General features: G+C 36.7%; 3 protein-coding genes and 1 long non-coding RNA gene across 4 annotated transcripts in view; 2 read left to right on the forward strand and 2 right to left on the reverse strand.

Annotated features, from left to right (window-relative positions):
- Positions 1–3,984: 3,984 nt before the first annotated feature.
- LOC306855929 (nuclear receptor subfamily 5 group A member 2-like) lies at positions 3,985–31,145 on the reverse strand. Its single transcript, XM_079394900.1, has 7 exons — positions 30,970–31,145; positions 29,990–30,108; positions 29,396–29,537; positions 27,641–28,386; positions 8,631–8,750; positions 8,385–8,532; positions 3,985–5,619 (listed from the first exon to the last, which is right to left on the reverse strand). Exons 2-7 carry the CDS (start codon positions 30,089–30,091, stop codon positions 5,366–5,368), a joined length of 1,512 nt encoding a protein of 503 aa, XP_079251026.1. The 5' UTR covers positions 30,092–30,108; positions 30,970–31,145; the 3' UTR covers positions 3,985–5,365.
- Positions 12,896–21,842, forward strand: LOC306855930. The gene is made up of 5 exons (XR_013782969.1): positions 12,896–12,980; positions 14,113–14,225; positions 18,808–18,899; positions 19,221–19,306; positions 20,046–21,842. It is a non-coding gene; the product is annotated as an uncharacterized lncRNA (long non-coding RNA).
- Positions 31,146–36,693: 5,548 nt separating the features above from the next.
- On the reverse strand, positions 36,694–62,494 carry LOC306855782 (nuclear receptor subfamily 6 group A member 1-B-like). Its single transcript, XM_079394657.1, has 10 exons — positions 62,301–62,494; positions 55,393–55,428; positions 47,121–47,348; positions 44,850–44,905; positions 43,629–43,771; positions 41,369–41,575; positions 39,204–39,458; positions 38,985–39,106; positions 38,752–38,904; positions 36,694–38,007 (listed from the first exon to the last, which is right to left on the reverse strand). Exons 1-10 carry the CDS (start codon positions 62,362–62,364, stop codon positions 37,892–37,894), a joined length of 1,380 nt encoding a protein of 459 aa, XP_079250783.1. The 5' UTR covers positions 62,365–62,494; the 3' UTR covers positions 36,694–37,891.
- A 5,399-nt stretch (positions 62,495–67,893) lies between these two features.
- LOC306855649 (olfactomedin-like protein 2A) overlaps positions 67,894–72,089 on the forward strand; it is a 17,624-nt gene continuing 13,428 nt past the window's right edge. Inside the window, exon 1 of the mRNA XM_079394440.1 lies at positions 67,894–68,007. Within this exon, the coding sequence (XP_079250566.1) occupies positions 67,939–68,007 (69 nt within the window). The 5' untranslated portion in view covers positions 67,894–67,938. The remainder of the gene's footprint in view (positions 68,008–72,089) is intronic.

The following is a 72,089-nucleotide window of genomic DNA, read 5'->3' on the forward strand; positions in this document are numbered from 1 at the left end:
TTTCAGAACAGTTGCACAAACACTCTCTTGTACACTCACACATTAGTAAGCATAGAGACACAAACACATCTGAATGGTTATTTATGCCAATTGATTCTCTCAGCTTCACAGGATCAACAGTGTTAGTGTTAAGGCAGAATTTCAAGTCCTAATTTACCTCCCCTTTCCTCAGCATATGCACACACACTCAGCTCTTTTTAAACGTACAATCTTCTGGTGTTTAAGTGTGCAGTGTCTAATAAATACAGGCATAAAGAGCTCTGTTCAAAAACCTAGTGTGCTGCCTTGAGATTACATTTCATGAGAAGCGTATATGATGCTGTCTATGTAGCTCACTAGGTTTTATGGTAGAGCTATTATGGGTGTGCTTTGTGTTGAATGAGGCCTTCCCTCTTTCTTACTCCCTCTCGCTTTCCATCTTAAAAAGGGAATGTTAATGAAGGTTGTTTAGCTCTTTTACTGGCCTCTCTTGAGGAAATCATTATTGGCTATGACTGTGTCTCACCTTATCTTTTGATTACTGATTAAAAAAAAAAAAAAAGAATAAGTGCTTCTTGGTGTGTGCGTGTGTGTTGAGAGGGAAGGCACAATCTGTTGCTTTTTTAAATAGAGTGCTGAAGGGATTACCTATTTTTGTAGGCCAAATCCTGGAAACAAGCATTTTACGTAGCATTTTCGTTCTGAAGTCAATGGGTTTTTAAATGGGCTTTTGGATAAATGCCTGAAATAAAGTCTGTGTTGAACACAAGCTCAATATATTTTCATGTTTTATTCTACGTACATAAAGCAAAATACCATTTTGATTAAAAAAGGTGCTGGCTAGCTATTGGCTAAATGGGACTACAGAGATTGTTGAGGACATTCAAGGTCATCACATAAAACAAGTTAACTCATCTACTCACTAGCCACTTTCACAGCCTCACTATGTTTGTAATCGCACTCTTGCAAAGTCCTAATTTACCTCCCCTTTCCTCAGCATATGCACACACACTCAGCTCTTTTTAAACGTACAATCAACTGGTGTTTAAGTGTGCAGTGTCTAATAAATACAGGCATAAAGAGCTCTGTTCAAAAACCTAGTGTGCTGCCTTCAGATTTCATTACATTTCATAAGAAGCAGGGGCGTAGATTACGCGGGGGACGCGGGGGACGTGTCCCCCCCACTTTTTATAAAAAGTAAATTTGTCCCCCGCACTTTTTCATTGGACAGTTGTGTTCTCGACATGTTGAGGTTTTAATGGAGCAATGTATATAAATGCAGAATGATTTAAAATTCAAAGAGACAAGATATACATGAAGTTTACGTTTCCATGGCAATAAGTCACTCAGTTTGTGACGTCACGACATGCCCAGGCTCGCGCCCGCGGTCCCGCGCTGTATCCATCATTCATTAGAGGTCGAGATGAGATCAAAGCGGCAGGAAACTCTTCACTCCTTTTTTACGAAGAAGTCAAGCAGCGTAAGTTGTCATGTGGGATCCGAATAGTGTTGCACAATGTTGAGTGACTCTGCCTATTGCTCTTGTTGAATAATTAGTAAGTTTTGATGTTCATTATATGGAGAAAAAAAAAGCTGCCTGGACAAACATGCACTTATTTATTTTCAGTGTATTTTTCCGTAACTCTTTTGTGACGTCTTTTATTTTAACACGTATGTATGTTATCAGAACCCTTCAAATAGGAATAAAGATAATGTTGAAGTGAGATTTTACAGCGTTTGCAGCATTGTGACACTCTGCCAATTCTACATGATGTATTTCAATCAAGTCTGCAAACACTGATCTGATACATGACCGATCTTCATTTAGGGCTGCTCTGTCATTATTGCACTAATTTGACTTTTTTATGTGTTGTCAAGAATGAACAAGAAACAGTCAGCCTACACTGTAAAAAATTGCTGTTAAAAAACGGCCAAAATCTGACAGTAACATCCTGTTTTCCATTAAAACAGTAATGTACTGTAGAAAACAATGCATTCTGGGCAATATTTTGCTGTTTAAGAAATTGCTGTTAATTTACAGCTAATTTTTAACAGTATTCTACTGTATTTAAGGAATACGGTTTTTTACTGTTTGCAATGCATTGTGGGCTATGTTAAATACAGTACAATGCAGTATTTTTTTTTTATTTGTATTTTTTTAATTGAGTGTACAAGTTTGGTCAAAGTGCATTGCTGTTTTGTCAGTTTGGTTAATTTGCTATTTTCAAGCATCCAAAATCCTTTTCATTGAGGTACTTGTGATGACAATTTTTACAAACGTCATTTGTGAAGCACTTTTTTTTTCCCGAAGAGGAAACAAGTTTCTAAGGACATCTACTTCACATCTCCATTTGCCATCCGATGTCCTTCAATGGCATTGACCTGCATCTGCACCTACAAGGTAATTAAAAGCATTTCTTATATTCCTCACCAGTATTTTATTCAGGTAATATTACCAGAAGTAATGTTATGACATCGATGCTCAGCAAACTGTCGAGCTAGTGAGTGTATGGTTTTAAAACCTCTCTTCACCGCTAAAATGTGTGAATAATTCAAACATATACACACATTTTACAGTCACCAGGTTTTATTAAGTTTGTTTTAGATCATCTCTAAACTAAGACTGTTAGTCGTTGTTGAAAACAAGTCCTCGCCTGATTCTACTTGGTATACATTTCATTGATAGACATATTACATTGCTATTTTTCTGTGAATGTACAGATTTTTATGCAAGGTGAGATGAATGTTGCTATTACTTGGAAGTTTCAGGTGGAACAGGGCAACTATTGGGTGCTGGATGATCACACTTGAGGGTCGTGTCATATCTGAAGGCATCACACCAACCTTTTTGACGGGACTTGCTGCTGTATTTGCAATCTACTACATGTTTAACCTCCAATATCAAGAAGAAGCAGCCTGTACTCTGGAATTCATTCAGAGGTGAGACTGCTTGAATTTCCTTTTCCTCATTGTAGCTTTTCTGGTAGCACTTTATTTTACAGTACGTGTATTTCCCTGGTACATACATGGTAAATATCTTGTACCTACTGGCAAATGAGTGGTAACACAAAGTACTTACCTGAAGTGTATGTACATGGTAACAAATTAGAAACACGGCTGTACTTAACAGTCGTGCATGCATGGTAATTAGTTTGTACATACAGACAAGTGTAGGTAATAACGGTCACTTACAGGTAGTGCCCGTACATGGTAACTAATTAGATACTTTACTGTACTTGCTAATGTATATACATGGTAAATATGTAGTACTTACGGACAAGTGGGTACAAACAGACAGGTCCTTACAGTATCCCTATATGGCGACTAATAAGACATTACTGCACATACTAAAGATATGTACATGGTAAATATGTAGCACCTATGGAAAAATGTGCTATTATGTGGTAACAAACAAGACACATACGGTCCTTGGTATACACGTGGTAAATATGTAGTACTTACAAACAAGTGTGTGTTAATGTTAAATTGCGCTCCACAACAGTGCTTGCAAAGTTTGAAGAATTGGTAATTCCTGTGTAATGTTTATGTAAAATGGTTTGCTGATGTTTTACAGAGGTACCAGTTGGAATACCTCAGGAGACAACATGCAGTTCGACTGTAAATCCAATTACAACCTCATTGGTTACTTTAAATTCACTCTTTACAAAGGCATAAAATAACACTAGAGTTAAAATAAATCTAAAGAAAAAGTGAAATAAATTAATTAATCTTCAATCCAATTACTTATGCCTTTGTACAATAAAGAGTGAATTTAAAGTAACCATAATGTTGTAAATTGAAATAATCACAGAAATGTTCTGCATTTAATTTTTACAGAAACAAGCTGTTAAATAATTCACAGTACCAATACTGTAAAATTACAGTAGATTGCTGGCGACTCTGCTGCCAGCACATTACCGTTATTTAATGGCACATTTTTTTACAGTGTAGGTTTGTTAGAGCAGAATCAGGACGACACACAAGAAAAACAAACTTCACAGGTGAGAAGAACTGATAGAGTGGCTTTTTATATTGTATAAAATCTATTAATACACAAGCATTTGTAGGATTATATATGGACCAATCATAGAAAACACATAATTAGTCAAATATAGAAAAATAAAAAATAACATTAGTATGATGAACAACTTCTCAGCTATCATTTTTAACTACAGTAGGTAATTATTAGCTTGCATATTGGATGTTTATTAGTACTTAAGCACATATTAATTCTGTATTCTTCAAGATCATATTCTGCATCCCATAATCCTAAACTTAACAACTACAACGACTACCTTACAAGCTATTAATAAGCAGTAAAGGAAGAGTTTATTGAAGTAAAAGTCATAGTTAATAGTGAATGTGTTTATCATTCTAAAGTGTTAAAAATTAATTTAGGATACAAATGACTGGTTATTGTCCAGCAGTGTACTTAATTAGTTATTTTCTTCTGTATGCCACTCTTCCCTGTATGTACATGTTTCAAACACTGCGTTATTTGCTGTAGACAGACGCAGAAGTGAGAGTGAATGAGCCAGAAAGTTTCAGTGAGGCTTCAGAGGTAAAGATTATTTACAGCATTGTCTAAGATATTTCTTTTAACATAGACTAATCAGACTAATGTATAATAGAACAGAACAGAATAAAGAAGTATGTGAATGTGCAAGTATCCATTACTGTGTGCCATGTACTGTACATACAACACACACAATATACAATCTGAAATATGTAAACAATAGAACCCTTATAAGGACATCTTTGTAACTTATACTCAAAAAGGTGCACATATAGCGTACCAATATGTACCGTAATGTACAACTATGAAACTTTTTGGGGTAAATAAGGTACAAAGATGTCCTTTTAAGGGTACTGTCCCAGTGACAAGCTGTTGTATTTCTTTCTTTCTTTTTCTTTTTTCTCTCTTTCTTTCCTTCTGTTTTATAATCATATATAAGAATATAATCATAAAGCATATTAAGCAAAAAGGTATGATTAAAAATAAAACCTGTCAATTAGACAAGGGTTAACTGAAAAAAAAAAACAGGTATAACACTAGACATTCCGTCCCCCCCCCCCCCCCCCCCCCACTTTTGAAATGATGGCTACGCCCCTGATAAGAAGCGTAGACTTTATTCAGGCATTTATCCAAAAATCCATTTAAAAACCCATTGACTTCAGAACGATGGAACCGAAAATGCTATGTAAAATGCTTGTGTCCAGGATTTGGCCTACAAAAATATGTCATCCCTTCAGCACTCTATTTAAAAAAGCAAGTGGCATGGCTGATGAGGTTTTCTGTGTACGAAAGATGACTGCTGCAAAACATCTAGTCAATAACAGTGTCATCTGCAAAGGAATCGGGCCTGTGAATGTGTGTGTGTGTGTGTCAGATGCAGGTTCTCTTGGCATGCAGCATTTCTATGAGGAGGTTGTTGCATGGCACCCCTCCGCTCAGTTGTTTGTAGCACAGGTAGTCTTCGGCTTGTGTGCTAAGTGCTCTGAGCTCAGGAAGGCGCAGCAGAATCTGGCTAAACCTGTCCGGGAATTGCGGATACGCACACAGTGTGTACTCCAACAATGCAGCGTTCACCTGCTCATACACGCTCTCCACATAAGGCTGGTTTTCCAACAGCTTCACATCTGCAGTTAGAGAGAGCAGGGCAGCAGGGTTGTTAACTAAAAGTGTTAAATAAAACTAAAACCATAAAATTATTTACATTACTTATAATCTAAATATAGAAAAAATACATATAAATTATAAATAAAATATTAATTAAAAAAATGTTAACTGAAATAAAATATCAAAAATTAAACTTAATTTCAGCTAGTTACTAAGGCAACATAGTTTATGTTCATTTAGTTTAAATTCAAATAAAATAACTACTTGAAGTGAAATAACTAAAACTAAATGAAAAAAAAAAAAATTAAGAAATACTATATAGACACATAAAAAAAAAAAAACTAATACAAATTTGAGCTATATGCCAAGGCAACATTTCTTACTTTCATTTAATTTTGGGTTGAAGTACTAAAATAAATCAAACTTAATAAGTTAAATCTGATTTTAAAAAATGATTAAATTAAGAAATGATAATAATAAGCTACGTTTCTCATTTTGGTTTAAGTTTAAGTACTATAATTAAAATATATATATAAAAAAATATATATATTACATATAAATAAGCTATTTAATATCAATTTCAGCTAGTTACCAATGCAAAATATTTCATTTTTGTTCAGTTTAAGTTGAAGTACTAAAATAACTAAAACTAAATCAACTAAAACTAATAAATGAAAATTAATAAATAGCATAGACATATTTTTAAAAACTAATAACAATTTTAGCTAAGTAGGCCTACTAAAGTAACAAAAATAATAATAATTATTAATAAATTAATAATAAATAAAAAACTGGCCTATATAGACATAAAAATAAACATTTTAGCTAGTTGCCATTTTGAGTTTGAAGCAAAATAACTAAAACGTAATACAATTAATATACATATATATAAAAAAATAAAATAAAATAAATAAAAAACATCAAAACTTGAACTAAAACTAAAGTGAAAACAGAAAATCTAAATCTAATTCAAAATATGAACAAAAATTATAACAGTATATCAATGGTACTCAATGGTCTCAATAAAGACCGCATGAGTGGAAAATGGGTTTTCAAGCACTTCCTGAACACACACAGAACGCTCCTGAACGCTCTCAGGCACTCTTCTTACGAAAAGCAGCTTTTGTCGGCGCTAAACTGCTTTCACTTAAGCGAATGTGGACAATAAAGGAGCATTTTCTCCTGAAGCTGAGAAAGAGAGGGCCGTGGCGGCGCGGACCAAAATGGGGTCAATCCATTAAATTTCTTTTGAGCCAGAGTCTTGCTATAGATGGCGTGTGTTCGTCTGCGAGCGGATACGGGGTCCGGCTCTCTGCCTTTGTAAACGGGAGCGATTCAGAAGCCTTTCATTTTAATTAAGCCCATTACCCAGTAACCGCGCGCCCCGCGCCACACAAAGCACGCTGCCACTCACGACAAATAGCACGATACATGCGTGTCCTCGTTAGCGGGGCTGGAAATCAATGCAATATTCATCTTTTGAGAAGTTAATTAGCCTCGGTTAAACCCCATTGGAGGCAATATAGATACGCTCAATAAGACATGGAGGACGGGGTGACGGGCGCTGACGCCGAGCCTATGAAAATGTGTTTTATATGAAACTATTAAAACATCAGCAGCGTTCAACATTGCTGAACGGAGGGAGAGAGTTAATGAGAAGTCGTTTTGGCCTCTGGAATTAGCCTAGTTAAGAACTAAAACTCATTGAAACGCTTTAGCGGAACTTATTATGGGAAATATTAAAATAAAAATGATAAGACACCCCATGATGCATGCACATAACTGCTTTCATTCCGTCAGCCAATCGCATTACTGGAATTCAACAAGTGTAAGCGAAACGCTAACGAGATTTTAGGACCCAATCTTCTTATGCTATTTGACACTAGGTTAATAAAAAGTCTTCAAATGTGACACCTATTTTTGGTCTTCTGAAATAAAAAGTTTTACAATTCACTATGGAAAATATAAACTTCAAAAATCATCATAAGGTCACAAACAAAAGCAAATGAATTCACAGAATGATAGGCTACAGGTTTTGGGGGTCAGTCATTTTTGTTTTTCTTTTAGTCATCAAGGACACGTGAAACTGAGCAAAAGTGAATATAAAGACATTTATAATGTTTCAAAAATTTATATTTTAAATAAATGCTGTTTTTGAAATTTTATTAATCAAAGAATCTTGAAAAAAAAAATGTTTGAGTTTCCAGAAAAATATTAAGCAGTAAAACTGTTTCCAACATTAATAGTATTAAGTTAGGCCTATATAATGTTTATTAAGCAGAAAATCAGCATATTATAATGATTTCTGAAGGATCATGTGACACTGAAGACTGGAGTAATGATGCTGAAAATTCAGCTTTGCATCACAGAAATAAATTACATTTTAAAATATACGGTTTTCAATTAGAAAAGTTATTTTAAATTGTAATAATTTAAAAAAATGTTTAAAAATCCCCAAACTTTTGAACTGTATGTGTGACTGCCCATGCAACGAAAGACATCAGCCATATCAAAGTCAATTTACATGGATGTCTAACAGTAGTAAAAAAAAAAAATAATTCAAATGATCAGTAAATTGTAGAGCTAAATTAAGAATGCATTTATTGCAAGAAACTTTCCATACGTGAGACTATTTCTCCTAGCATTTTTTTCCTCCAAGTATATTAATCACATTAATTCTTTAGTTTTATTCAAGAACACTAAACCCAAAAATTGGCCTATTTGCAAAACTAAATTTCTCGTAAATTCTCGTAAGTGTAACTGAGGTTTAAGTTGATTGTCTCACCAGGGTTGAAGAGGATGAGGTATTTGAGACAGGCGGTTTCTCTGCGGTCCAGCTGAAGCTCCTGTAGACGGTGCACCAGCTCCTGACCTCTCTGTATCATACCGCTCAGAGTGAGCCCTGCCTGGGCCAGTAAAGATGCAAGCTCAACCTGACACACACAGACATATCCTACATGAAATCAACACATCAAGTTTATTTGTGCCTACACTGTGTCTGTTTTGAGTGTGTGTGTGTGTGTTTGTGTACCTCCTGTCCAGTAATTAGAAGCACACTCTCCTCTTTCCCATGATTCAGCTGTCTGGCGATGTAATCTAGCACAAGCAGCTCACTCCAGCAGTTATGCATCAACTTCATTTGATCTCCCACCTGCAGAGCAGAGAGAAAGTGAATGCATGAAAGTAGACAAAATGATTTCCAAGTATTTTTATATATGCATTATGTATGTAGATTTTTACACTATTTTATCAAATCTAAAATATTATTGATTACATGAATCATATATATATATATATATATATATATATAATATACAGTCATGGCCAAAAATATCGGCACCCTTGGTAATATGACCAAAGCAGGCTGTGAAAAAATAATCTGCATTGTTAATCCTTTTGATCTTTTATTTTTTAAAAATTCACAAAAATCTAACCTTTCATTGGATAATACGAATTTTAAATGGGGGGGGGGGGGGGGGGTATCATTATGAAATAAATGTTTTTTTTTTTCTAAAACACATTGGCCACAATTAACCAACCTAGTCTCATGGCATTTACTGGGTGCACTTTTAACGATACGTACCAATAACTACATATTACTGCAGTTTCAGTTTCCTAAAGAAAAGCCTACAACTCCGTCACCTTTTACTCCTTTTCACACAAATTTACAGAGTTTTGATTAATAGAGCGTATTTTTCACACAATTACTTTAAGAATATCATGTTACGACTTCAAAACAATATTAATATGCTGGGAGATTTGAAAACTGATGCTTTTGAATGTTAGCATCGCACATATCCAGCCTCGTATCTATGGGTTTTCATAGACGGAAAGTTTGTTTGGTAGCTCACTTAGAAGACTTCCGAATCCCGTGTAACTACGGTTCGACAATCTGCATAAAGGGAAGTTGAAATGGCACGGTTGCATCAACAAATACGTTTTTATACCAGTTTTGCATTTGTTAACACTATCGGGTAGGTTTAGGATTGGGTTTGGTGTAGGGCATATTTCCAACATTAACTTTTTGGGACAGACCCCAGATATTTGAATTCTTAATGGCTGCAGAAAGTGCACAGAGGTACGTATTTTTATGAGACCAGGTTGCAATTAACGGCACCCTTTATTCAATACTTTTTGAATCCTCCATTTGCCAGTTTAACAGCTCTAAATTTTCTCCTAATGCCTGATGAGAGATCAGAGACCATTCCTTCATCCAGAATCACTCCAGATCCTTCAGATTCACAGCTCCATGTTGGTGCTTCTTCTCTTCAGTTCACCTCACTCATTCATATCAGACCGTGTTTACTCGTCTGGTTGTCTTTCTTTAATTTCTGAGGAATTAAATTATGTATTTCATCTAACTAGGAGAAGTTAGATGTGTGTATACACATACATATGTGTATATAGGAGCCTCTTGGGACTTTTCTCGAGTGAGAGCATGATGCTTTACCTTTCTTCCTCTGAGGAGGTTGAGGTGATCAGCAGGGGCTGCTGGGCGGAGCAGCCCCAACCGTGGTCCAGCTCCTCATTTAGGGAGCATCACCTCTCGTATATTTCATTGTACACATGGGGTACTTTTTATTCCTGTGTTCAACAAACCCATCTTGAGTGTTTGCTGCCAAAAAATGCATTTTTAGTTTCATCTGACCATAGAAGCCAGTCCCATTTGAAGTTCCAGTCGTGTCTGATAACTGAATATGCTGGAGATTGTTTTTGGATGAGCTAGGAGAATTTTTCTTGAAACCCTCCCAATCAACATGTGGTGATGTAGGTGCTGTTTGACAATGTTTTTTTTAAGGTTTTCTGACCCAGAAACTATTTTCTGCAATTCTCCAGCTGTGGTCCTTGGAGAGTCTTTAGCCACTCAATCTCTCCTTCACACCGTGCATTAGGATGATATAGACACACGTCCTCTTCCAGGCAGTTTCGTAACAATTTCTGTTGATTGGAAATTCTTAATTATTGCCCTGATGGTGTAAATGGGAATTTTTACTGCTCTAGCTCTTTTCTTAAACCAACTTCACTAATTTGTGAAGCTCAATTATCTTTTGCTGCACATCCGAAATATATTCTTTGTTTTTTCTCATTGTGATGGATGATTAAGGGAATTTGGGCTTTGTTTTCCCTCCTATTTATATTTCTGTGAAATAGGAAGCCATGGCTGGATAATTTCATGTTCATAATCACACAGGAGTGCTTAAAATTGTGAATATGCATGTGAAAATACTTGTTTTTTTACTTATATTTTACTAATAAGAATTTCTAGGGTGCCAATAATTGTGTCCAACGTGTATTTGAGGAAAACATTTATTTCATAATGATATTTCCCCCCATTTAAAATTCTTATTATCCAATGAAAGGTTAGTTCCCCTTCAGGAACTCTAGGGAACGCCTTCAGCGTGACCGCGCTCTGAATCATCTGTACAATCAGTCCAATGGAAGGTCGAGGCGTCACGGTCGGGTGACGTCACGACCAGGAAGCTATAAAGGCACGTGCGGCAGACAGAGCTGGCTTCAGCTTTCTGTCATTCAGCAAGCGTTCTGTGTCTGTCAGTCCGATATTTGTTTTGTGAGTCTTATTTGGTGTTGTTTGTCAAAAAAAAAAAAAAAAAGCACTATGCCCAAGACCACAAGTAAATCAAAGCATAAGGGCGATCTCGGATCACGCTTCAAGCTGTGTGTTCTTCCCTGCTCTCACTACAATCAGGAGCGGGTATACACATAGTTTGCGCGTGGTCTGCCTGAGCGCGAAGCATGCGTTCCGCTACGCATGCTTCGGTCCCGGAGGGCTCTCACGGTGCTGGCCCCGCGGCTGCCGAGGTAGAGCGGCGGCTGCACTCGTGGGGCTCGCACATGGATCATCAGATCCAGCGCCCGCTCTGTGTTCCCCCAGAGAGAGCTCGACGCATGTCTTCCTCCGAGGAGGTGAAAGACGCCGATGAGCTTTGTAAAGCTGCAGTGTTTGCACAAGCATATTATGAATGACGACATCATTATATTCGCGCTGTCAGCTGTAAGATAAAGGGCTGATTTGTTTTTCCCCGCTGTAAGATCTCGCGGTTCCGGTCCGCCACTTCTGAGGCATGTCGGCGACTGAGATCGCGGGGATTGCAACATGGATCTGACGGATGGGTTGGAGACGGGTTCGCCCTATCTCCACCTGCATTCTCCAGATCTAGCACTCTCGCTTGGGGCTGGAAGTCCGCGGTGCGGTTCTTCCCCCTTTTAGTGAGAGCTGGCTGTTGCAGCGTCGTTGCCGAGGCGACCGCGTGCATTACGTCATTCTCATTCTTATTATGAATCCTTTTCATATCAGACCGTGTTTACTGGTCTGGTTGTCTTTCTGCATTTAATTTCTGAGGAATTAAATTATGCATTTCATCTAACTAGGAGAAGTTAGATGTGTATGTATACACATACATATGTGTATATAGCATATGTATGTGTGCATATGTATGTATGACACCCCCCCACCGACCAATAAACTGTGACCGGCACCTGTCACTTGTGCAGCACTGGCTGCCCAACAAACACAGAACGTTCCCCTAACGTTCCCGTATGGTTCCCATTTGGTTATTTTTTTGGGAACCAAATAAGAACGTTCTAGGAACGTTCCCTGTAGGTTATTTTTTAAATAACCTAAAGAGAACCTTCCCAGAACGTTCCTTGCAGGTTATTTTTAGGTTTAATTTTATAACCTAAAGGGAACATTCTGGGAACGTTCCCTGTAGGTTATTTTTAGGTTCTATTTTTATAACCTAAAGGGAACGTTCTGGGAACGTTCCCTGTAGGTTATTTTTAGGTTCTATTTTATAACCTAAAGGGAACGTTCCCTGTAGGTTATTTTTAGGTTCTATTTTATAACCTAAAGGGAACGTTCTGGGAACGTTCCCTGTAGGTTATTTTAGGTTCTATTTTTATAACCTAAAGGGAACGCTCCGTTCTATTTTTCTTAACATGTAAACCAATTAAAACGTTGCAAATGTTTCGTGTGCTTTAACAGCAGTGATCAAATGCTTAATTACATGACCATTATCAGGTAGTAGAGGGCGCTCATTGATTGGCAAAGTCTTTTTTTAGTTAATTAAATATTGAATAAAAATTGTTCATGATGCATGTATTAATGTGTACGAAAAAATATATTCATATGTATACGTCTTAGTTTTTAATCAATGTTTTTTCATTATTATTTCTACACCACGTTTACCATTTCTAAAGGTATTATATTATATTATATTAACGTAATTTCTGCGTGACTTCTACGTGCTTTAATGTGCGCGCACGCTGAGCTGGAGCGGATGAAGTCACCATGGAAACGGGGCGCAGCTCAACTGTCAAACAACTAAACGACATCTCTCACTGTTGTTTTCACTAATTGCAGGTAAGTTTAGTCTCTAAAATTCCACAAATAGTACATACAAGTGTTCTTTCATGTACACTTTCTTTCATGCAAATAACACGCTTTTGTTGAATATTTACTTTAAAGAAATGGTTTAGTGTCTTCGGGAAAAGTCCGTTAGCATCTCAACCGTTAGGCTAACTATAAGAGCTAACTTAACTATAGACTTGAGCTCTTGTTTCTGAAAGTTTGGGCTTTTAATGTCATCTTATGTGTAGATGAGCGTTTTTATATAACGTTAAAGGTTTTGCTGGCAAGTTGTCAAAGGATGAATGGAAGTAAACTAATTACTTCAACCTAAAAGTATGTAACATTACTGTAACGTTACAGTTAATCGGATAAGTTACATCTCTTACACAGAGCATGAAAATGGGCTGAAACTTAAAACAGGTTTTGATCTTTAAGTGATGTTTTATTAACAAATTTCGGGAGGAGCACGCGCAGATAATTAACACGGCCAATTCACCATCAGCAATCACTCAGTCTATCCTATCAGCCGAGAGAGAACTTCTATAAATAGACCAAGCCATCTTACCTTCATTCTCTCTACAGTTTCTAGCATTCGGTTTTGCTCCTTTGCTATCATATCACAGACGCATCTTTTTCTGGAGAATGAAAAACCTGGACCGGAGATTTTCGTATCACATCGCAATCTGCAAGCTCTAGGCTCACTCCCTTTCCGTCAGTCACCACCACCGAGCACCAGGCTTCATCGCAGCAGGTGCTCTGCTAGACCAGCCACACGCTCTCCACAATGCCGAGGTTAAACCTCACCCCAACCGACATCCTCGTCTCATTCGGCCATTCCAATATATCCTCCGATCGGAGTCTATATTTAAGCCCGAAGCAAACGCTGATTTATTCTGACGAATCCTTCTCGCAGAGGGCAAACAAAGCGGATACGTGCGATCCGTTCGTTACACTGCAAATCAGCCAACCTCACTCCTAAATCCACTCCAGGCGCAAAGGCGGCCAATAGATCGAGCAAAGCCCCGATCTCGCCTCACTCTCCACCATCATCGTCCCGTACAAGACCCGGCTCTCCTAGAGCATTGGGTCGCAGTGGCAGGCCCCAAACGAGCAAAACCTCACTCGGCTCTTCTCTTCTCCGCAGTTCTTCCGGCCGCAGTGCCGTATGTAGCCGGACCTCCAGCTCTCGTAGCAGTCAGCGCGAGGCTGCCTCCGGTAGCGGCGCAGGCCATGTTGCAAACAAACGTTTGTGTGAAGGCAAGTCATTTGTTGCTAAAAAAATCGTCAAACAATGTGATAACATTATGGACGTGATGTCATTTCAGTAACCATGACGCAACTGCGCAGATCACGTAAGGAAATTATTCATTTTCTGTATTAATTTTCACCAGCATTTTACATGTATTTTAAATTGCACACTACTCCGATAGACGGATAAGGTGTAAAAGATTGTCGGAACTTAATTCTTAGGAAATCATTGTGCCTAAATGAACAATTACAGGTGCAAACTAACAGCTAAGGTGTATCATAAAGAACCATTCATGCCATTATTGAACAATGCAACCCACCTTGCATGTGTCGTGCATACGACTAGGCACCCCTCTTCAAGTCTCTACCAACCGATGTACGGCTTGCCTGGCCAGCTGCTCCAATACTTTCTTCTTTTCATGTGGTTAAGAGGAAAAACATGTACTTTCATAATTTTAAAACTTTTTAAAAAGTTGTTAAAAGCCGCCATATTTTCTCCTGCTACATCTAACCCCTCTTTCTTTTTCTCCAGCTCCCATAGCACACGCTAGCTTGAGTCTGCCTCCGCTAGCTGCGCAGGCTGCACAGGCTCTCCAGCTATTTTTCTCCGAATATCACAAGCCTCCACGGCCTACAGCTGCAGAAGCTGAAACAAGCACAAAGTTGCTCATGCTGGCAACACATGCCCTCACATCTCAGTCCTTTCCTCCCGTTACTCCAAATTCTTTTCCTTTTCAGCGGTCTCCAGCTCCCACAGCACACGCTAGCTTGAGTCTGCCTCCGCTAGCTGCGCAGGCTGCACAGGCTCTCCAGCTATTTCTCTCAGAATATCACAAGCCTCCACGGCCTACAGCTGCAGAAGCTGAAACGAGCACAAAGTTGCTTATGCTGGCAACACATGCCCTCACATCTCAGTCCTTTCCTCCCGTTACTCCAAATCCTTTTCCTTTTCAGCGGTCTCCAGCTCCCACAGCACACGCTAGCTTGAGTCTGCCTCCACAGGCCGCACAGGCTTTTCAGGATGTCAAAAAAAAAAAAAAAACCCGCTCCTGTGGTCTACAATAGCTGAAGCAAGCGCGAGGCTGCCTCCGCGTGCCCTCACATCACGGGCTTTTCTAATGACCCCTTTTTCTTTTCAGTCGCCTCCAGCTCCCATGGCAGACACTAGCCCAGAGGCCTATTGAAAAGTAAGGCTGCCTCTGCTGCAGGGTTGCGAAATAAATTAGGATTTTGAATATTTGTCGAGTTCAAAACAAAAATCCTCATTCGAATAACAAACGATGCCTTCGAATTTTAGGTGTGTCAGGCAGCCTTATCAGTGGCACACCGAATGCATATCTTGCACATTTTCTAGAGTGACCTTACTTTCAGACTCGCATCTCGCACGAGAGAAGCATTTTTAGAAAGCCATGTAAATGTCTAATTGGCTCTCGTCTCCTTATATCAAACCATGCATACACGATGCCGCTGGTTCACAATTGTTTAAGCAACCTGATTTATATTCGGTTCATAAAGATTACGCACCTTTTCACAGATAGTCATGTTGTTTTATTGCTTTAATAAACGTGCATTAGTAATATTTTGCTCTATGCACCTTCCCGTGGCCTAAGGAGAGAAGCCAAAAGCTTTTCCCCCTAACTGAAATCATGCCTTTCAAATTTGAATAGAACTCGAATATTGATAATATTTAGGTGGGAAATTCAATTTCGTCTTTCAGCCATTTCTGACAGCCCTACTCTGCCGTCAGGTGTGTCCCATGCTCCTTTCCCCCACAGCTCCCTACTTCTTTCAAATAACATTGTCTTTTTCCAGATCAAGTTCCGGCTCCCCTCGAGATTCAAGACGCAGCAGGCCACCAGCAAGCATGGGTTACGTCCCAGACTCGGCCGCTCTTCACACTGCATTGCCTCTCTCCTCTTCTCAATAAATCACTGCGGCGCCTTCAACTACATCGCCTCATGCAATGCCGCTGGTTTAGCTTCCCAAACTCCTATCCTTCGCACTCCCTTCCTTCTATCAACGGCAGGCAGGCCCTGCTACAGACATCCAAGTAGGGCATCATTAGCCGGCAATGCAAGCTTACTGGCCTTCTCCCTCATTTCCTTCTACCTCTTCCTACATGCTTCCCTAAGCACCAAAGGCTAATCCGTGCGTGAGGCTGCCTCCGCAAACGGTTTCGGCCCGGCAAACGGCAATCTAAACCCCCGTACACTTCATTTACTCACTGCAGTCCCACTACCTACCCCACTGAATGTTGCAGCTCCAGAACCACCCTGTATGCCAATACCATCAAGTCTCAGATTCTCACAGAAATTCTAAGTGCTGGCTCCGGAGGCCATCACCAACTCTCATCCCTATAACGCATCCTTCAAACCTCTCCTCGACACGTTACTAAATTCCTTCCTCCAAGCAGGTTCACCCAGTACCATCCATTCATATCCAACAGCTGATCCAAGCTCTCGGTCAACGGTCATCGGACGCCTTCAAGAGCTATATCAGGACCAATAATTTTCACAAGGAAGCCATCTAACTCTGATCAGTTTAGTGAAATTTGATACTGCCACTGCAGTGCCCTGCTCATTTAATACCACCGCTGCGGTGCCCCGCGTAATTCAATACTGCCAGTGCCACCGCAGTGCCCTGCTCATTTGATAATGCTGCTGCAGTGCCCCGTATAATCTGATCCTGCCGCCGCAGTGTCCCGCTAATTTGATCCTGCCACCGCAGTGCCCTGCTCAATTCGATATCGCTGTTGCAGTGCCCGGATCATTCAATACCGCCGCAGCAGTGCCTCACTTAATTCGGTACTGCCGCTGCAGTGCCCTGCCCAATTTGATACTGGCGTTGCAGTGCCTGGCTCATTTGATACTGCCATCGCAGTGCCCGCTTCCACAGAAACCACATTCTCTTTTCAGGTGCCGTAGCAGCGCCCTGCTCATTCGATACCGCCGCAGCAGTGCCTGCTTCCGTAGAAGCCACATTCCCTTTCAGATGAAACAGCATTGCCCGCTTCCGCAGAAGCCACATTCCTTTTCAGACGCTGCAGCAGGGCCCGCTTCCGCAGAAGCCACATTCCTTTTCAGACGCCGCAGCAGTGCCCGTTTCTGCAGAAGCCACATTCCCTTTCAGATGCCACAGCAGTGCCCGCTTCCGCAGAAGCCACATTCTTTCAAATACTACAAGCAGTGCCCTATTCATTCGATACCGCCGCAGCAGTGCCTGTTTCCGCAGAAGCCACATTCTCTTTCAGATGCCACAGCAGTGCCTGCTTCCGTAGAAGCCACATTCCCTTTCAGATGAAACAGCATTGCCCGCTTCCGCAGAAGCCACATTCCTTTTCAGACGCCGCAGCAGGGCCCGCTTCCGCAGAAGCCACATTCCTTTTCAGACGCCGCAGCAGTGCCCGTTTCTGCAGAAACCACATTCCCTTTCAGATGCCACAGCAGTGCCTGCTTCCGCAGAAGCCACATTCCCTTTCAGATGCCACAGCAGTGCCCGTTTCTGCAGAAACCACATTCCCTTTCAGATGCCACAGCAGTGCCTGCTTCCGCAGAAGCCACATTCTTTCAAATACTACAAGCAGTGCCCTATTCATTCGATACCGCCGCAGCAGTGCCTGTTTCCGCAGAAGCCACATTCTCTTTCAGATGCCACAGCAGTGCCCGCTTCCGCAGAAGCCGCATTCCTTTTCAGACGCCGCAGCAGTGCCCGTTTCCGCAGAAGCCACATTCTCTTTCAGTTGCATTCTCTTTCCAGATGCGGCAGCAGAGCCGCTTCCACAGAAGCCACATTCTCTTTCAGATGCCACAGCAGTGCCCGCTTCCGCAGAAGCCACACTCTTTTTCAGATGCCGCAGCAGTGCCCGCGTCCGCAGACGCCATATTCTTCCAAAGGCTGCAGCAGTGCCCCGCTTGTCCGATACTGCCGCAGCAGTGCCTGCTTCCGCAGAAGCCACATTCCCTTTCAGACGCCGCAGCAGTGCCCGTTTCCACAGAAGCCAAATTCTCTTTTCAGCTGCCGCAGCAGCGCCTGTTTCCACAGAAGCCACATTCTTTCAAAATGCCGCAAGCAGTGCCCTGTTCATTCGATACCGCCACAGCAGGGCCCGTTTCAACAGAAGCCACATTCTCTTTCAGACGCCACAGCAGTACCCGCTTCCGCAGAAGCCACATTCTCTTCCAGATGCATTCTCTTTCCAGAAGCTGCAGCAGAGCCGCTTCCACAGAAGCCACATTCTCTTTCAGATGCATTCCCTTTCCAGATACCACCGCAACAATTCCACTCCAAGCGACGTCCAGCACCTCTCCATCCTTAAGCCTTGCAAATTTCGGGGGGTTATCAACGCCCCACTCCGGCTGCTGTCCCGCGCTAATCGCATCTTTGGGGGGAGCGCTCTGGGTCCGGGCTAAATGCCGAGCTCGGACCCCTCTCCCCGGACAGGGGGAGTGCCCCGGGTTCGGGAGTAATTTACAGAGCTCGGAGCCCTCTCCCCGGACAGCATGCCAAATACGCATAAACCTTGACTCGGTTCATTATACGCAAGGGCGAACTCGTGAAACACATATTAATAACACTTGTTCTGTGATTTCAGAGGTGTCAGAAAAAACCCTCTACGACACAGGAGAAGTTCCTGATTTAAACTATTTCTGAAGGGAGCTGCTGACAGAGAAATAGAAAACACAGGTGATCTGAGAAAGCTTAAATAACTTTATATGCATCTTTCACAACATATTTTGCCTATATCACCATTCATCTGTAATTTTCCTTTGCAAAATTGTGTGTTTGCTTGTTAGTTACTTTAAAAAGGCTTTGATGTCCAAACATAAGTAACACTGTAAGAGCATTACTAAATAAGTAAACCTAAAAATGTACATTCTGTTATTAAATTGTATATTCTGTAAATTACTATTTCTTTTCTGCATTTCACATCTGCTATAGTTTAAATAAACCTGGCATTGTATAATAAATATTGTTGGCTCTGTGACAGATTGTTTATGTTCCTAGATTCTTCCACGCTGATGGCTGTGCTCTAGAGTTGGAGCGTATCTCCTGCCGAAGAACATCTCTAGACATTATGAACCATATGACTTGTAAGTAATACCTCAAACATACACTGCCTAAAGTTTAAGGGTCAGATTTGTCACCTATTTGCATGTGTTTTCTGAAGTTGCAGCGTGTTGAGCTCTCGCGGCCACTGTAGGCTATCACACAGAAGTCATAATTATTATACCTTAGACATCTGATATTCATTACAAAAGACATAAGATATTAAGTGAAAGATATGATGCATGATTACTCACATAGTTTGCATAAACGCACAGCATCTCCGCAGAGCACATGCGGAGCTGTTTCTCATATCCCGCCGTCAGCAGCAACTGCCAAAAACAGACCGTCAGAAACCGCTATCTGCATTCAGTTCCGGAACCTTATGATTATTATTATATATCATTACTATAATATTCTAAATATGATGGTTTCATTATAAAATGTGTTGCTTATTATCAGACACCCAGCTAAAATTATATTGACTATCTGAATCTTACATTTCTTTTCAAAAAAGGAAGAATCACCATTATTTTTTATATTGTGCTTTTAGCAAAAATATAAAATAATAAAGCAACTTTTTGCCCCAAATGTCAAACATTTACATATTTTTCAGTCATAAACAAATAACAAATAAGCTCTCTAACCTGCTCTACTGCTTATGTTTTGAACTACTGGTTCAATATGTCTGGTTTCAATTGCCAACAAATGTTTTTGTTTGTTTGTCTGTTTGCTTTAAATGTGAAATTTGTTGCATGAAAACTAAAACATTCTTTTCATTTTCAGCAGAAGGACCAGAGAAAGGCTGTGCAGCTGCAAAATGAGGATGATGAGACACTCCTTTTTGAAAATTAATAAGGCTTTAATCATTTGTTAAACAGAGTCAAAATGTAATGACTTGAACAAAATTAACAAAAATGAAAATGAATTGAATTTTTTTTTGTTTTTGTTTTTTTAATTCTCAACCAATTTTTTGGTAACATTTTTGAAAATAATTAATATTATTTATTAGCTTAGTGTGGGAAATGTCACTGAAATGCTGAATAAATAGCCTACTGTAAATGTGTTTGTGATCATCACTTGATGCTCACAAAGTAAACGAGTACAGAACAGTACTTAGTGTAACCGTACTTATCAGAAGTAATAAAGAGTTTAGCTCCAACCCTGATCAAAAAGATTCCTAGCCAGTATAAAAAAAATTATAATTATGGCTGCTAAATTTTGTTAACTCACCGGCCATCGGCACACAATCCTTAACTGCACTACAGTCAATTCTTTAGGTCTATAATTTCTATCTGACTCATGTCTTTTTTTCCCTTTGTTTTTGATTTGCAGCTGATGGTGAAGTGAAGACGTTGGAGAAGTTGTTCACAGTTTCATGTTCACCGTACACATTTTCATACCTATTGATGTAAATTTTGTTTGTTGTTTAAAATGTTCATATCTCATTTCAGAGATTGAGATCGTTTCTTTAAATGCAAGTTATATTTATTTTTTTTAATATTTAATTCATGGTTCATAAAATTCTCATGTTTTGTGAACAAACTATGTAGAAGAAGTGGCTTCTTGACTGATTATTTATGTACAGGCATCAGAATATAGAGGTTAGGAGAACGTTCTGGGAACCTTCAGAGAACTTTCTGGGAACCTACTAGGAACGTTCCCTATTGGTTAGCCAGGAAAGTTTTCTTAACGTAAATAGAACGTTCCCTTAAGGTTAGGGGAACTTTATGGGAACGTTCTCAACGTTCCCTTAACCTTAAGGGAACGTTCTATTTACGTTAAGAAAACTTTCCTGGCTAACCAATAGGGAACGTTCTTGGGAACATTCTGGGAACCAAAAACGAACGTTCCCAGAACGTTCTGGGAACCAAAAATTGTTAGCTGGGTGATCACTACCCATCCAACATTGACTGCAAATTACCTCTTCGCAAAGCAACTAGTTTTATGAAACTCAGATATAATTCACTCAAAATGCAAAAGAGAAATAAAAACTTTTGGGTTTGAAATGACATGAGGGTGAGAGTAAATGGTGATATTTTAATTTTTTTATCTATCCTTTTAACCTTTTCGTTTGAAAAAACGATTAAAAAGCAAGTAATGATAGCTTATTTGAGCTTACTGAAGTAGCTAAAGCTAGTGAGCATTTTGATTTTAGTTAGAATACAGAGAAACCGCTTCACACTAAAGTTATTTTGAAGCAAGTCATTTCATACTTGAAAAGAAAAAACCTTTCTGCATTTCCAGCTGCCTTCGTGAATAAACACAGAATATTTGAAATGAAGTGAACCTGATGCAAACTAATGTTTAGCAAAGCTAGCCATTATTGTAGAGAAAAGTACGATCAAACAATAGGATTTAGAGCAAAGTGCTCAAGTAGAAATAAATAAGTTCAGAAATAATGTTACAGCTGCTACCACAAGGTCAGAGTCACATTACAAGTGCTACCACAGAACTGGACAAGCAGAATGTACTCTCTGAAAAAAACACACACCACAAAATGAACCATTGAAAATGATAGAGAATCAAGGGAGATGCACATGCTCTGAAGCATCATTCCCATGAAAACTGCATTTGAAATGCAAATAAATCAACATTAAATAAATAAAAATTTGTAAGAAAACAGTATGAAACATTATGTACCATGCAATATATAAACATCAAAGGAATCGTTCACCCAGAAATTTGCTCAATTTATTCTTACTCAGGCCATCCATGATGTAGATGAGTTTTTCTCTTCATCAGAACAGATTTGGATAAATTCAGCATTACATCGCTTGCTCACCAATGGATACTCTGCAGTGAATGGGTGCCGTCAGAATGAGAGTCCAAACTGCTAATAAAAACGTCACAATAATTCATAAGTAATCCACATGTCTCAGTCCACCAATTAAGAGCAAAACAAGAGTGTTTGTAAGGTACAAATCCATCAGTGAGGCTTTGTAACTTTAAACGCTGCAACCAACTAAAATACAAGTTCATAATATTGCATTCTCCGGTGAAACAGTGGTCTTGTCTGAATCAGGAGAGAAATATGCACTGATCAAGCAAGCAAAAACAGTCTAAAACAGTTCTAAATAAATCGACTGCTTTGTTTTGATGTGAGAGGACAAGAGGATGGACTTTTTACTGGAAGAAGCATTATTATGAATAAAAAACTCCTATTGTGGCAGGTAGCAACAAGTTCAAAACGTCCTTATGATGGATTTGTTTCATAAAAACACAGTTTTTCACTTCACAAGAGGTTGATTGATGGACTGGAGACATGTGGATTATTTGTGGATTATTGTGATGTTTTATCAGCTGTTCGGACTCTCATTCTGACGGCACCCATTCACTGGTGAGCAAGTGCTAATGCAAGTTCTAATTTTTTCTCCAAATTTGTTCCTGATGAAGAAGCAAACTACATTTTCAGCAAATTTATTTTTGACTGAACTATTCCTTTAATAGCTACATTATCTTCCCATGACTTTCACAAGAAAAAAAAAATATTAATAAAAGTGACAAAAAGCCCAAAGAAAATAAATAGGCCAAATCAATCAATGATACTAAGTGCTACAGTAAGGACTTTCAGAAAAACAAACTTCCCTTTTGAAAACTGAACCTGTGACTTACTAGCATTTTTCAGCTTGTGCTCGGCGGCATCACTGTAAGTGCTGTGTGAGGCCGCTTTTGGAGAGTGTCAGATGCCCTTGGCACCCCAGTGTGGGCTATTATATGGGACAGAGAAACAGCTTTGCTCTGAAAATATTATGAGTAAAACAAGACCCTTGTCCATTTCTCAGCAGTAGCTGTTGACTCTGAAATCACACACAGACGCGCACACATTCACACTTGAACGCCACAACACTTCCCTGTCAGCGCTTTATATATTTTGTAACCCTCATTTATCGGCGATAATACCGGCCCGCTGCCCCAGACTTCTACAACACAGGCTTTATTCTTGTTGCTATTTCTCTCTCCGTTTGATCTTTGCAGAATAAACATGCCTCTTTTTGTGTTGCAGGAATTTGAGATTTTGACCCAGAAAGACACACATGTCCAGCTGTGTGAATGTGGAAGTAAAACTCACAAACAGACCACAGAGGACAGATGCTACATTTTAGAATTCAGTTTTAGTGTACTGCGCACTGCTCAATATAGCTGTTTACTCTTTACACTATATATTATATTACTGCTCAATATAGACGTTTACTTCTGTGTGTATACACACACACACACACACACCCATGTTGGTTTTTGTGGTTTATGGGGACTCTCCATAGGCGTAATGGTTTTTATACTGAACAAACTGTGTGTGCTATTGCCCTACACCAACCCTACACCTAAACTTAGCCCTCACAGGAGACTTTGTGCATTTTTAGATTTTCAAAAAAACACCATTTAGTATGTTTTTTAAGCCTTTTGAATTACTGGGACATAGGCAGTGTCCTCATAAACCACCTTCATATTGTAATACCTCTGTCATACCCATGTCATTATACAAATTTGTGTCCTCATAAACCACATAAACATGCACACATAGACACACACACACAAAATGCATTCTACACACGGTCTGCTAGATTGAGATGCACACAAACCATCCTAAACATTTCAAACTGTCAGACACACACTGCATATGTTTGTCTTCAGATGGTAAATAAACTAACAGTTCACATCCGGTGTATGTGTTGGTGTGATATAAGTGTGTGAACACACCTGTTCAGGTAATAGTGTGAAGTGGAAACAATCCATCAGCTCACACAGAGGAAGTGATGATGGTATTAGTAGTGCAGCATCCTGCCTCAGTGGCTTTATTACAGTCAGTCAGTATGTCATGTCCCTTACACAAAATACCTTGGTATTTTATTGAATACTAATATTGAATTTACTGGTATTGATAAATCAATGAAAATAAAATTCAACACTCTTAAAATTAAAGATTCTTCAATGGTTCTTATAGGTTCGGCAAAAAAAAAAACATTTCATTGGGTCCTTTGAAGATGAAAAACGTTCTCTAGGTTCTTCAGATCAGCATATTGGTTTCTAAAGAGCTATAAAATAAAAAGGTTTCAGTGGAATGTAAAAAGGTTTTCTTATTACATCAGAATATAAAAACTACATTGTTTCTAATTGGAAGCTTTCAGGAGCGAATAATAGTCAGCTGAGCATAAGAACTATTTTCTGGAGGAATCTGATGAATTAAAAAGAGTGAGACTTGTTGAATAAGAAAAATCTTCAGGCAGACTGAACACACGGACACTGCAGCATTCACATTCTCCCCTTATCTGGAGAGGAATGCTGTTGCTAAACCCCCACACACACATGCGCGCACAAACACACACACACAGGTCTGAGAAACAAAGGACTGGAAATCGCACTGTTTTTACTAAAATGGAAGAAAATCAAGTAAAAGATTCAATCCTAGCAGCATGGTGCAGACACTAACAATTGTTTTAAATCAAATTCATATCTAGCTATCATGTGTTTTATTGCTGTCTTGTATTTTTATTTGAAACTAAAAATTTATTGTGATAATGCTGCTGTTTCAATGCAATAATTACATGTTTTCATTCACTCTCTACGTTTTTTCAGATTTTAATAATAATATTTCAGATTTGACTTTGGACTTCCTATTGTTTTCAAAGCCTCTGTTTCCTACATCCGTTTTATCTCTATTTTTTGTTTGTGTGTGTTGAGAAGGTTATTCTATTATGTGTATGTGATTTCACAGAGTATCATTGTCTGTGTGTGAGAATATCGGCCAGGGTTACTATGTATATTTTGTGTGTGTGTGTGTGTGTGGTTGAAATGCTGTAATGTGTGATTGTGTTCATGCTGCATTGTCAGCAGGGTTTGGAAACACTACAGAGAGAGACAGGAGCTCAGAATGGACAAAAGAAAGGAGTGTATCCTCTATTTCCTCTAAGACAACAAACACTCTTGAGTTTATTTTAAGAGCTCTTCAGGACCACCAAAACTGAAGTGTTTTATTTAAAGACCCTCAATGCCACAGGTTATATAATGGACACAATATAGCCGGAGCTCTCAATTTATTATTTTCCTAAAAAAGTTAATGAGCCTTCTGAAGTGAATCTGAAATATATCTCAACATTTCGGACAATAAATCCACACTTCAAATACAGCAAATACAGTTTTAATAATCTTGTGATAATTGCTATTAAATTAATTCAGTTCTGAATCCAGTATGAATTCTCAAGAAATAGTTTGGGGTCAGTAAGATTTTTTTTCCATACTTTTATTTAGCAAGGATGCATCAAACTAATCGAAAGTGACAGTAAATGTTTTTTTTTTTTTTGTAACATTGCACAATATTTATTTCAAATAAATGCTGATTGTTTTAAATTTCTATTCATCAAAGAATCCTGAAAGAAATGTATCAAACATTTTAGGCAACACTGTTTTCAACATTGATAATAATCAGCATATTAGAATGATTTCTGGAGGATCATGTGACACTGAAGACTGCAGTAATGATGCTGAAAATTCAGCTTTGCATCACAGGAATAAATTACATTTTAAAATATATAAAAATAGAAAACAGTTATTTAAAATTGTAGTATTATTTCACAGTATTACTGTTTTTACTGAATTTTTACAGTTAACCAGCCTTGGTGAACATAAGAGACTACTTATATTAATAAATCTGATCAACCCTAATCTTTTGAATGGTAGTTTATATAAATGTGCACAAAACATGCCCTATAGTGATTATTATCTTTATTCACTTTACTATGATCAGACTTTTCCATCAACACCAGCTCAAACCATCATTACACCGCAGTGTTTCCTGCTATTTGTGTAATTTATGCTACAAAACCTCATCAAACCAGACCAGATGGCTATAATAATTTCCTCAACTACACCTGTTGATTGAATCACATCAGACATCACTGTCCTCATGCTAGAGCCATTATAAACGTGACAGTGAGCCAGAGCAAACAGAGCAGGCGGGACTGTTCATCTGGAAACACACACACACACACACACACACACACACACACACACATTCCGTGTTCATCCATGTCAGCATCATTTCATCATGCCAACCGCATCCGCTCTGTTCATGCAAACATTGTGCGTGTGTGTTTATGTGTGCTATGTTATGTGTTTATTAAAAGGACTAATATTACTTAATCTGATGATGCTGGATTAAAAAAAAAAAAATTTAATCAAGTACAGTTTTGTTTCACATAATAACAATTAAGAGTTAAGATGAATGTTTCAGCTTTGCACTTATCAAAAAGGAAACAAAAATGAAATGAAAAAAGGATGTATTCAAAATGTATCCTTTACAGTTTTTTTTTTCAACTGCTTACACACAAAATACATGTTACACAATTTCTGAAACCTGACACTCAAATACCAGAACCACACACCAAATCATTTTGCATTTTGTGTGTGCAATTCTTGGATTTGTGTGTAAAGTTTTGAAAAAAGAGGCAAAGTTTTGAAAAGCTGTTGAAAACATCTGTAACATCGGCAAAAATATGTTTGAAAAAATATGTTTGCTCTATTTGCCTCAAATGCTTAATTTAATGTCAAATAACTTGACATGAACACAAGCATACAAATACATTAATAAAGCTTTCTTCCCTCACAAAATCATAATTTTATGTCACCATTTGGATGAAAAACACCCACAGATGTATCAGAAAACCTCTGGGTCATGTTTGCATTTTCTCGTTGCTGGCCATAACTCTGAGCTTAAAATCAGGATTAGGCATAGAATAGTGTCTTCAAAATCCTTCATACGTGTGGAAAATGGCTGAGAACTGAACAAATAGTTGTTGGTTTACAGGAAGGTAAGAATTGTGTCTTTCTGGCAGTTTTTCTGGTGATTAAGGGATAATACAAGACTTTTTTCACCTTACAAATGATTGTTAAAAGCAAAAATGTGACAAAACACATCATGTATTGTGAAAAAGTGTGACGTGCTTGAGCAAAACAGACTATATATTTTTTGGAATCAGCACCCCAAAATTAGTAGGAAACTCATATTGGCTTTTGTTCAGCAAATATGATGCAGGGCGGTTTTATTAAAGGGACAATTCACCCCAAAATGAAAATTCTGTTATCATATACTTACCCTCAAGTTGTTCCAAACCTGTATAAATTTATTTCTTCTGCTGAAACTTTTTGAAGAATTTTGGTAACAGTTGACGGCAGCCATTTACTTCCATAGTAATTTTCTCCCTATGGAAGTCAATGGCTACCTTTAACTCAACATTTTTCAAAATATCTTTTTTTTTTGTGCTAGGCACGAGAAAGAAACTCATACAGGTTTGGAACAAAATGAGGGGAAGTAAATGATAACAGAATTTTCATGTTTTGATGAACTATCCCTTTAATTCAGTTTCGCTCATGTTCACACTTACCTTGAGCTCCTTAAAGAAGATGCAGCTCCGTGCCCACTCCACTATAGAGAAGAGCGTCTGATCAGCCATGTGGCACATCAGGCTGAAGGTGCTGAGCTGTTCCTGTTTGGCAGCGAGACGTGTGTTCTGTTCCTGATTGGCTGCCACGCTCCGAGAGTTCTGTTCCTGCTGCAGGTGGGCCAGGTGAGCGCTTATCTTGCTTTGCACCTGCAGCTCATCTTGCTCACAGCGAACAAACTCCAGAACCAGTGGCGGTACCGTTAAGCCCGGCAGGGCGAGCGCTGGGCTGGTCGACACTTGCGCCTGGTCGACGTACGTGTAGCCTGGAACAGATTCTGGGGAGCTGGTGCTGGTGTAGTGCTCTGAGCTTGTGTAGTAGTCGGGGTACTCGGATTTGATGGCGCGGTTGGGCAGGGAGGGATACGCCGGGTACTGTGCTGGCAGAGGGGTGTGGGCCGGGATGGGGACGGATAAACTCAGGGAACTGGATGCATAGAGGTTGTGTTCGTAATCTGTAGGGGCCACCGAGGTGCCGATGTTTGGGTAGGTGTTTTTTGGAGCCGGGTTGGATAGAGCGGTGCTGAAGCTATAGTCAGACTGAGAGGATGACATCAAAGGGGGTGTGACCTCCATCTTTAAGCTGCTCGCCCGGATGAGAGCTTTCTTCTGCTGCTTTAACGCCCGGTCTCGTTTGTACATGGGGCCAAATTTATTACGCCCTCCTCGCATCCTATCAGCACGGACAGCTGTGAGCACAAACAAAACCATATTACAATACTACATTTTATTTCAATATTAATATTTAACAGTATTATACAAAAGTATTTTATAATTTAATATTATAATCAATCGAAATAAAAAGTTATAAAAAAATAATAAAACAGTATGCTACATGTTTTCTATTTGATATATTTTACAGTATATTATTGTATAGGATTCTAAAAGTACAGAATATTATAATCGAGTCTAATTTGTACAAAAAGAATAACATTATTCTTTAGATCAGTGGTTGAAGCAACTACAGAGTTTTTTTTTTTTTCCTAAAATTAAATAAATAATAAAAAGATATTTGCGGAACTTAAAAAAGGTTCTTCTATATGTAACACAGCAGTTTTTGGTTCTAATTGGAATATTTATTTTAATGTTATATGTTGCTTCTTGTCCGTTTCTCTAAAATTCGTCCTTCTATTAACTCACGAACTAGTTAAAAATACCTCTATAGCCTGACTAAATGAATACTTAACCTTGATCCAGAGGCAAAGGTGCCTGCAGATAAGGTGCCTGCAACAAGAACGGCGATTTTTTTCCTTCACTGTTTTTTTTTTCTCGTCTTTTTCACTAATTCTACATCTACAACTGAAACTAATCAAAGAAACTAAACTGAAACTAAATTCGTATTCGTATTCGTTTTTTTTTTTTTTTTTTTTTTTTTAAATAGACCAACCTGCCGTACGGAATATGATTTAATCATTTTTTAGCCAATTTTTCGATTAGGAAACATCCTGCCACAAGATTGCCTTTATCCATATACATACAGATTTTAATGATAAAATTATTCCTATAGAGGAATTAATCAATAGTCTTATAATAAAAACAAACAGCTCTAAAAATGAATATGAAAATATTTTCAATTGTAATCATTTAAATAATTGATTATTTCATCTCCAAGTATCCTTTATGAATTTCATATTTATGCAGTTGTCTGTACTGAACTGAATTTGAGATTAAATATGAGATCAAGCATATTTCGCTCACCTTCCAGCCGCATCCCGACGTTCAGACATTTCTGGAAGCGGCAGAACGGACACCGTTTCCTCTGGGTTTTATCGATCTGACAGTCCTGACTCTCTGCACATGTGTACCGTTTGTTATTCTGTACGGTCCTCTTAAAGAAACCCTTTAAAACGAAGAGAGAAAATAATGTCACCATTCGACAAGAAAGAAGAAAACAAATATTTAAAATTACACAGAATAAATTCTATCAAATAATAATAAAAAATTGCCAAAGTGACTTTAAAATGAATAAACAGGCTACGTGATTTGTTCGCAGTGACTGTAACATCGAAATATTATTTATTTAACATCTAACATATCGACAAAAAAATGTCTGAGGTGCATTTGTCATCTGAAATAACTGTTTCTATTTGATCTGCCCCTTAAAAACAGCCAGGTAACCAGACTGATTCAGTCATAGGCCTATTAAATTATTCAGGATACATATATTAAACATTTAGATTAAACAATTGATTCTTATACTTACATCCTGTTCGTTTAGATTAATGTCATCACATTAGACAGATTTTTGGTATACTATATTATGCAGTATACTTAAACCGTCTGATTTAATACCTTGCAGCTCTCGCAGGTTAATAAACCATAATGATAGCCAGAAACTTTATCCCCACACACCGGACACAACTCTTCCAGGTCCGTATCATAACTGTAGTCCATTCCGCCCCTCCGAGCGCCTGCGCACAAACACATTAACACACACTTCTACAACAGCGCTTCTTCAGTGCCTCGGCAAACACTCTTCTGATCGAAAACCTTGTAGGCCTATATGATTCTTGCTATTACAGATTATTTTCTGGGTTGTTTAAAAAGCACCTTAACATGGATTCTAGAAATGATAATAATTAGAAATAATAATATTCTACAAATAATAATAATAATAAAAATAAAAAAATCCACCAAATAGGAAAACCCTTGCTAACGCTCGATGCAAACATTTTTAAAGTGAAACACGATATGAAAACTAATTCTATAAAAAGACCTTTAAATGATCACATTCAATATACTCTGTAAACATTAGAAGCTGTAAACACAGCAAAGTGTTTTACAAGAACATTTTTCAACTTCAAAATTTCGCGTTAAATTACTTGCCGTTTCTTTATTCATTTGTGAAATTAACCAGCAATTTCTAAAAAAAATTTCTACACCATTTTTTTTCAGTGTGTAGTCCATCAAAAAGTATTTACATTCCTGCCATTGACAAATCTAAGCGCATTTAAAGATTTCGAAAAAACATTATATTTGACATTGTAATTTTTTAACAATACATTTGATTTTTTTCACAATAAATGTTTAGCCTATAAAATCAGCTTACATTAAGTAAACGAGAAAATATTACAGCGTTGCCATTTAAGAACTAATACTACCATGTGCCTATTTGTATTATTTTGTTACATAAACACAGTCATGATGAACCTGATTATGTGGTATAAAATTATAAGTTTATTAATAGAATAATCATTCTCTGGTTGAAATGCAAATGAGTCCAAATGACTGAAACAAAAGCATGTGATGTTGGCGTAAAAGGCAACTGTTACCTGTCAGTGACTCTCTGTTCCTCTGCGGTGCTTCAGTGCTGCTGATCTCTGCGCGAGGAATTTAATCACCAGAGCGCGACACTGCGCGATCCTGCCGGTTCAGTGCGTGAGAGTTTCCCCGGTAAAAACCCGCGTGATGTGTGCGAGGACAGCAGCTCTCTAGTGATTGGCCTCGTGCGTTCACACAGTAGACATGCCCTCATATTCACAAACACACACACACACACACACACAAAACAGTCAATGAGCGACAGGAAGAAGCGCCTATCTGCAACAGGTACTGAGGATGGGGAGGAGACAACACTTTCCAAACGATTGCTTCAAATGAACTCTGAATCATTTATGATTAAAAATAAATACAGCTTTGCTTTCAAATCGACCGACCTATTTTTGTTGTTAATATGCATATGCAAAAAACAAAAGCTGTCACTGGGATGGGACCTTTTCAAAGTTAGGCTACTGATTATGCACTATTTATGTAATAATATTTACACTTTAGGTACTAATACGTCCTTTTAATATACTAATAGGCACCTAAAAAAGGTACAAAATGTACCTTTTGAAAAAGTAGGCCTACTGCCTGACCGCTTTTGTACCTTTTTTTTCTGAGAGTGAGGAATAAATAAATAACAATAGTTGCACAAATATAGCACTTTCACATCTTAATGTAACCTTAATTTTATTCATTATTATAAAACGCGTCATTTATAGACTAATAAAAAAATTAACTACTATTTTACATAGGCCTATACTTTTTCTCCCACTGAGATCTGATTGGTCCAACAACTGATGACTGTCTTCCAACACCATCATCTTCATCTCAAACATAGGCTACTCGACTAATAAATCACGGTAAATGTTTCCTTCTTCGAGCTATAGAAGGTATCTAATTACAAAAATAACACAAGCCGAAAAATAGATACTCATTTGAAAGACTGTAAAGTATCACTGAGTCATTGTGAGCTAGAATTTACGTTTTCATAAACTGATTTTTCAAAAGTTTTGCCATTTAGTCAAATAAAAAAAATAAAATAAAAAAAGGGTCACAAGTGAAATAGGCCTATTTCGATTTAATCAGTGGAAGAAGATTTTGTTGAAAATAAAATGAAATTATTAGTGATGGTGTCAGAAACATCAAAACTCAGAATCAGTAATTTCTTGACATTTTAACATTTATAATTTATCATATTTATTAATTGTCAAAAGAGAAAGTGACATTTTAATGACACCGTCAAAGTGTCCCTTGAATCAACAAACACACACACACACACACACACACACTCAGCCATATAACAGCATGTTTTCACACTGCATCAATTAGTTCTGCGCAGCCATTAACAGCATACATTAATAACTTTTTAATTTCATTTAATGAAGCAATCGGTATTGGATTTCTAGCCGCGCACACACGCACAAAAGAATCTGTCATTCTGTGGCGCGTGCACACGAGTGTCTCCATATGGCGCATTTCCCATCAGTCATTGTGCTGCTTAATCAATAAAAAAGGTGAAAGACAACGCTCCCTCGCGCTCCCAGTCTTTATCAAAGGCACGTGGAACATGTGTTTGCTCACAATAACAACAATAGCTGACGGGCACGCTTAAATTTCTCATTAGCATATTAATTAATGCTGGAAAACATTTGAGTAGCACAGATCAGAGGGAGAGTGCCAGAACAATATCCGAACTAAAACATAGGTCATATGTCGGCGTTTGATAGAAATAATCACATGAATCTGACAGCAGGGCTAATTGTTTCAATTAGGCCTGAAATCTTAAGCTTTGTTTCCCTGTTCTTGACTTCCTTTTGTCAGCCAAAATAGACCCCCCCTCCCAGAACATGAAGAAAAAAACAAAACCCCAGCATGAATAAAATCCACCACTGTACTAACATAAAGTCATATGATTATAATTCTACATTATAGTGTTTGGCACATTATTCAAATTTAATATGTAAATATTAGCCACACGCAAATATTTGATATCATAGAACCAAAATCTATCTTTTGTGTGTGATGATAAATGGCTAATATTGATAGTTTTATATTATGATCCATAGACAGATAGATGGATTTGGATCATGATATCTTAATATAAAATGATCAATATTATCATATTGGCCATTTATTATCACATTAAAAAAATATCAATTTAAGACACACCATCAACTATGGCACTTAAAAACTAAATCTAAAAAAATATTAACAAAAAGCTTGAAAGAATGGGTATTATTGTACAACACATTAACTGACATGATGAATGTCTGTCTCAGATAGATATTTTATCAACAAAATATTGTCCCCAAAAAATTAAACAACAGCTTAAGCACAAACAGAGATTTTGTGTGCCTCAACAAAAAACTCTGGCAAGGTCAAACCCCGAACGTCCAATGGAGTTGTCATCTCTAGCTCACATACGACCTCAACATTGCACCTGAATTTATTTTTAAAAGAGAAAGGGGAGAAAAGAAGAGATTGAAAAGAGTCTTTGTAGTCTTTGACCTTCGTGGCCTTTTCACCAACATGACTATTATTCAACTATAGTTGAATAAAATTATATGCTGGGAAAAAAGATGAATAGAAGAAGGGAGAAACGAACAAGAATGAGAATTAGGGGAAGAAAAAAAAACTCAATTAACAGTATTTGCTTTCATACTGGCCACACTTTACATCTTAAGTGCACTCCGTTAAAAGTGAGATTAGTTAATTGACAGTTTGTATAAAAATGATTTGTCCTAACCTTGTATATAATGGTTTATATAGGCTACTAAACACTGTTGCTCTAGTATGCTTGTGTTCAAGTGTAAGAAAATGTCTCAACATGGTGTGTGTGTGTGTGTGTGTGTGTGTGTGTGTGTGTGTGTGTGTGTGTGAACATGCGGTCTCACCTCTTATCTGTCCTTCACCCGCACACACTTTCTCTACACCACACTTCTGAAGATTGTTTCTTAAATAAACACACTTACACATGTCAAGTGTGTTAAGTATGCAGGTCTATAACAGCAGAATTAAGCATTATTTTATATTCAAAGAATGCTGTTTGTTAAGTAATACACAAAAAGAAAACTGAATATTCGATCTGACCCTTATACATTCCTTGGTTTTGTTTATGTAACCTATTGTTGTCAGGTTAATTCACACACACTGAATAACATTTTTGACTTGAATCAAGACAGCACATTTAGAGGTTTCCACTTCATTTGAAGCTTGATAGCTAGATAGCTAGATAGATAGACAGACAGACAGACAGACAGACAGATACAGATACAGATACAGATACAGATAGACAGACAGACACAGACACAGACACAGACAGACAGACAGACAGACAGACAGACAGACAGACAGACAGACAGACAGAGATGGATGGATGGATGGATAGATCTAGTTGTGTGTTTTCTGAGTGTGGCATTGGGCATTGCCATCGGCCCTGAGATCTGCGCTGCAATGACGTAAAGATGCTTCACCCAGAGACCCTCGAAACCTTGAGCATGTTATACAGATTATTCAAATCGCTCTAATTCACATACAAAAAACAGCAAGCCATATAGCTAACTCTGGGGGCTTTATTAAAACAGCCACGTGTGCTTGTGTGTGTATTAGGAGTGTTTAGTGTGTGAAGGTTACTGTGTGTTATAGTTTCTTATCTGAGCCATCAGGAGTATTTCAAACGCTCAGCTCAGATAAGATTACTCATGTCAGAGTGAACCTGTGTGACTGCGTACACGTGTTTAACACAGATGACAAAAATAGTTTTTAATAAAAGAGAGATGTTTAGTATTAGCTAATGAGCTGTTCTGGTTCCCTATACAGTAGATTAAAGCAATAAGCCATAAGAGGCCATGTGTTGATTTATACTGTAGTTAATTAAAATATTATATGTAGTAAAAATCACTGCAACTCACAGACAGAATAATCTATTGCCACACAATTGGCAGAAAAGGCGATATTATTTATTCTGCTAAAATATAGCAGTTGGCCAACTGTAGGAATATATTTAATTTTTGTGGCAGTCAGCAACATCATATTTTGCCACCAAAACTGTTCCTTCTCAAGCTAAAACGGAGTGTGTTGCTCTGGGACAGTTGTTGTCATCCACAGATCCATGTGCAAATAGCCTATTGAATGCCATGCATTGGCTGAAAAAGAAACAACATCCACATAAAGGCATCAAGCAGTGAATATGAACATTTTCATTTACACATACAAAATTTCTTGATGTAAACATGTTTGTCCTTTGAAAATGTAAAAAAGATTAATTTTATTTAGGCTAGCTACTGCTCCATTGAGCTAGCCTATGTGAGGGATATTTAAATATATATTTTAGAATTTTATTTAATGTAAATAGTGCAAAATTATAGGGACTCAATCAATTTCATATATTTTTAAGATACGAAACTGCTATAGGCTAGTTGTGGAAGGAAAGGAAAAAGATGTGATTGCTTGTCTCACCAAAATGAGAGGATGTAGGAAATAAGTTTTAAGAATGGAGTGAGAGAGAAGTAGAAGTGAGAGAAGTAGGACGAGAAGGAGAGGTGTGCTAAAAACAGTCCATTTCTGCACTCCCACAGGAAGGGGTGGAGCCTGACACAGGAAACAGGATCTTCACTTAAAACTCACACATTATACTGTATGATGATTCAGGATATCTGACTCTCTAAGTTTGCTAAATATGTTGTATTGTTTGGTTTTGCCAAACTACTCAATCATAACAGATTGTGATGGAGAAAAGGAGAGCGAGAGAGAGAGGAAAGAAAACTGAATGAAAAGTGAACAAGGTCATGGGCATCTAAATTAGTTCAAGTGGACACTCAAAAATTTTGCTCAAAAGTCAAAAAGAGACAAAGACATGCTTCTATATTCAGCACTTAATGGCAACTCTGTCAATGGCCAGTCTTCCTGTACTTTTCCTTAGGCTTCATTCTCAATTCATGAAGATAATATAAGAGGTCAGATCAATCAGACCCATATCTAGTTCTATGGAAATCAGAGGTAGAGCAAAGTTACTTCATGCATTTTGATTGATTGGATCTCTATCCATCAGGGTATTTAGCCACATAAATATTTATCGACTAGTCCCTTTCTATATGCAAATATAACTTCACTTGTGTGATGATGCTAATAGAGTGCAACTGCCTGCCATTTTCAGCGGCCTTGGCTCTGGTATTTTTCCCAGTTATAAGCCATAAACCAAACCAACCTGCTATGAGGCGAATCACATTATTATTATTTTTTTTTTTAAGATTTATTTTTGGTGTTTTGCCTTTTACTATGATGCAACAGTGGAGAGCAGACAAGAAGCAAAGAAAGAGCAGGATCTGAAAAGGTCCTCGAGCTAGGAACACCCGTAACACAACACTTGCCCATAGGTTATAAGTACTTACAAATCACAACATTATTAACTTGAATAATGCACTCTCCCCCCTTCTTGTTTTAGAGAGCATTTGATTGGACATAAATCTGTGTAGTGCAAGATGAGTCATCAATAATTTTTACCTGTTTTTCCAGGAAAGAATCAATGTAAATAATGTGTTGTGTATATCGACTAGTGAAATGTGTCAATGTTTAGCACACAGATGGCCTTAAACTGAATACATATTGACTAAAAACAGTCATAAAGCATGCTACTTTTGATCTGCAAGGCCACAGAACCAGGAAAACACAAGAACGTAGAGCACCATAGAGAAGACCAAACAGAGACACTGATGATAAATCAACACACAGAGACATATTTATCAGGCCTTTTTATGAAACAAAAATAAGTACGATGTCATTTTAAATGCTGTAAACATTCAAATGCAGGGAAGAAAAATACCATGCTGAACAATGAATATCAACAGAAAGACAAACAGCTGAGCATCACAGTCTGCTTGCCGCCCGGTCTTTATGTCATCAACTACACAGACACTTCAAGGCCTCAGATGGTAACAAAACAGAGAGAATCATGGCATGCACAAAGAAAATGATTAATCCCCCCCCCCCTTCTTCAGAGCGACCCTCACATGCTATCCGCAAGCGCCGCTATATTCTACCCTCTCATTGTCTGCGCTGCAGCAAAAAAAGATATGTAAACTTTCAAAGAAGGAATGGAAGGTTAAAACCGCATGAAATTCTTCCAATGTTTAGTAATACGTGGAATGCTCCATCAAACTCAACCCTCATCAGGTAAAACAGCCTTCCTGAGAAATGGCTCCTCTGGTAACAATTCAAACACATAATAGCATGTTCAAAAACAGGAGTAAAAATGAACAAATCATTAAAAGGAGGAATAACGTTTCCAACAAAACTACAACTACGGCAAAATACAAACACATAAACCCTGTTCGAACATTCACACTTCCTTGAAGACACACACGTGAGAGGAAATCACACATGTAACACACACACCTGGGATAAAGAGTGTGCTTATTGCATTTCGTTACCCCGGCGACTGGCTCAAACGTTACCGGAAGTCTCCATCCTGCAAAAATGATGGTCAACAGCACATACATTGTGGCATACACTCAGCTTTGGTACTCAAACTTGTGAGCTGCGGATGATCATTTTGACTATTTAAATCCCTATAGCTCAAATGTAGCTATCATCTCAATAAGAAGCATTGTTTTTTGAATGAAATTCAGCACCTTGGCATCTTCACTATTTTATCAGGCATATTTTATCAGTGACATCCTGCAACACAAGGACATTTCATATCATAGCTAGAGGCTGCATAATTCAACAATGGATTGCAGTGTGTTCATTTGAGTTTTTTTTTCCTTCAAAAGTCATGTTCCTGAGGTAATCTTTGCAGCCATCTTGAAATCTAATTTGGTAGAGCGCTACTTCGAAATCACACACAAATCTGTCAAGAGTTTTACATTCAACTTTGTCATGTAATAAATACATTGGGGGAAAAAAATAAAAACAGCTAGTTGGAGGCGTGGCTTATGTCATGGAGGTGGAGCTGCTGGCTAGCCAGGGGTTTTGATTGGTTGTGCAGGAGTACAATACCGCCTTAAACAGCAGAGGGAGCAGCTCCAGTGGAATGGCCATCATCTTACCTGTAACCAATAATGACGTCATTAGCAGAGGTACATGTTGATTGGCTAACTGCTGCAAATTCAAAAAGCATCATGAAATAAGATGCGCGAAAGAAAATAATGCATCTCTATGAAATACTTCACACCAAGTCTGAAACACTGTGCTGCAATGAAACTAATTTAAGGCTAAAATGTTTTTAGGTTTACCACTAAATGCTAAATAAGCAGTGGACATCTTCATTTGAGTGCCAGTGAGAGTCAAGAAGATTTGGAACAAAATGTTTTTTTTTTTGTAAGATTTTTGTCAAGATTTTTAATGTTTTTGAAAAATGTCTCATAAGCTCACAAGGGCTGCATTTATTGGAGCAGAAGTACAGTAAAAACAGTAATATTGTGGAATATTATTGCCGTTTAAAATAACTATTGAATATATTTTAAAATGTAATTTATTTCTGTGATGCAAAGCTGAGAAGAAAGACAGAAGAAAAACATTTCTTCTTATTATAAATGTTGAAAACATTTATGCTACTAAACATTTTTTTTTGGTGGAAACCATGATTTGTTTCAGGATTTGTTCATGAATAAAAAGTTGAAAAGAAAAGCATTTATTTGAAATAGAAATCTTTTGTGTCAAACGCCTTTACTCTTTACTGTGACTTTTGATCAATTTAATGCATCCTTGCTGAATAAAAGTATTAATTTCCAATGATATACTACTCTATTACTCTATTTATGATTTCTAAAAAAAATTATACAGATACACACCTGAGGTGTGGCGTATTTCAGAAAGGCAGGTGATGATTTCAGAGAAGCGTTTGGGTCGGCGAGGGTGGAGTCGTTCTGTCAGGTCACGACACACGGACCAGTAACGTTCACTTAACTGTTCCAGTGTGGTTGTGTTGCACAAACCTGCCATATCTGTAACACACACACACACTCAAATTACACACATCTGCTATGGCCACAAAGATCTCAAAGTTAGTGTATGTGTGTATTACCTTGATTGAGCAGGGTGATGGTCTTTAAGCAGCTGTACTCCTCATTGCTGATATTTAGTTGATGAAACTTACGAAAGAGAAAATTTAAACTCTCCATGACCTCCATAGCATCCTCACCAAACCTGCATACACACACGTATACATTCATATATATTTTAGACCAATGAGATTTCAAGGTGGGCGGAGTTACTGTGCACAACTGGTCATTATCGTTCATACCCCTGTAGTGTCAGACTGGACGGTGTGTACTGGTGTGTGATGATGGCCAGTTCTCCCAGTATCTGTCCGCTGTGCACCGTGAGCGAGGAGAGCAGGATGAGCTGATGCCAGGAAGCCCCCAGTAAACGAGTGCAGTCTTTGATGGACAGATCGCTGTAGAAGGGTAAACGCTTCAGCCAGACTATCTGTCTGAATAACAGCTCATCAGCTATACGACAGAGCAGAGCCAACAGCTCCGACTGAGTCACGTTATACCTTAACAAACGACAGAGAGAGAACCTTAGAATTAAACAGGCTGGTTTGACACAGTAAACAGTAAAGAGTAATGAAAATCCTCCTCTACCAATATGTAATACGAGATGAGTAATATAGCAATGTTATAGATAAACAAATGTGATTATATTATTAAATATCACAAAGCTTTATAAAATTAAAATGTGAGCAGCAAATCAGCATATTATAAAGATTTCTGAGGGATCGTGTGACACTGAAGACTGGAGTAATGGCTGAGGAAAATTCAGCTTTACATCACAGGAATAAAATGCATGGTAAAATATAGTTAATTAGAAAACAGCTATTTTAAATTGTACTAATATTTCCAAAATTAAATTTTTTTCTGTATTTTTGATTAAACAAATGTAGCCGTGATAAGTATAAATTCCTTTTTTTTCAACAGCATTAAATGTCTTACTGAAATATATATATACTGTATATACACACTGCTACTTTTCAACAGTATTGTACATATTTTTGCTAAAATATTTTTAACAGTGTCTATTTACACTAAGTGCATTTACAGGCTATTTACACTAACTCTGCCCACCAACGTGTGATTGGGTTAGTCAACACACAAAAAAAAATTGGCATCAGTTTCAGTGGCGTAGATGGTAAGGCGCATGCTTTTTGACGCGAGCGACCCGAGTTCAAGCCCACCTTTTGCAAACTTTTTTTCTCCCTTTTCAAATCTCATATCACATCAGGAAGGCATTTATTTTCAATAAAAATGAAGGAAATAATCAAAAAGTTGAAAATAAAAGTATCGGGTAGGGTTAGGGTAGGTGTAGGGAGGGCTTTATTGTCCCAATAAGGTGGCATCTATTTAATAATTGGAATTAAAACAATAATTTACACTCAGTACGTTATTATTGCGTACTGTTTTATAATGTACTACAATACTGAGGTGCAGATAATTGCCACTATTTGCAATAAGTAGTATAAATAGCCGAAAATATTACTATTTTAACATAGAATCATTAGCTATTTGCACTTAGTGTAAATAACATATCGTTAAAAAGTACTGCTATTTTCACTTGGTGTAAATAGAATCCATCGCTATTTATAGCATTTATTGCTATTTGCACTGTGCAAATAGCCACTGCCTATTTTTAAAGATAAAAAGCCATCCAGGAGCTTCTGGGAATATTTTTGAATGATGATGCAAGCAAATCAATGAATTTGTGATTCACCCTAAATAAATTAAACCTACCAAGCATTAAAATAAATGATTCTATTAACCCTTAAATAGAAAGTAAAAAAATAAATAAAGAAAAATACATCAGAAAATGTATTTATTGCTATTTTCCAACACATTAGGCAACCAATGTGTTTACAATATTCAAAATATTGCTTTTATTTTCAATTTCACTCTTCGTATCATCCATTAGTAGTAGTAGTTATTTATTTTTATTGCCATGTCTGCATCTAAGGCTATCTTCATGGCAAAATCTTAAGTTACATGAACACAAAATAATGACCAAGCAAACCCAAAACATATTTAAAATTAATATATGATAAAAATTCTAAAATCTTTTCTGGTAAACTCTTACTAAAGAAGTTATATCACCAATTAAAAAAAATAACAAAAAATATATCAGCATTTAGCTCAAGGTCAGCTGCGTTTTCACGATAAGCTCCCATGTTACATTTACATTAAAATGGTGCCAGAGTTTTTCAAATCTGGACCATTAAACCTACAACTAACACAGACTTTTGGACACTTAATGGTCAAGTAAGAGTGTAAATCCCCACAATATCGCTTATTTTAACAAAAATCACCACAAATATATTGTAAATATGCAATAAATTGTTCAGACTTAGACATGTTCCTTTTGAAAAAGTCAAATGCAACACAGAAGTTGTTTGATATTTAATTCTGTGTGTCTTACCCCTCTTCTATGACCATGGGTGTAGTGAGAGGTGTGAGGTCTTCAGCAGCGAGCAGCTGGGCTGTCAGTGTATGTGACTGCGTCTTCAGCTTGCTGCCAGTAGAGAACGGTCCAGGATATTTACACAACAGGAAAGAGTGTGTTAGCTGAGGACTGCTGCACTGATCTCCACAGGACACAGAGTATGTGCTCACATCCACAGAACGGCTGCAGAGAGAACCAGAAAGGAAATAATACATCATATATGCCATATAAGGAAAAAGCAATCTTAGTATATAAATGGAATTTGATATAAAAGCCAAAAATCAACATGAAATAGCATTTACAACAGTCCTTTTAGTAGTAGTTTTTGTTAATATTTGAATTAGATTTGATTTTTTATTTTCTCTTTAATTTTCGTAACTTTGTGTCTTTTTGCTATTTTTATTTTAGTTTATTTTAGTTTTTTTTAATATGTCTATATAATATTTATTAAGTTTTAAATTAATTTATTAGTTTTTGTTTATTTAGTTATTTATTTAGTTTTTTTAGAACTTCATCTTCAACTAAACAAAAATGGGAAAAGTTGCCTTGGCAATTAAATGAAATAAAATAGTTTTAAGTTCTCAATATTTTTAACCTTTATTTAAAGTAATATTATTATTTTTTTTAGTTAATAATATCTTAATAATAATAACATTGATTTGCAACCCATTTAGATTTTTCACATATTCCCACAGTCACATATTTAAAAGTGCAAAAAAAAAAAAACTCAGTTTTATCTATGAATTTGATCCATTAGGAACTGAACAGATATTGAAAAGACTGAAGAATAAGATGATGTTGGCAAAAAGTTGTTTCATTTTAATTAAAAATTATGAAAATAGAATACATTTTGAGTGTTTCTTTGTTGTTTCGACTGCTCGTGTTGTGGTAGTATGTGATTTGTTAATAACACTAATATTACATTTTCATAAAAGATTATGAAAAAAAAATTTGCTTTTGGAATAATATGCAAAATACATTAAAATATATAAAAAGTAAAAATAGCCTCAAATTTGAGTATTTGCTCTTTGCTCACGCTTGTTAAAGCATGAGGTTCGTTCCACAACACAAATATTACATTTTTTGAAAGATTATGAAAAAAAAACAAACATATTTTTGTCTTTACAATGACATGCCCAATAAATAAATTAATACAAACCTATTAATAGCATCAATTTTTAGCATTTCTTTATCTTGTTTCAACTCTTTGCTCACGTTTGTTGTAGCATGTGGTCATTCCATAATGAAAGATTATGAAAAAATAAATACATTTGGTCTTCACAATAACATAAGCAATGAATCAATTAAGTAAGGAATAATTGACGACGGGCCGTTGAATTATTAGAAAAATAATGCACACCCGCGCGTCGTGGCCGTTACACCTCGGGTGTGCATTATTTTTCTAATAATTCAACGGTCCGGAGTCAATTATTCCGCTTATACTACGGTTGCCACACCTCAAGACATCGATCAGATTATATATTTCAAGGGATTCGTCCGGTTTTTCTACTTAAATCGCTATTGTGAGTAGGATTATTTCTTCCGCATCTCATCCAACGACTCTTTTGCTAGTTCCAAAACGTCATTTTAAAGCTGGCAATGGAGGCTTGAGCCGTTGATAGCAGACTAATGCAGTTAATAATGAAGTTATTAGAAAGAGAGCGAGAGAGACAGAGACACAGAGAAAGAGAAACAGAGAGAGAGAGAGAGAGAGAGCGAGAGAGCTTGTATGAATTAGGCTACCTCTGTGTGTCCCTCAACAGTGTTCTGAAGCACCGTCTCTAAACTGTAAGTCTGCTTTAAGATGCAGCGCTGTTATTACCTCGCTAGTGAGAAATGTCATGTGTAGCCTTTAAGTTGCTACACTAGGCTAACTGATAAAATCGTCAGGGCAGCGCTGACAACGATGCGAAGTGATATGGAACTGTAATGCGGTCAAGAAAGCTGCCTGGAACTACGTTCGCCGTGCGTTTCCCTGAAAATAATTGCACACCTCAGAACGTTCGTCAGCCAATCAGATTCAAGCATTCAACGGCCCCGTAGTATAATTAAAAACTATACATAGCATCCATTTTGAGCATTTCTTTATCAGGTTTTCAGTATCTGATTCGTTCCATAACACAAACATCTCCTAATTCAATTTAATCAAAGCCATTTGTTCCTGCACATGAAAAGGACAGTCGCAGGTCAGCGCGTCCGTGTGTAAACGCATTCTAACATCTCATTCAGGTCACACCTGTTTGACAGCGTGGAGAAAGATAAGGTCTGGCTGCCCGGTGAACTGTGGTTACTGTAGCCGTGGCTCCACGAATCTGATAGTTCAGCTCCTTCTTTAAACTCCTGGCCAGACATGATTCGTTCGATCTCCTCCAGTGAGATCTACGCAGAGAGAAATGGACAAAATCAGTGGTGAATGCAAGCCATAGACAGCGAGCAGAACGTCGGTGGGAAATAAAGGATGGAGATTGATCAATAGTGGAGTGGTTTGTTGAGAATAAAGTTGAAATTGCTGATGAGAACGCATGCAGACACAAACATCTCAGTCTCATGCTCTACATATTATATGCTATATACATGCTTTAAGAAAGAGAGAGAAAGGGAGAGAGAAGGAGAAGGTTTCCGTTTATATCAAAGAACAATTGATCTCCTCCATTTTTGGCCTTCACAATCTCCTTTAGCTCTCAGAGGAAACACGAGAGCAATAGTACCCCAGCGGCGAGAAGCACTTCAGGTTCAATTCTGCAGGAATGTGCTTAGATTGTGTGGAGAAGAATGAACGATTGAATCAATTCAATCTATAAACTACAGGTTTGGGTTTTTAAAAAAAATGTTTTTAAAAGACATCTCTTATGCTCACTGAGGCTGCTTGTATTTGATCAAAAGGACAGTACATTTATTTAAAAATACAGCAATGTTGTGAAATATTATTACAATTTAAAATACGTTTCTATTTGAATATACCTTAAAATGCTATTTATTCACAATTTATACAAAGCTGAATTTTCAGCATCATTACTCCGGTCTTCAGTGTCACGTGATCCTTCAGAAATCAGTCTAATATGTTGATTTGCTGCTCTGGAAACATTTCTGATTATTTTCAATGTTAATTGTGCAACTTAATATTTTGAGTTTTTTTTCAGGATTTCTGATGAATAGAAAATAAAAAAACAGAACTTATTTGAAATAGAAAACTTTTGTAAAATGATAAATGTCGTTACTGTCACTTTTGATCAATTTAATGTGGCCTTTGCTGAATAAAAACATATACATACTATATATTTTATCGATTAACTCGAATGTGTAGTTTACATCGATTTGTTTGTCATCGGCATATTGATTTTAAGTAGGGGGGAAAATTTGATTTAAATCGTAAATCGGATTTTTTGTCAAAATAAAATAGGGCTCACTAATATGTCCTCAAACGATAACTATGTAAAAACACACACAATTGTCTTACCTGTACAGGTCCAATCATTTTATTCCTCCCTCCTGGCATCCCATCCTCTCTGATTGCTGAAAGAGAGATAAAAATGCTATGTTTTGCATTGCATACTTCCATACTAGAATATTTATTTCTACAATATTCACTTATATTTGTACTAAAACCAGGATGATTTGTTATTATTTGCCAAAATGTGCACAACACAAGAAAACACAGCATAAATATTACATCCAAAAATACAGTTCAGGTAATATGTTATGTACAATTTGTCAAATCATCCGCATTGATATACCTACATGAAATGCATTACACCTTGTATAAGCAGGTCACCAGTACTGAAGATCAAATATTGCCAGAGGGAGGGAAAAGGACGTTGGTGTCTGATAGAGTAATAAAGATCAACAGCTCCCTCTTGTGCAGACCGCAGGCAAGTACATCAACAGTGTTTGCTATATAGACTAAAGTGTATAAATTGTAAATTATTTAAATGTTGATGTGTGTGAGAGAGTTTTGCCCAAAGAAACAGACATCATGCTGCGGATCAAGAAATCTGTTATCAGCGTCTCAACCCAGATCTTCTACCTGATTTCTGTGCATTTTTCTTCAGGCATGCCCAATCAAACCCTGATCTATATCTCTTCATTTACATAATAGAAAAATCAGATATCTGCTTCTAATGAAACCGCATCAAAGAGCAGATGAGAGGAATCGAGTTAAGAGGTAAATAAATATTAAAAAGTGCATAATCCTCGAACATTCTGTTTTTGTGTTTACACAGAAGACACGTGCTGCATAATTATAGGGTGAAATTGTAATTCTGAATGGATGTGTGCAAAAAAGGAGAAAGGAAAGGAAAAATAACACAGGTAAAGTTAAGAAAAAACAAGGCCAAAGAAAAAGATAAAAATATGCTTTAGCTGAGTTGTAACATTTTAAGGTCTTATAATATTTTTTGCATCAAAAACCTAAACTAAAAATAAATCATGGTTATTTTTTTAGTCAATGATAATGATGATTTTAACAAAATAACATTTTTATAATAAATCAGAATTTGACATGAATGTTATATTACATTATTATATTATATATATTGCATTATTGTATTTATATATGCTATTAATTAATAACTTTTATTTTAGTTAATAAATGCTTTATTATAAAAACATTTGAATTTGAATAATCAATAATAATAACCTTGATTTAAACAGGTTTGTCACTGCGTTTCTGAAGCCCGGTTGCATGAAAACCTTTAAGATAAGAAAACCCTTAATTATAAGGTTAAGGGTACCCTTAGTGAAACATGGGTTGCAAGAAAAAACCTAAGGGCTTACTTAAGGGAAGTTAAGGCTGTCACTTAAGTATTTCCCTTAATTGCTTAAGTGTTCCCTTAAGTTCTGTTATGCGTTGCTACAAAGTCCTTAGTAACCGTTTCACCTTAAAAAATTAAGGGACCAAAATAGCTCCCTTAAGTCATCTTTTACTCTAGCACGATGGCTGATTTCATGTTCATAGAAGAGGAGCAATTACCTAGGCACATTTTTAATGATCGAAATAATCCATTGGAGACTATGAATGATGCGCAGTTATTGAGAGAATATAGGTTTGATCGTCAGTCAATCCTTCATCTTCAAAAGCTTGCGGTACTTTTCAGTCTGTCATTGGCGACGTTTTCAGAGTACACAAATCCACTGTCTGCAGAGCTGTCCATCGTGTGGCCTTAGCCCGGTGTCGCCGAATTGACACATGTCAAATTTCCTTCCAGAGATGAGCAGGACGTATTAGCGGAGCGTTTTTTTTGCAGTTGCTGGTTTCCCACGCGTTTGCGGAGTGATAGATGAACACGTGTGAATTCAAGCCCCACACCTATATGAAGATCAATTTGTCAAAAAAATTATATTTTGTAAAAAAATAAAAAATATTTTATAGCTGTAGTTGTTAGGTTATTTTTGCGGTCCGTTATGTTTATAGTGCAATATGGAAGAGTAACTATGGCAACCGCACCTCGCGTTGCCGTGCGCTGCCAGAAACTACAGTGAAACGCTTAATATAAACACTTAGGTAAGGGTGACGGTTAAGACGTTTGTTGCAACTCTCTTAAGGAAATCCCTTGCCTCAGGGATCTTTTCCCCTTCAGGGATACCCTTACTTAAGGGTTTTCATGCAACCGGCCCAGGTCTATATGTTAACATGGCCATGCATGTAAACATGCTGGATTTAATTAGGACCAAATCTGCTGGTTTGAATCATCATCACCTGTGTGTGTGTGTGTGGCCGTGTTTCGCTCACCCTTGCGGTTCATTCCCATCTGAAGGCACTTCTGCAGTCTGCAGTACTGACAGCGGTTGCGTTGCTTGCGGGACATCTGACAGTTCTTGTCTCTGTTGCAGCGGTAGATGCGCTTGTTGCAGATACTGCGTTTGAAGAAGCCCTTACAGCCCTCACAGGAAATGATACCATAGTGCAGCCCGGACGCCCGGTCACCGCAGATCAGACACCAGCGCTCGCCGCCATCCTCTACAGAGAGAGACAGAAAAATATCATTTAATTACATGCAAATGAAAGAGCGAGGCCTCATTTTGTCTACTGACGTTTACATTTCTTAAGTATTAGGGACACATTATCAGTAAAGTCCGTAGTAATTCATATCAGCTTTGTATAAAAGCAATAAAAATCAATGGTATGTCTTCATTTAGATAGATAAATGTTTATGTGTGAGGTTTTGCCAACTTTTGGTGACCAGATGTATAGTAAAACATGAATAATCTACTAAATATGAATAATACCTTAATTATAATCTAAAATTGTAATTAATGAAAGAAAGAAATACATGAATGTTAATTTTATAAATAAATAAATTCATTAATAAAATAATACAGTCTAAAAATTATGAAAATAATCAAATAAAATAGTATATAGTAAAAAAATACATTACTTAATGTTATTTATTCATTATTAAAACTTAAATTAAATACAATTTCAAGAAAAAAAAAATATATATATATGACAGTAATACAATGTATTTAATGCTATTTTGATGCATTATTAAAATAAAATAAAATAGTTATATTAAATACAATAAAATCTTAAAATGTAAAAAGAAATGAAATAAAATTAAAATATATAAAAAAGAAAACTAAAAGTACATTAAAATACATTTCATGATATTGTTATATATATATATATATAAATTACATTTAAAGAATATAAAATGTAAAAATGTAAAATTAATAAAAAATATATTAAAGTAATGCTATTTTAATATGATTAAAATACAATAAAATGTATTTATTTATTTAAAAATTTATTTTGTTATTATCATTATTATTTTAATACATTATTTAAATGCACATATTAATAAAATCTAAAATATATATATAAAAAAATCTTACAATATTTTAATACATGAAAAAGATAAATAAGTTTAAGATTGTTTCCGATATACATATCAGTTCTCAAAAAAAAACTAAGCACTTAGCATCATATAAATATATGCACAAATATAATCTGACAAAATAACCTTTTCGGTTAATATTAAGAACAGGAAGACAATAATGACACACACAGCTATCTCTGTGACGTCTGATAGTAGGTTAATCTGAGTTCACTGAGCTGCTGAAATCATTGTGATCACAAACTTATAAAGTTAAATAAAGTTCTAAAAGTTCTTATCTAAATCTCAGCGCAATAGACAGCAGGATTATGCGAATACAGTGACATTAGCGTGAAAGCCAGGAATCTTCTGCAGTCTCACTGTGCATTTGAGATGACTTACAGCATCATGCGGTGTGACCCAGATTTCACTACAAACCAAAGAGACACAGAGCTGGCAGGAAGGGGGATGGGAAACAGAGAAACAGAGATGATTGAACGCAATCTATATTTAAACAATATTACATGGCCTCACAGCTGAAATGATATCCAAACAAACAGTAGTCGAAATTTCCAGGAATATGTACAGTCCCATACAGGGACTTTGCAATGATTCCCTAAATGTATCAATGATAGCTTTAAACACCCAAATTAACTGATTCACAGAAATGAATCAGCTAATCTTGACAGATATGTTGGTTTCTCAGAAGAGCTGCTGAACTGTAGGGGGAGCAGGTGAGTGCCGGGGTCACAGAAAGGTCTTCTAAAAGCCTGAGTGTCGTAAATGCTACGGAAAGCACTCAACCTAACCCTGAACTCTATCGCCATTTTACAACCCTCAAGAAGGCAGTGTTGTAAGGGCACAGTATTGTGTGGATTGGGTCAAACACAGGTCATACTTTATAGCAAACAGGAACTATTGAACACACATTATTAAAATTGAACAGGGTGACATACATGAAAACACACACGCATATCCACTCCACTCACTCCAGCTAATGCATCCAATGTCCAAATAAAAATCACCCACAGGATAAAAAACTGGCATCATCATCATCATGCCACAAAACATCTCATCAAATTATGACAGAGACAGAATGAGGAAGAAAGGGTGAAATTAAGAAATTAGCCATTTAATTGTTCAAAGCTTGCACACTAAAATCAGTATATAGTACACAAATTTCAATCAATTTTATTTTTTCAGACAAATTTATGGACCAGCAGTTGAACCAATGCAGTTTATGGTCATCCTTAATTAATTGATTTTTTTATTTTAAGAAACTAAAATTAAATTAAAGAATTTAAAAATAAACAGGGGTACAATTCTGAAATACATATCAGCATCAGCTATTAAAAATATGTGTTGAACAGTCAGTGGGCTATAAATATATGCACATATTTAAACTTGGAAAAAAAAAGTTAAGGGCTGGTTTCACAGACAGGGTTTAGACTAAGCCAGGATTAGGCCATAGTTCAATTAGGACATTTAAGTAATATTTATAAACGTGCTTTAGAAAAAAACATTACTAGTGGCTAATCTTGAGACAAAACAAAGGCACTGATATATTTTAAGATCAGTCAGTGCAAACTTATTTCAGTTGAAACAGCTCAGACTTACATTTTAGTCTGGAACTAGGCTTAAGCCTTGTCTGTGAAACCGGGGGTAAATGTAAATAAAATTAATTTAACCTTACAATTCTGCATTGTCAATGTAAAATCTGTATTTGCTATGCAAATTTAAATCAGTTTTGTTTCTGTGAAAACACTTTGTGAAAAAAAAAAACACTCAAAAAAAAAAAACTACGGCAAATTAAATTAACACCTATATTCAGCAAGGATGCATTAAATTGATCAAAAGTTGCAGTAAAGACATTTATAATGTTATTTCAAATAAATGCTGTTCTTTTGAACTTTCTATTCATCAAAGAATTCTGGAAAAAAAACATTTTCAACATTAATAATAATAAAAAATGTTACTTGAGCAAATCAGCACATTAGAATGATTTCTGAAGGATCACGCGACACTGAAGACTGGAGTAGTGATCCTGAAAATTCAGCTTTGCATCACAGAAATAAATTACATATTAATTATAATTTTTATATATTAAAAATTATATATTTACATTATATAAATGTTTACTAATATATTCAATTATTTTTATTTTAAATTGTAATAATATTTCACAATATTACAATATGTTTTACTGCTTTTTATCAAATAAATGCAACTTGTGTGAGCATAAGAGTGCATGTGCTCATAGCACTTATGAGGTCATGCACCAACAAAGCAGTGTATGACTGTTTAAAAACAATGCATAATGCATTCACATGTAGTTTATACAAAGCCTACACAGTGCATACTGCATATAGTATTAAATAAGCTGCTACTCCTCTCTGAACAGGCCTGTGATTCTGCTGATCTGAAGGCACAGTCGTTTCACAGTCAGCCTGTAATGATGATGCCGGCCCATCTAGTTCACTTCACAGCACCAGAGGAAACAGCAGGAGCAACATATCCCTTGATTTCCATGCATCCCCCTGTCATTCTCACTCCACGTCTCTCTATCCCCGTTCATGCTGCTCTAGATCTGTCAGTATGTATTACTGCCTCCTACATTCAGAAGTAATGGAATTCACAAGCTTTCTGTGTCTTACTATCTTTTTAGCTGGTTTATATCACTCACATATTACCAAACCACTGAAAATAGGACGTAACAGCCTAAGAGACCAACATCATGGTTTTAACCTTAGCCATCAAGTATCTGTGAAATATCTGAAGAAGATGATGTGGAGGGTTAAATTTTTTTTGACATTTCAACATTTAAGTATTCTTCGTATTAGTTTCTACAAGCAACTGGCTGGAACTAGCTGGTTGACTAAATAACAACCAAACCATTGCACATTCTAAACTTATAGTGATACTAGTGATAGACTTATCCCAGCTAAAACACCACCAACATTGAATTGAGTATATTTACATCTGTAAAAATAAGTGTGCTTAATAAATTTAATTAAATAAAAGGCCACTTAAGTCAACTTAAGTGAAGTTAGGTGTACTTAAAGGAACACTCCACTTTTTTTTGGAAATAGGCTCATTTTACAACTCACCTAGAGTTAAACAGTTGAGTTTTACTGTTTTTGAATCCATTCAGCTGATCTCCGGGTCTGGCGGTAGCACTTTTATCTTAGCTTAGCTTAGCATAGATCACGGAATCTAAACTTATAGTGAAAGTAGTCCCACACACACCTGACATTATGTATCTGTAAATATAACTAACATTAAATATAACATTAACAATGTGATCAATTGTTTGGTTACCAACATTCTTCAAAATATCTTCTTTAATGTTTGACAGGTTTGGAACGACATCAGGGTGAATAAATGATGACAGAATTTTCATTTTTGGGTTTGCACTTAAGAATATTATTTTCATAATAATTATTCAAAGTATGTTGAAGTGTACTTCTTCACAAGGGTATTTACACTACACAATACGGTTGCTGTAAATTTCATTTTAACACCGTGTAACCTCTTTCTTCTGATTGGGAGGAATGAAGGATTTAAACCTGCAGAAGAACCCACCCGGTGTGACCTGATCCAGCACCTAGATCATTGGTCTGTGAGCCCCAGTCCTATTTTATTGAGTTTTAGATATGCCTGGTTACTTCATATGATCCTATGTATGCGCGTTGACCTAGTTAAGACATGTTGAGCGAGAGAGTCGCCATAGGCCAACAGGATTGTGGGAAATGCACCCCTAGGGTGTCCAGAACGATTAGGGGCAAACATTTCCATGCACCAAAACCTCACAAACACACACAAAAATGTTTTGCAAGTATTAGACAGGTGTGTTTTTGCTCCCAGCCGAAGGCAGAGCGTATCAAACCGCATGATTTAAGCCTACGCTAACTGCCCGATGGCGAAATGTATCCATCTACCACATCTTCTCTATTCACTTTGATCATTATATCTTTCATCAATTATTCCCAAGAGTCTCCCGCCTCCAACATCTCTCGCTTTCTGTTTGGCTTTTTTTGTCTGTCTCTCTCTGTCTATGCAAATTAACCCAGCCTTGGCCAATCAGAGAGCTCCGATTCACAGCATCAGGAATCTCAGCCAATCAGAAGCCAGCAGCAAAATTCATAGCGGCACATCATTTGGGTCATATATAGTTCATCTCAAATACAACGAACTCACAATGAGGATGTTAGCTCTGTAGTGATTCATCCAGAATGTGCCTGTTTGTTTACCATGGCAGTTTCTTCATGCGAGAGAGACAGAGAAAAAGCAGGCACTTCTCCAGCTTTCATTTAACTCTTTAGACGACAAGCAGCCAGTCTTGTTTATCTGATTAAGTCAAAACGACAGGAGAGTCAAGGTAAGGGTGTCTTATGCTTCCTCTTCTGATGTATCTCTTCTTTCTCCATCTCTCTCTGTAAGTTCAGTCGCTCTTTTGTCTGATTCAGTTGGTTCAGCTTAATACATTGTGACATTGACCCAGTTCTACTAAATACATTTTGCATATGCAAATGACTGCAATGCTAATTAGAATCAAATTATTTTATTACAAGAAACTGTACAGTATCAAGAACTATTATGTCATGTGATATAATTATAGCACCTTATTATATACCATGGTACTGAATGATTATCATATCCATGTATCATGGCATGCATACTAATTATATATATGAGTACTCCAAAGGGTACTCACAAGAATATCATGGTACATATTAAAAAACATGGTAATACCATGGTACTGATTACGATATTCATGTACCAAGTAACTTCAAAAAATATTATTTATTTTAAAGAATATGGTACAGAATCAAATAACGTACTTTTATATTTACCATGCTACTGAATGGTTTCATATCAATTTACCATAGTATTAAAAGGGTGCTCGATAGAATATCATGGTACACATGAAGGTAGTAATACCACAGTATTTTGTTATATACACGTATCAAGGTGTTTATAGGGTATTTTGAAGAGTAATTAAAAAAAATACTTTTTGGTAGGCTAGTGTACGTTACTTCATACGTTACGTTATTTCATTTCTTACAAATGAAATAAAACCATATTGTTTTCAGTCTCTTTCAAGCTAACAAAAATCAGAGAGCTTACGATGTACGACTCTGTACGCTTTCCCATTTTTAATTCAAATGAATACCACTAAAGAACATCATACAATAGCAGATGATTACAACCACAATAATAATTATATGCTAAAAAAAATCAGCATATAATTACACAATCTCCCAGTGTGATCTAACACAGTCGGATACGTGTTTAATCAAATAGCAAATCTAGATAAGATACAGCATATTTAACACTGAGTTTGAGACAGGCAAAGACATACCTGGTGCATTCTGGGAACATTCAACGCTGTCGGTGAGTTTGGATGCATAAGAAACCATCGACCGTTGGCTGTGCCCTGAAATTACCATATACTACACACGTCAACTCTCTCCCAGCAAACCGACCACACTTTCCTCGTTATTACGGCTGCGATATACATTCATTGATGTCGTTGGGTTTAACATGCGAGCGACTCACTGACCAATGAGTGCAAACTGCAGTAGGAACACTGGAACATCGTCTGGTAAGACATTTCAGACACTACATTTGTGACCTTCAGACCTAAAAAAAACTACTAAACAGAACTTTGCAGACAAAATACTGACCTACCGATGTCAAATTAGCTGAGAAAACGGCATAAACCTCTCAAAAAATCACTCAACAAGGATGGTGAAAAAGGTAAGCCCTTTTGGTGTTTATTCAAAGGCTCTAGGGGTTTAAAAGACATTTAATATTCAGTAATATTATTGATTTAACTGCACTTACAATATTGAATAAAAACTAAATGTTTTCTAAACATTCTGTATGTATAAAACGCTATATAAATAAATGTTACTTGAATAGAATTGTTGATCCAAGATTTAGATCATCTGAACAGATTTGGATACATTTAGCATCACATCACTTGCTCTCCAATGGATCCTCTGCAGTGAATGGGTGCCGTCAGAATGAGAGTCCAAACAGCTGATCAAAACATCACAATAATCCACAAGTTATCCACAAAACTCCAGTCTATTAATTAACGTTTTGTGAAGTGAACAGATGCATGTTTGTAAGAAACAAATACGTCATTAAGATATTTTCAAATTCAAACCATTGCTTTCATCTAAAATAAGTCCTCTATTCATAATATTGCTCTCTATTGAATAGAAATGTGCACAAATCAAGCAGCTTACAAGCAAAAACTGTTCAAAAATGTTCTAAACCAATATGCTTGTTGACTTTGATGTGAGAGGATGGACTTTTTCACTGGAGGAAACTGCAGTAATGTCACTGCAGAGGATCCACTGGTGAGCAAGTGATGTGTTGCTAAATTTCTCCAAATCTGTTCTGATGAAGAAACAAACTCTTTTACATCTTGGCTGGCCTGAGTAAATTCGCAGAAATTTGTCATTTTTGTGTGAACTATTCCTTTAAATATTATAATACTGTAAAATAAAAAAAATAATAAAAAATCCAAATCACCAAAAATACTTTTAGCCAGTCAGATGCGTAGTAGAATCCCTGCTTGTTTACATATTGTGCCTGATTGCTGACCTAATTTTGACTCCATTGCCACAGAGAGTGAAGGTGATGTCACCAGTGTGTGTGTGTGTGTGTGTCCACACGCTTCTGGAACGCTCTTCTGCAGCTTTATGGCTTAATTGGTTTCTCACATAAATCAAGTGCTTTCTCTAACAGTGTTCGACCCTGACTTGTACAGCTTTACAACAGCATGCATGCATGTATCACAGAAGGATTTGTTGGCAACAAAACTCCTGAACTTATTCTGACCCCTAAAAGGTGCACTTTCACCAGAGCTTTGGAGAATGAGAGAGGGGAAAAAAAGAGCTCTGTGACATGCTCTACTGGTGAAGAAAAGTACTGCAGACACATGGATGCTATTTTTTAAACTCCCTCTATATTTGAGTTTTATTCTGTCACAATACTCAAATTCTCAACCATCTCTTAAAAATATGAATAAAATAAAAACACAATATTAGAAAAAACCCACGCAATATGATGTTAACTATTCTGCGCAATCTAAAAATATTTGAGACACAAAGCACAGAAACGAGTGCAATATAGCCAGTATATGTCAGCACTGAGATCATGCAGTTTCCTCACCTGTGTCTTCCTGAAGGGAGTTCTCTTCATAAAAACCTGAAGATGAGAGAAAGAGCGAGAGAATATGAGGATGGAACAGAAAAAGAGGACATTAGGAAGTTGGTATTTATTCAGCAGAATTTCAAGCATTTCTAAAAGAAAACAAGGATTTATAATTCTACTTTTGGAGTCCATTAGGGGCCATTCACATATCGCGCCTAAAAACGCGTGGAAAACGCTAGGCGCGCCGCTTTCTCGTTTTTCTCTGGCTGTTGCGCTGCGGAGGCGTCTGTCGTTGCTAAGCAACCATCAGCTGCGCTCTCCGTTACAACAAGGAAATTTCAGCAATTGATTTCCAACACCGAAAAACACTTGCTGTAACTCTGTTACAAGATTTATTTAAGTAAAAAACGCCGCAGTGTTTGGGTGCACCCCATACTTAAAAACGCTGCTGAGGTTTCAAAGTAACGGAAAAGGTGAGGAAGCTGATTGGTTGGTTCTTGTCACATGACCTGCGGTGCGCTTGCGGCATTCTGAAAAGTTGAGACGTTTTTATCTCGATGCGGCGCGGACGCGCCTGGAAAAAACGAGTCGCTTCCATTATGAGCGCGCATACCGCGCGTCTCCATTTGAAATAACGAACTTGAGCGGCCCCTTAATGAGCTTTTTGTCCTTTTCAACAAAAAGTCTCTTTAAATGTTTTTTTTTTCCCCACATCTGTTGGGCCCGCATATATACAAACTGACTCATTTTATTGAATCGTTTTGTTCAGACTGTTCCTGTAATTAAATTATTTATAAATCAAAGTGATTCACCAATTAATTAATAATTTTTTTTAAGATAATGTATGCGTCATTTTTTAAAAGTGAAATCATTCGCTAAATGCTGTTCGTAACTGTTTATGACTTACAAAATTGTTTGTTTTCTAGGTTTGTTTGTGTTATTTTTATATTGCTTATATCAGTATAATATATATATATTAATCATTTGAATTTGATTGTATTCTTATATGTACAGTATTCATTTATAGCTAAAGTTTTAGTAATTTTGTTATCATTTTTATTAGCCTTTGCTTTTTAAAATTGTTTTATTTAGCTTAATTTATATCTATTTACATTTTAGTAATTTCAGTAATTAAACAAACTTAAGTTTTTATATATGTGACCCTGGACCACAAAACCAGTCATATGGGTACATTTTTTGAAATTGAGATTAATACATCATCTGAAAGGTGAACATCTTTCCATTGATGTATGGTTTGTTAGGATAGGACAATATTTGGAGAGATACAACTATTTGAAAATCTGGAATCTGAAGGTCCAAAAATTTTTTTTGAGAAAATCACCTTTTAAGTTGTCCAAATTAAGTTCTTAGCAATGCATATTAATAATCCAAAATTAAGTTTTGATATATTAACAATAGGAAATTTACAAAATATCTTCACGGAACATGATCTTTACTTAATATCCTAATGATTTTTGATATAAAATAATTTTTACCCATATTGTTGGCTATTGCTACAAATTTGCTACTTATGTTTTGTGGTTCAGGGTCACATATAAGCACATATATTTTACTTTATTTCATATTTATGCCTATTAACACTAAATTAAAACTATTTTTAATGGTTTGGGTTTTAACAAAAACTTTTTTACTTCAATTTAATACTATAACTGTCATTGAAGTCCTCATTGATTTGCACCAAATAATTGCTGCAAAATTATTTATGCTTAAATACCTTTATTATAGTTAGCTGCTTTTCTTAATTAAAGCTTCTTTTGAGTGTTAAATTTTTACATTTTTTGGGTGAACCATCCCCTTAAATTCCTTCAATAAATATGTTCGCAGGCATTTCGGCCATCATCATCATCATCATCTATTTCAAGCTAAAATGGACAGTACAATGTTCTTATAATGGGCACACTTAAACGTTGCACAGCAGTTCATCGAACCACACAGAACATCAAGAGCACTTTAAAACAAAGCCCCTTCTCTTTCTTAAAAGAACACTTTCTCTATCTATCTTCCTCTCATACACACATACACACACACCCATCTGCCCAGTCCTCTCACTTCTGTCCCTCAGGACGCGACCTCCACGACCTCTTCAGAAAGCGCCACGTGTGTGTGTGTGTATGAGTGTGATCTCTTCGGCTTGCTGACAGCTGCGGATTTTGATCTGCCACACGCAGGGCTCCACACACACACTCCAGCAATCCACGGCATATGGTGGAGCAGAACACACACGCACTCCACCAACCGCAGGCTCCTTGAAGATAATCTAATATCTGAGATGGCTGTAGGCCGTTGGGATTGAGCTACAGTAGCGAATACTCGCCGTCTGCCTTCTGTGCCACACACATTTTCTCACTCCATCCCACTGAACCTCCTCAGACCATTGAAGCATTTAACTTTTGGACAATGTTAAACAGGTTAAAATATCTAGGACTGGTTCTGCTCAATCTAGTATGGCTAATACTGCTTTCCATTAGTGGTTCACCAAACTGTGTTTTTCAGTTACATATTTACACATAGAGTGGCTCTAAAAAGGTTTTGGACAACTAAGATTCTTTGACGTTAAAATGTTTGAATATCATTGCATTTAATAGCAAAAATGTCAAACCAAGTGGTGTTCATATGTTGCGCTAAAGTTTGACAACCAGAATTGATAAATTATTATATAAATATCTGTACACCTCTGTACACAAATATCTGTATCTTAGGGTTTTTTTATTTTTTGTGAAATGTTTTTATTCAAACAACAAATCAAATTACATTTAGAATTTTATATATATATATATATATATATAATCTTCTCTTTTTTCCCCAAAATAAATGCTACTTTGTATGATATTTTCCATCTAAAGCAATTACATTTTTTTTTTCCTTTAAAGTTTGCAAATATTTTGTGGTCACTGAAAATATTTATAAAAATGACAATTTAGTGATATTAATATAATGATGGAAAACTAATGTATTCTATAAATAATAAATACATATATTGACATTAAGCTCAAATGTATTTTATACAAAATGTAACAAATTATTTAATGATAGTAAATTAAAATGATTTTTAAAAATTAAATACATTGATATTAATAACACTAAATGTGTATTTTATATACAATTTAAATGACAGTTTAATAATATCAAATGGAAATGTTTTTATAAAAAATAAATGTATTGATATTAATATTAATAAATGTAAATTTTATATACAATTGACATTTTAATATTTGGAAATGTGTTTATGAAAAAGAAATATTAATATGAATAAATGTGTAGTTTATGTACAATTTAAATGTCAATTTAATTATATCAAATGTAAATCACAATTTAATGATGGGAAATTAAATACTTTATTATTAATATATCAATATTCATATATACATAATTTACATGGACTTTTATGAACTTTTATGTAAAGCGGAACTCATTCTGGGCAGATGCAGATTGTCTCAAAACAAAACAAACAAATAACAAAACAAAACAATTATTGGCTCATTATATCATGATATATCACTCTGCCAATTTACATAATTAATTGGAGTCCACGACAAGCAATGGAATAGGTTGTAAGTTAAAAACAACATAATATGTATTCACATAGGACAAACACAAAGTCGCAGGCATGCATACTCACAGGTATAGGGACATATGCATACAAAAGCACACATACTAACACCCCACCCCCCGCCTGCAGAAGAGGAGGATGATAAGGATGAGGCTGCCCAGATGTCTTCTGTTCCACTTGGCTGATGGAAGGAAAGAGGGATCGGGAGGGGAGCTGTACAGATGTAGTAGTGATATGTAACCTGAATATCCATTTATTTTCCATTTTCCAGAGCTTCATCATTCAGATCCAAGGACATGAGATCCCAGCCGGCCCCTTGAACCTCTGCTCATCATAATGTGTGTGTGTGTGTGTGTGTGTGTGTGCGTGCATGCGTATCATTTACACTTTACACAAATTCAGGCCTAAATTTAAGATTTATGTACACTGAAGAATGTGGATTAGGATTTACTTGAAAAAAGATATCACAAATAATTGAAAAACAGAGAAACAGCAAGTAACACACTGATTCCAATGAGAAATTTTGTATTTCCTATTAAAACATGTGCCAATCATTTTTTAAGATTGTTTTAATCACATATACAATGTCTTGTTTTAACATAAACAACCTAATAAAATGTGACATATTTTTCAGCAATAATTGGGTAAAAAATGTAGGTAAGATTTCTGCACTCAGAAAAGATCATGTCACAGATTACATGAATTATTATTATTTATTATGAACTATTTGCATGCTATAGCACATAATCAGCTACTGTACTTGCATTTTCTTCAGCTTATATTATAAAAATCTAGTGGCTTTATTTATAATAGAATCATATTTAATTTCTCCACTGAAGCATTTTATTGCATGTTGTTATTCAAACATGTTGTTATTCAAAATGAGATTTGGTTCAAATATGAGAAATAAGAGAAAATGTTAAACTGAGATTTTAAGCATTTTTTAAGATGTTTGCTACGTTATCTATAAAAATTCAAGCTAAAAGATATCAAAAACACAGATCCAACACCTTTAAAGGAAAAGTCCACACGAAAATGAAAATTCTGTCATCATTTACTCACTCGCATGTCGTTCCAAACCTGTATGACTTAATTTCCTATGCTTAACACAAAAAGAAGATATTTTGAAGAATGTTGGAGACTAAATCAGTTCAGTTTCCACTGACATCCACTGTATTTTTGTCCACACAATGGAAGTCAGTGGAAACCAAAGCTTTTTATTTACAAACATTCTTCAAAATAAGTCTTCCCAAGAAGAAAGAAAGTCATACAGGTTTGGAATGGCTTGAGATTTCAAATAATTTTCATTTTTCCATTTTATCCCTTCAAAATGCAATGCTTTAAAAATGCAGTTTATACAGCAAAATTAAAGGAAAACAAAAACTCTCTTGGGGGGGGGGGGGGGGGGGGGGGTGATTCTACCTGTTCAACATGTACGTCAAGATTTATATGGCAACAAGAGAGTCAAAACAAGGGGTCATGGAATGGCCAGGGGCAAGGGGGGGGGGGGGGGGGGGGGGGGGTTTATGATCCCTGTGAGAGTGGGAGGACAGGAAGTTTATCTTCTGTGTTTATGACGTGTGTTTGTGTGTTTGTTTATTTGTGGGGGAAGGGTATACTGACCTTAAAGACCAAATCTCAAATCTAACACGCGCGCACACACACACACACACACACACACACACCCTTTCACTGACAGTAATTGTACTATTAGTAATGGAGGAAATTTGAGCCTTTTTTAACTTGATAGTTAAAGTCTAATTTATATAAATAACTAAAAAGATTACATCTTACATTGAAAAAGTATATAAAATGTATTATGCATATAAAGCACATAGACATTAGCATGTCCTTCCTCTCTTGTTTTCCTCTCCGTAAGGTAAATGAGAGGAGAAAGGTCACTCAGAAGTGAAAGGTCAAGACTGTTGACTATACAGTTGTATTCTGGTATGTGCAGAGACCAATCCAGTGTTTCTATAGCAACACTCATCAGCTGGACTTAATATTACTGTTGAATTATTGAGTTTCAGGTTCTGTAAAAATGAAACATGTCATGTTGGGTTTGTGTGTGTTTGTGTTGTCCTCAGTTGCTGTATTAATGTGTGCATATATGTGCCAAACAGATGTTGGAAACGCAGCTGTAAAATTCAGAAGTCCTGGCAACCTTTGTGTGTGCTAAAACAAGCTGGTCATCTTAGAGAGTATATGTGTTTCCTTAATGTACTTCATGTTTTAACATCTAATTTAAGTGATAAAAAACATGATTTCTGAGAATTGTTAAAAATGGAGTTAACTGTTTTTGCAAACGAACTCTTCATATATATATACCATACCATAAATGCAGTGTAACATTATTCATGAATAATCTACACCAACAATAATCATTCATTCTCTTCAGACAGTAATGGTAAATCATTCTCTTATTACCCGTCCATCTGACACACCTCTATCCAGAGGGTCGAGACATGAGCCCGCTCTATAGAGATCTACCAGAGCAGAAACTATTGATTAATTACATAGCAATATCACATTATTTAGCATTTCAGCGATTCACATAAATTATCACATTTGCTGAATCCTGCCAATCCTGAATATGTAGTGACATCTTTAGATTGTAAATTGTAATCTTCCAACACTTCAAAAAAAAAAAAAGCTTCCACAAGGAGGTTTTCACAGTGATGATTATAGAAGAACCATTTTTGTTCCAAATAGAATGAAGAATGTTAAGTGAACAAATCATAGATGAAGATAAAGAACCTTTGGGAGTCAACGATCTCAGGACCATCACATCCCAGTAACATGGGCTTTAGTAGTAAACTGAGCAAAGATGTTCAACTTCTATTCCAGTTTATTATTAATATTCTAAACAAACTATTGTAATTAATTAATAAATATAATTTGTGTACATATTAGTTAGTTTTGTCTCTATTGATTAATCTTCCCTGAATAAAAATGCTACAGCTGCTTTATTGTCATCGACGTGTTTTTGTGGCGCTCGACGGTGATTCGCTCAAGTTCAAAAGTTCATCTTTTATGATTCCTCGCGGACGTACATATAAAAAAACATTCCTCAGCAGCGCCTTAAAAGACCTCACTGTCCCCAAACTCCAGCGCTATGCGTCCATTCATCACATTACACACATTTTACTCCATACACGGGTAACACATTACATTAACATTGCACAAAGTCCCATTGAGAAAGCTCTAAAAGTAGTCTAGAGTATTTCAAACAAACTTGGGAAGGATAATGGAAGGATAATTTGAGAAACAATACACTTTGCCTGAATTATACCTTCATGAATAATATAATGTTCATCTGAGACTGCATAACTGTGTACAGGAAGCAGAAACTCACCGGCGCTCAGTAATTTGTCCCGTTTGGAGAAGTCAAATCCGTTGGGTCGGTTCTCCAACTCCATCCTCCTGTAGATGAACTGAGCGTGTCTCTCCTCGGTCCGCCTGCAGTCTGAGCTCTAACCTCTGCGAGCCCTCTGCGAGCCCTCTGCTCTCCGCGCGCTCATGTTAGCGTGAAAACACCTTGCTCAGGTCACGTGACAACACGCCCCCGCGACGCCATCTGGGATTTAGAGTTCATCAGATACATAGATAGATAGATAGATAGATAGATAGATATATAGATAGATAGATAGATAGATAGATAGATAGATAGATAGATAGATAGATAGATAGATAGATAGATAGATAGATAGATAGATAGATAGATGTGCTAATATATAAAATTGTAACAGATGGTTCATGTTATAAATATCCATCCAAATACTATAAACTTTATTACAGAATCACAGAGACCCGCTGTTCGCTGTCATTCAACATTTTAATTGTCCTCTGCTGCCTCCCTCTGGTCATTTACTTCAATACACCTGTTTCTGAGATTTTGAAGAATGTCTGACATCAAACCAAGAGGCCCAGAAGCAAAATATAAAAGAATTAAAATAGGAAAGTTCTGCTTTGATGAAATAAAAGCACCTGAATTCAAATCAAAATTTAGTTTTGTAAGTGCAGCATAAATGTGAAGTGTGTGAAGTGACATTCAGCCAAGTATGGTGACCCATTCTCGGAATTCGTGCTCTGCATTTAACCCATCCAACGTGCACACACACACACACAGCAGTGAACACACACACACCGCGAACATACACCCGGAGCAGTGGGCAGCCATTTTATGCTGCAGCGCCCGGGGAGCAGTTGGGGGTTCGGTGCCTTGCTCAAGGGCACTTCAGTCGTGGTATTGAGGGTGGAGAGAGCGCTGGACATTCACTTCCCCCACCTACAATTCCTGCCGGCCGGAGACTCGAACCCGCAACCTTTGGATCACGAGTCCAACTCTCTAACCATTAGGCCACGACTTCCCCTTGTAAATGCATGTACAAGTGCTAAAAAAACATGCATGTTTAATTAGGCCTATAGCCTACTTGGCTTTAAAAAATAAAGCCACTCAGCTAATGTAACTTTTAAACATAGGCTACCGTAACTTGCATTATTATAGATATTATATTATTATAATAATTAGCTTAGTTTATTATAGAAATAACCCAAGCGATACCCAAGAGTGTAGAAAAATATAATTTAATTAATTACGTAATCTTGCTGGCTAAATTTCACAACATTTAGTTACTCTAAATCTCTCTCTATTCAAAGTTGATCTAGACAAGTATATAGAAAGCATCTAAAGTTCTGTTAATCCTAAAGCAGTGAAAACTGTATGTCTGTGTCCAGGGCCATCCTTTGGGCAGTGCAACTGGTGCAGTTGCCTATTTACCCTTTTTTTTCGATTTTAAGATCCATATTATATATACACACACACACACACACACACACACAAACACACACAGTCATGGCCAAAAATATCGGCACCTTTGCAATTCTGTCAGAAAATGCAACTCAGAAAATTGTTGCAGTTGAAAATGTTTTGGTACTCACATGTTTATTTTATTTTTTTTGCATTGGAACAAAAAAAAAAAAAAAAAAAACTGAAAAAGTGTCAAATCTGATACAATTCCACACAGAACCCAAATAAATGCTCTGAACAAAATTATTGGCACCCTTAACTTAATATGTGGTAGCACCCCCTTTGGGGTACTACCACATTGATAACTGAAATCAACCGCTTCCTGTAACCATGAATGAGTTTCTTACACCTCTCTACTGGAATTTTGGACCACTCTTCTTTTGCAAACTGCTCCAGGTCATTCAGATTTGAAAGATGCCTTCTCCCAACTGCTGTTTTGAGATCTCTCCACAGATTTTCTAGGGATTCAGATCTGGACTCATTGCTGGTCATTTCAGAACTCTCCAGCGCTTTGTTAGTAACCATTTCTGAGTGCTTTTTGAAGTATTTTGGGTCATTGTCCTGCTGGAAGACCCTTGAACTCTGGTGGAGACGCAGCTTTCTGTCACTGGCCACTATGTTGCGCCCAAAAATTCTTTGGTAATCATCAGATTTCATGATACCGTTCACACAGTCAAGGCATCCAGTGCCAGAAGCAGCAAAGCAACCCCAAAACATCTTTGAACCTCCACCATGTTTGACTGTAGGAACTGTGTTCTTTTCTTTCTTTCTCATTTCTTTTTCTGTAAACAGTGCCATAATGTTCTTTACCAAAAACCTCTACTTTTGTCTCATCTGTCCAGTACGCTCTCCCAGAAGGATTGTGGCTTCGTCACACAATTTTTGGCAAACTACAGTCTTGCTTTTTTATGCCTTTGTCAGCAGTGGTGTCCTCCTGGGTCTCCTACCATAGTGTCCTTTTCATTCAGATGGCGACGGATAGTGCGAGCTGACACTGTTGTACCCTGTGTCTGCAGATCAGCTTGAATTTGTTTGGAAGTTAATCAGGGTTCTTTATCCACCATTCGAACAATCCTTTGTTGTAATTTTTCATTAATTTTGCTCTTCCGTCCACGTCCAGGGAGGTTAGCTACAGTGCCATGGGCTGTAAACCTCTTGATGATATTGTGCACAGTGGACACAGGAACATTAAGCTCTCTGGAGATGGACTTGTAGCCTTGACATTGTCCATGTTTTTCCACAATTTTTTCTCTCAAATCCACAGACAACTCTTTACACTTCTTTCTTTTCTCCATGCTCAGTGTAACACACTACACAAAGGTTGAGTGAACTTTTCTAACTGGTTGCAAGTGTGGTTACTATATTGCCCACACCTGTTACTTGCCACAGGTGTGTCTAAATACAAATTACAGGAGCATCACATGCTTGAAAAGCAATTATTTCTTACAATTTTGACAAGATGCCAATCATTTTGTCCAGTCCATTTTTCTGTGAGTTCTGAGTGAAATTTGATCAAGTTTGACTTTTCTTCTCAGTTTTTTTTTGTGTTGTTGCATTGCAAACAAAAACAAAAAGCACGTGAATACGAAAACATTTGCAATTGGAACAATTTTCTGAGAGAAGTGTTGCATTTTCAGACAGGCCGATATTTTTGGCCATGATTGTTGAGTGTGAATGCGCACGGTCTAATTTTGAGCTACAGGCAAAAGAAGTGAAACAAATCAGTTTTGGTCGAACTTGAGGCGATCCCAATGCTCCAAATAGTAATTAAATATCTAAAATGATCTTTATTTGTACGTTTTCTGAGAGGAGTACCCTTTTTTTCTCTGCTCACCTCTGGACGACTGCTCCTTCTCAACACAAGTTGTATGTCTGTTGTTGCAAAGTGCAGCATTACAGCTTTATGAATAATCGAATTCTCGATGACATGAGTCCAAACCAGTGAAATATGATTTTCAAACCCATGCTGATGAATACAAGACGATCGTGCTGCTGACTGACATTTGCAAAGCGCGTGCATGAGGCACCTTTCCCCAAGCGCGCGATCTCCCTACATTATTGGAAACTATATTTTCACACAAACAAAATCTGTTATGACTGACATGAACGTTTTAGTTAATGTTTGGGGAAGAAAATCTGATGTGTAACATTATATTATATCCATGCATTACAGTAGGTCTTAATATAGATCTGTCTCAATGTTAATCAAACATGAAAAGAAAAGATGGAATCACTTGCTGCTCTTGATTATGTTTATTTGCATCTTTGTTCTTATTTTTAGTAACAAAGATAAAATAAAAAATAGCTATATTGTGATTAATAATACAGTAATTATTAAGAAAAGAATAGGAGGAATATATGCAACGTTGCTTTGTGGTTTTGCTTTGGAATCTTCAGAAAAGTTCAACTTGATTTTTCTCAAAATCAACTGCTGACTGCATCGCCTTCAAACAGCTGCAGCTCAGCTACTTTTTTGTCCAATGCCAAAAAGTCATATATCATTATGGAGAATGAAAATCAAATTAACTCATTTTTGAAAAATGCTCATTCCGACGCATTTTGCAAGCACGGGTCACAATTTATTATCCCTAGCACTAACCCTCTCAGAAAACATTGTTAATCAGGGGTGAAAAAAGTGACAGAGATGCCACTCTCCTCTCCCATTGTTCCATACCACAAAAAACATTGCCATATTGCTCACATTTTAAAAAAATTTTTGTCTCTAAATTATGCCTATTTATATATATATATTTACTCAAAAAGGAAGCATTATAATTTTTTATTTTTTTTTGTAATTAATGTAGATATTTCATGGAAAATGTGTCACGCAAGGGGAAGATTTCTGCCGCCTGGTTGAAAAATACTTCGCAAAATGAAAATGACTTGATATTACCACTATGACCAGTAGATGGATGCAGATGATCACTCGTTGGTACATTTGCCATTTCTAATACAGTTATTTTCACTGTTTGCTTCAGGATTTATATTTAGACATTAAAAAATATATACTACTATTATAACACAAAAACAGTTTTTGTCAAAGTTTAGCACTGTTTTGTACTAAAGGATAAATAGTATGAAGAGTTTTCAAAAACTTGTGATCACCAGAAATTACCTTTTTTGAATTCCAAATTTTCTACGAAATGGGACTTTGAGTGGGACTAGAACTCATTTTAATGCATTGTTTCCCCCCATTTGTCTTTTTCTGTTCTGCACCCCAGAACATTTCCCTCCTCTCTTCGTTTTATTTAGGATAATTCAGTGTCTGTAATGTCAAATAAGTGATTGCTCACTTGATAATAAAATGTCTTTATTTGTAACAAGTAGCCTAATCTTTTGGTTATTTATATCGTTTTATTAGAGATTTTCACAGCATGATTTCGGCAAAAATGCAGCTAATCAGAATCATAGCCCATGAACACGACAAAAATGTTGGTCTCTATGTTAATTGCTTTGCGGTTTGCTTTGGATAAAGTAAATGTAGCTTAAACGAAAGTGCCCTTGAGCAAATCTGATAAGACAAAAAGGGCTATTTGTGTTAGGCTATTTCTTTTCTTTTAGTAGGCTATAGATCTGTCAGCGTTTTGAAGCTCAAATTTAATTTGGAAGCCTTAAAATAACAGTGAATTTGAATCAGTTATTTTATCAATTATTTAGTCAGATACAGATAGAGAAGCACAATAACATTTATTTGAATGCATTTGTGAGAGCGCGATTGCATGTGAATTAGTTCCGCACGTCTGTGCAATGTCTCTCTACTACTAAAGCTGTTTTATTATTTGTCCATTAACTGTCCATTGCCGTTTTCATAACCTTCACCATCTGTCTGATAGTGTCAAGATAGATAATCGCGTCAATTCTTGATAAAATGCAGTTATATTATGAGCTGTTGGCATTAATTGTGCTCGTGATGAAAGCGGTAGCGGAGCGCTCTCGGAGCGAACGAAAACTACAACTCCCGACTTTCACAAATTCAAAATCCATGATTTTCACTCCACTCTCACTTCACTCGATCCCATTACTCTGGGTTGGGGTGGCAAAGCTCATTTTTAGGAGCCACCCGTGTGGACACGCCCCTGAGAGAGAGCGAGAGAGAGAGAGAGAGGTGGTGATGATGTTGGGTCTGTAGTCTGCAGTCGCATCAGCGCACATCTCACACAGAGGAGCTTCACAGACCGGCGAGATGTGGAGGATGGTGGAGCTCGTGGCGTGTTTGCTTATGATGTCCAGTCATGTCTCATCTCAGAACAAGGTAAGAAAGAGACCAAGTTTGAGAATATGTTTTGCATTTATTTGCACATATTCAGGATATTACTGCATAATATATTCATATTAAGTTACTCATTAAAATATGACATTCAAATGTTGCCTAAAGGTTTTTTTTTTCCAGAGGTCTCCACCCTATATAGTGCATCAAGTATATTTTCATTTTTCTGGTGAAAAATTTCCTACAAAACTGACAGCTGGTATTACAAATCGTCAGGTGTCTGAAAATAGCATAAGAAATCCCCTCTAAAATGAGGCATCATTTTAATAATACATTTGCGACCTGCCTGGTTTAGAAAATGTTTGTTTAAATTGAAAAAAATAAGCTCTGATTTAATTAGCTTCCAATATTGCCAAAAAAGCGAATATTTGCTCTAATTTTTATAATTTGCGTTTTATTTTAGTATAGGCTAGGCTATGTGTCAGTATTACAAATATATATGTATTATTTTATAGTGCAGTTAAAAAGTGTATAGCCTGATATTTTGCGCTTAAAAGAATTTGATGAAAAATGTGAGAGTCTATGTTGAGATCTCTGACTTTGATTACAGATATCGGTGTCTTTTACAAATCTGAGTGCGCTTTCTGCAACTCTAGAGGAGAAAACAACATGTTTTTTTGTTCTCAGGAGAAAGATCTTAAAAGGAAAAATCTCAATTTGTTCTTTATTTCATCTCATTGCTGTCTAGCACAAATGCACTATATATTTTTTTCCTAAGGGCGTCTGTCATTTTCAGGTAAACATAAGACCTCGACTCACAGGTGTGTTTGATTAAAGTTGGAACTGAACACAGGAAGGTAGATCTTCAAGAGCAGACCTTAGCATCCTAAATCAAGCATTTGAGCAACATACAGTATAGTGAAGAGACATCTGAAAAAAATAAAAAAAATCCAGCAAGCTGCAAGACAGCAGATTTCTAATCCATCATGATGATTTCCAGTATCCTTTCATTATGATCTCCATCCCAAATGTATTTTTTTGGGGACATCCTCCAAGTTTTTCACCCCAGTTGTTCACAATACACCTAACGAGAAGTGTTTACCACTTCAGTGGAAGCTTTTCTTTAAGCCCTCCAGCTGTGGCGGACAGATGAAAGGCTGATGTGTGAGCGGCGAAAGTCACTTCGGCTAAAACGGTTGATTTCCCAAGAATAAAACTGCACATGAGAAAACGACACTGAGACGTCATGATGCATCAGCAGCCGCACTTATCACAGGTCACGGTTCACTGGAGAGAACGACAGGGCCCTAATCTTCACTCTTGTTGGATTTCTTTTTTTGTTTCATTCATTGCACTAAATTGTTACATGTGGTGAGCATGAGAAAACAATCTACAAGAGAATGATGGTCCGTTGAAAAATGGGACTATTTTTACTTAAAAGACATTTTCACATGCAAAGCCCAATGCCATGATACTAGGGCATTGTTATATGGTTACTAGGATATTGAGAGTTTTTTGGCACAGTTTTGTTAGTGGTTGCTGACTGGTCAAGTTTGTGATATTCTGGTCTCTAGAAATGGCTCATAACTTAAGTGTAAGCAATAGTAATACTTTCCTTAAAGAAACTGAAATTTACTCACCTTTAGGCCATCCAAGATGTAGATGAGTTTTTTTGTTTTTTGTTTTCCTTCAAATTTGGAGAAATTTAGCATTACATTAGTTGCTCACCAATGGATCCTCTACAGTGAATGGGTGCTGTCAGAATGAGAGTCCAAACAGCTGTTAAAAACATCACAATAATCCACAAGTTATCCACACCACCCCAGTCTATCAATTAATGTTTCATGAAGTGAAAAGCTGTGTGTTTGGAAGAAACAAATCTATCATTAGTGTGTTTTGAACTGTTTTCGCTTCGATGCATGATCTGAGCATATTTCTCTCCTGATTCTGACGAGACAACATTTTTTTTTTTTTACTGGAGAAAGCAATATTATGAATAAAGGACTCATATTTTAGCGGGAAGTGGTTTGAAGTTAAAAACCTCTATGATGGATTTGTTTCTTAGAAACATGCAGCTTTTCATAGTCATAAATTGATGAGCTGGAGTGGTGTGGATTATTTATGGATTATTGTGATGTTTTTATCAGCTGTTTGGAGTCTCATTCTGACGGCACCCATTCACTGCTGAGAGCAAGTGAGTTGGTGAGCAAGTGACGTGATGATAAATTGCTCCAAATCTGTTCCATTGAAGAAACAAATTTATCTTAGATGGCCAGCAAATTTTCATTTTTGGATGAACTATTTCTTTAACAAATTGCACTTAAAAGTGGGTCGGTCCAATTTAAGAAGTCTCAAGGGATTATAGAGGAGGGGTAGGAACGAGAGGAGAAAGACTGTGTGAACTAGTGGATGGTGGAGGTCTTGAGAGAAAACTCTGCTTCTGCTTTTTTCTTTATTCCTGGCAGTACATCAGAGATTGAGACTAAATTACTAATTACCTCAGTAGAAAGTGGATGGCCAAAAGGCCAGTCCGGTTCCTTGCATGGGATTACAGAGGATTTAACCTATAAGAAGGATTACTCATGTCCTTCCACTTTTATATGTCCTCTCCTCATGAAGTTTACATTTCAGAGTTCTCACAGTTGTTATATCAGCTGATGTGTGAATCAGAGTTTGTGCATTTACATAGATGTAGCACAGAATGTCTGGCTCCGCTGATCAGTGTTGATCATCATTCTGCACCTGTGATGGTCGGTTAGTCCTTGTGGTCACTGTCACAGCTGATATGGGGCAACAAAGAGAGATGGAACTAATAATTCAGCATGGACAGAATAGACAGAAGATTGGAGTCAGTAAGATTTTTTTGAAAGATATTAATATTTTTATTCTGCATAAAATTGATCAAAAGTGAAAGTAATGACATTTAAAATGTTCCAAATGATATCCATCTCAAATAAATGCTGTTCTTTTGAACTTTCTATTCATTAGAATCCTGAAAAAAACAGTTTTCACAAAAATACTTGCAAGTTTTTTAACATAATGATAAGAAATGTTTTTTGAGCAGTAAATCAGTATATTAAAATGATTTCTGAAGAATCATGTGACACTGAAGACTGGAGTAGAGATGCTGAAAATTCAGCATTGCATCATAGAAATAAATTATATTTAAAAATATATTCATATAGAACACAGTTATTTTAAATTGCATTAATATTTTACAAAACTACTGTTTTCATTGTTTTCAGTCATTAATAACTTAAATTGGATTTATTCCTTACACAAAGTTGTATGACTTTAATATAATGCATTTAGACTGCTATGCTATTTTTATTTTGCTGTCGGAACGTTTATATAGTGTAAATAACAATAATACTACAATATCCAGTTGTTCTATCTCAACATAGCAAATAATTCTCAGGGATTTGTCACGCTGCCAGCATGTCAGTGGAAGAAATGCATCCCTGCTGAGGAAATCAGAGTGGATTCGCTTATTTTAGCACAACACAGCTGACACTTGCCCTCTGTTTGTTTGGACTTCGGTTGCTATCCTAAACATCCCAGATAATGGCTGGGAAAGGGTGATGGTACATCCATGGTGACATGACATTGGCTGATTATATTCTAAATAAATCGGCATGTATGCCAATGAACTGATCCCGTAGATCCAAACACGCATAGAAGTGTGGGGCAATAGAATAAAAAACATGTTCGAACAGCTAGTTAGCTCATAAATCACCCACATGCCCTTCATAAACACATTATCAGATGTGCAGATCAAGCAATAAGATCTTTCTCACGCTTTAAATTACCAAAGCTGGCACGGTGTGATGATGTATGTGTTTCCATTTGTTTTTTGAGAAGGTCTCAGAATTGCTGAAGAGGATATAAGTAATCCAAGATGTTAAACCTTCTTACACACACACACACATGTTGGTTTTTGTGGTTTATGGGGACTCTCCATAGGCGTAATGGTTTTTATACTGAACAAACTGTGTGTGCTATTGCCCTACACCAACCCTACACCTAAACTTAGCCCTCACAGGAGACTTTGTGCATTTTTAGATTTTCAAAAAAACACCATTTAGTATGTTTTTTTTAAGCCTTTTGAATTACGGGGACATAGGCAG

This window comes from Barbus barbus (assembly GCF_936440315.1).
Source record: "Barbus barbus genome assembly, chromosome: 36".
Classification (NCBI taxonomy): domain Eukaryota; kingdom Metazoa; phylum Chordata; class Actinopteri; order Cypriniformes; family Cyprinidae; genus Barbus; species Barbus barbus.

Excerpts from the sequence above, each read along its gene's own strand:
- LOC306855929 (XM_079394900.1), bottom strand. The coding sequence starts at position 30,091 with ATGGACTACAGTTATGATACGGACCTGGAAGAGTTGTGTCCGGTGTGT. Across the intron at positions 29,538-29,989 it reads TAACCTGCGAGAGCTGCAAG|GGTTTCTTTAAGAGGACCGT; the intron begins GTATTAAATCAG and ends TTCGTTTTAAAG. Across the intron at positions 5,620-8,384 it reads CCTCATCCTCTTCAACCCTG|ATGTGAAGCTGTTGGAAAAC; the intron begins GTGAGACAATCA and ends CTCTAACTGCAG.
- LOC306855782 (XM_079394657.1), bottom strand. The coding sequence starts at position 62,364 with ATGGAGTTGGAGAACCGACCCAACGGATTTGACTTCTCCAAACGGGAC. Across the intron at positions 47,349-55,392 it reads CTCCCTTCAGGAAGACACAG|AGGATGGCGGCGAGCGCTGG; the intron begins GTGAGGAAACTG and ends CTCTCTCTGTAG. Across the intron at positions 43,772-44,849 it reads AAATGATTGGACCTGTACAG|ATCTCACTGGAGGAGATCGA; the intron begins GTAAGACAATTG and ends CTCTCTGCGTAG.